Below are 69,515 nucleotides of genomic sequence, written 5' to 3' on the forward strand. Positions count from 1 at the left end.
TCATTCGCTCTAATATGTCTCCCTCTCTATCTCTCGCCTTCTCTCTCTTTCTCTCTCTCTCTCCTCTCGCTCTCTCTTTCTCTCTCTCTTTCCCTCCCTTTCTACTCTCTCTTTTTCCCCTCTGCCCTCCGCTCTCCTCCACTCTACCTCCCTCCCTTCCTCCCTCCTCTCTCGCCCTCCCTCCCTCTCCGAGGTTGCCTCCCTCGCTCCATGAGCAGCCCAGTAGACACACACTGTGCATTGCTTCTCCCTACCATCCAGCAGCACAGTCTCATTTCTCCACACACCAGCTCTGAGTGGAAGCTCAGCAGGGGTGTCTGGGATAACCGCACGGAGGCTCTGGCGACGACTCTCTACAATCCAAAGATAAAGGTAAGCAGTGATTCTCTTTGTCAGTGTGCATGTGTGTACATCTATAGGAAACCAACAATGTTGAATGATCAGCCAACTACAATTTGGTTGTTTGTATACCATTTCAAACACACACACACACACACACACACGCACACAGAATGATACGCACGCAAATTAAGTGGTGGATTGGATCACAGGTACCAGTTAAAATTGTAGTCCAAATGTGCATTTACGAAGCAGACACATTTTTGAAAAACAAAACTTTATGTAGTGAATCATTGGATAAGATAGGCTGAGCGTTGCAATGGCTTGTGCCTGGTGTCTTTGTTTTTCGGCTGTACATGTGCTTGACAATAGATGTCAATTATGAGAGTATGGACAGAACAGAGCAGGTCACATTGGTGACCTGTCACAGCCAGTGCAATAAGCCTTGTTTTTGTGTACGAGTTACTGAATCAAGAGTAGTGACGTGGAACTGACCAAAAACAATCACTTGTAATCCTACCCGGAAAATACAGTTAAAGCAGCTTAAAGTATTTCCATCGGTTCAAATGTCCGTTATTATGTATAAACGTTGACCCACAGAACTTTTAAACCACTGCACGATTTCAACACACATTGGCATCTGTATTTCTCTTCCTCCTTTTTGTAAATAAAGAATTAACTAATCAATACTTCATACATTATTCACTTGTTATATATTATTCACATGTCATGAACAGTAAAATAATTACGCAGTGTTTTCAGCACACCACCGTACGTAACAGAGAAACCACAAGACCCAATCTGGCATTGTTTGCTTTTCCGTCCTCTCCTTCCTCTCCTCCTTCCTCCTCTTCCTCTTCTTCTTCTATTCTTCTTTGGCTGTGGTTGCATCTCATATCGATCCCTGAATGTCTGTCAGCGACTCCTCCTCCTCCTGACCGGTGTCAGAGGGTGTCTAACCCCCCCCCCCCCCCTTTGCTCGAGTGCACATCCATCATGGTGGGTTGGCGACACACATGTGCCCATGTGTATTCATGGGTAGCAGCTGATGGCGGGGGCGGCGGTGGTAGTGGCGGTGGTGGATAGTGGGAGGGGCGGGGGGGCGGGCAAAGCAGCACGAAAGGCGTTGATTTAGCGCCGCGCCGGTCGGCAGGGCCCCATAATGACAGAGCGATAGGCTGCTTACGGAGGGAACAGGTGCTCAGGAGTGACGAGATGCCTTGCCAGGCCGCCCGAGATGCCGCAGGTGATTGTGGTTTTGTTACCTCCACAAACACTCATCAGCAATATTGTGCTTCACGTGTAAGTAATGATTAGGAGGAGGAAAAATGAAACCCTCTCGCTCTCTCTCTCTATCTCTCTCCTTCTCTCACGCTCTCGCTCTCTCTCTTTCTTTCATACTGGGGATTTATTGATTCTGGAGACAGGGAAGAAAAGACACACACACACACACAGACAGAAAGGAAGAATGAAAATAATCCAGTCACCACGCATAATATTTCAAACTGATTTTGGTTTTTGGAGGACAGTGTGCTGGTCTGTTTGCATGTGATCACTCATTCCCTAAAACAACGCAATACTATATATGAATCTGTCACACGCGTCATGATCAACAGATGCAGTCTGCTGATACAGCCGGACCCAATCTCCTAAGTGACATATGCCTTCCTTTCCCCATGCATGATCACACACAGCTCCTAAACACAACCTTTTAGAGTTTCTATGGATCTGAACAACCATGTCCAAAGGCTCTGGTGCTGTAGGACCTCAAAACAAAACATTTGATTCATCAGTGTCGTGCATTTGTAGGTGTGCAGCATTTCGCATCGCAGTGAGCAGCCCACACACACATGGATTCCTAGCGTCCCTTCTCACTCCATGCCATTCCATGCCATTCCAGAACACCGGTGGAGGGGAGAATGGGCAAATCAGAAAGTCAAATGGACATCATGGAGAAATCAAGCAAACCAGGGAAGCGCCGTTGGACCATCGCAGAGATCAGCCTGTCTGTTCTGCTGCTGCTGCTCAGCTGTGCCTTGGCAGGGCTAATAGTGCTCTATACGTCGGCTGTGAAGGGTAGGCTACCGGAACACATTCACAAAAATACCCAAACACCTCTCACCCACCCAGGGTCAGTGGGCGATAATGTTTTATGAGCGCGTAATAAGATGAGGTGAAGAAGCCATGCCAATTTCTTTAACATGTTGCACATCTTGCCGCGGCTTCTATTGCTGTTTGTGAGTGGAAAGTGTTGCAACTGCTGTAATAAAGCCTCATTGTTTTCAGTACCGTTGTGTTCATCGCTCACTGGGGACCATCTTGAACTGTTGTTTCCATTCACAGAACAATCCAACAGGACTGGTGTCTGGACTAGCTCCACGGACAAGGGTGAGCGCTGGTTCAGGAGGATTGGAAAGCCGCAACTCTGATGATAATAGCTGCACAATGGTCCCCATCATGAATGAATTTCCTCTGCCATCTAAGCCAGACCTCCTTCTTAATTCCCCCGCACTGCCTGATAAGCAGTGTCGGACAAAAGTAACAAACAAGCATCGCTCAGTTCTGACATAACCGCCTCAGACCAGACACATTGACCTCCATCTGGTCGAAGCCTGTTCTTTCCCGCCGCCACGTTTTCAAAATACAAAATATGACCCCCCTCAATACGACCGCTAGCCTACATCTCGTGGTTGGGGGGTGTTGGGGGTTGGGATGCTAATCAGGCTAATTTCCTGTCTTGTCCTTACTCTAACTCTCAGCCCGTATTATATTTGCAGGGCAGCAGCACGGCTCCAACATCAACAACGTGTGCACGACCGCAGAGTGTGTTGTTGCAGGTGAAAGCTCGGCACTGTTCCATTCCATTTCTCTTTTGATTTTCCATATAACTTCCAACTCCAGTACAACAATCTGAACATCCCAATACGAATGAATGATGAACTCCCTGCTTGATTTCATCCAAAAAAACCTTCATGCCTTTCCCCTTCAAGAGAAATATCCCTGAACTAAACATCATCATCTGTCTTTATTTATTTTCATAGATTCTTTCTTGATTTGTTCTTCTGATGTCTCCCTGAAGCCGCGAGACTCCTGCAGAACATGGATGCCTCGGTGAAGCCGTGTGAGAACTTCTACCAGTACGCCTGCGGGGGTTGGCTGGAGCGCCATGTCATCCCAGAGACCAGCTCCCGTCACAGTGTGTTTGACATTCTGGGGGACAAGCTGGAGATTGTCCTCAAAGGTCAGCTCAAACAGACACACGTGCACAGAAACACACAAGCACAAACATATAAATATATATATACAGTATGTATATTCACACACAAAAACACACACACACACACACACACACATACACGCACACACACACACACACACACACACACACACACACACACACACACACACACACACACACACACACACACACACACACACACACACACACACACACCTGGAGAGTGTACACGGAACAGCTTGGCATCATTACCGCTGTGATTGGGACTGCTTTTGGTGTCCTCAGAGAGTGTCCGTTACAGCGAAGACTTTGAACTTTGTTCGTCATCCGTTTTGCAGGTGTTCTGGAGACTGAGAACGAGGAGGACAGGGTGGCTATACGCAAGGCCAAGACACTTTACAGCTCCTGCATGAACGAGAGTAAGGATCGCCACTCTCTGCAGCCCTCTTTTGCCATTAAACTTGACATAAGCCTCAAATATAAGACATAAAAACAAGTTGTCATCTAAAATAGATGGCCGGAAAAGTAATGTCAAACATAAAACGTGTATCCCCTGTGCTTCTTCTCTTTCGGACTGCCAGTAGAACTGACTGGAGGCCACTGGAGCCATCTGTCTTGTTACTATTATCTGGACAAAGCGAGTGTTGCCCTGCAGCTCCAGTTGGAGGGATGCTTTAACACTGTAAAACCGCTTCCCTCTGATGGCTTGTGGTGGGCTTTCTGTTGGCAGGTCTGATAGAACAGCGGGACTCCCAGCCTCTGTTGAGGCTCATTGAAAGTATCGGAGACTGGCCAATTGCCTCCGATGATTGGAACACGACCACAGGTAATATAAAGCTGACTATAGAGGGTAACCAAATACTGCGGATCAGCATCTTTTAGCATCGCATGTCATCGCAAATCATCACAATTGCCTGTGTTTCACCACAGATGGTGCTGTCGCTGTGATTTGATCTGCTGTTTGATTTGCTATTGAGTAACTATCCAGAGATTAGTCAAAGTATGTGCAAACATGTCCTAGATAGACAAGACACTTCTAAACTGATTTACACAGAAGTGTTCTTGTGTGAGCTGCAGCTCACTGGGCAGATTTACACTACACAATCTATCCTCTTTGGTTCAGACCCCCAAACTCTAGAAGTTTCTCTGTGTGCGTTCAGTAACATTTGGCTGAGCTCGGTTCTGGGATAAGCCAGTCATATAGATGGGGATGGCAGTGCTAGTGTTGGTGGTGGCGGTGGCTTCTCTATCAGGATTGCAACCCTGGGTTTAAATAGAGCTTCTTTGAGCTTGGTCTGTCCTGTAATTAAATGTAAGCACTGTGGCTCACACAGTATTAGCCATGCGTATCTGCAGGCACATTTATGAGTGGCCGGGTAATTCTGCTGGCAGGACAATGTTTTATTTCTTGTGAGAAGAGGCAGTCTGCTTTCATCAAAACCTGTCAGGCCTAATCTTGGGCAGGCATGGCTCTCGCTCGGTAACTGTCTCTCTTTCTCTCTCCGTCTCTCTCACTCTCTTTCTGTCTCTCTCTCTCTCTTTCTTTCTCTGTGAATGATGGAATGGTTTCCATGAGTTTGTTCTCATTACAGAGGAGGCGTGGAGTCTGGAGGACGAACTGGCAACACTCACATCTCGCTTTCATAAGAAGGTGCTGCTGGACATGTACGTGTGGACGGACGACCGAGACTCCTGTCGCCATATCATTTACGTAAGATCAGCTGGCAGGACAGCAATTATAAAGCACTGAAGCCCATAACCAATGGGCTGTATTCATTATTTAATGCGCACATTCTTATGACGATTGTGAATCGAGAATGCACAGATGTAAAGCGCTTACGCGTCTTTGGATGATAGGGAAGCAAAGGGTGGTCGTGGCCAAGGTGTTTGACTCCATAAATTTGGTTCCCCAATGTCTGCAATCTAGCAGTAGGCATCCTTCAGCAAGATGCCTCACCCTCTACCTTCTCCTGAATAACCTCTATCTGAATCCACTGTGGATCTCTCTGGGTCCAAAGTGTCTGCTGAAATGTAAACAGTTACACACAAATCATACATGTAATTTGCTTCGTTATTGACAGATTGACCAGCCTGGTCTTGGAATGCCATCCAGAGACTATTATTTCAACGATGGAAATTACCAAAAGGTCAACTCAACTTTGTCAAAACATTGATTGATTCAGTAGCGCTGAAAATGATTTGCACCGTTCATCGACTTTTCATCTCCACACCGCAGGTACGAGAGGCCTATCTGCATTTCATGGTTTCCATCGCCAAAATCGCCCGAGAGGACCGGAACCTGACCCAAGACGACGACCGCGTGTGGGAGGAGATGGGGCAGGTGCTGGATCTGGAGACAGATATTGCAAACGTGAGTGGATAGCATCGGAAATGAAATTACAATAACCGATAAGCCTCCTCTCAGATTGGATCCAATAAAACACATCAAACTTGTCCAGGGTTTAGCGCCAGAAGCTCATGGCTAGACGAGATGAGAGTGGCTATTTTTGCACCGGCCGTAATGAGTATAATGGGACAGGCTTTAGTGGATGGAGGAAATGTGTGGTCAACTGATAATGTCACAGACGGCTTGTCATTGTCATTGTTGTTATTGTTGTTGTTGTTGTCACTGAGCAGGCCACGTCCCCGGTGGAGGAGCGGCAAGATGTCACGGTTCTTTACAACCGGATGACCCTGGCAGAGCTCCAGGACTCCTTCAAGTTCAACGTGAGTGGGCCCATCAGTCAGTAAGCGAGACGGCTTGACTAGCACAGTTACAGCATGATTACAGCCTGCACTGCCAAACACCAGGCAGGAAGGGGAAAACATGTTGGAATGCCCCCTTAAAGGTTGTATCAGCGATTCTAGGCCGAAACATAAATGATCACATTCAACTAATCTTTCCTCACGATCTGCTAGCTATGCGCCACATAAACAGGCCGTCAAAAAAAACGGGTATCTGTAAGCAGCCTATGCTCCGAGATCTTACACAAAAACAAATGGTACTGCCAACCACTCAAAACCATAATAAATAGTATTCCAACCAATTACCGACAGGGGTGGGTGTTGTGGTTTTTTTGCGCTGCGATCATGATAGTTTTAACTGGATACACGAAACACGGAAGGGAGGGGCGAGCTGGCTCTGTTTGTTTGGGATCTCGCTTCTAATACCAACAGAAGTGACGTCAGCCAACATCGCTGATACAACCTTTAAGATCATTCTCAGCTTGAGGATATGTTGACAATATTTAGTAAAAAAAAAAGGACTTGAAAGGTATATTATATTGATACAATTATTTTATGAAGGGGTAGGTGAAAACAATTTCACTAGCGTTGAACATGGGTTTTAAATGGTGTGTTCCTTTGTCCCAGGGTTTTAACTGGACTAGATTCATCCAAGGTGTACTGTCCAGTGTGTCCATCAAAATACAGCCTGAAGAGGACGTGGTGGTCTACAGCTCTCCATACCTGGAGAAAATGAATGAGGTTTTAGCCAAACATAGTGTCAGGTCAGTCCATCCCCCCACCCTCCCTTTACATTGACCCATCCTCCTATCTTCCCACCAACCCACCCGTCCATCCATCCTTAGTCATCACAGCATGCAGGTGCTGAGATTGACTCGTGTTGATTCCTCCAGAACTATGCAGAACTACCTCACCTGGCAGCTCATCCTTGATCGAATCAACAGCCTGAGTCGCCGCTTCAAGGAAGCCAGAGCACACTACAGAAAGGTGAGGCTGAAGGCACTGCAGACAGACATTACAGCTGCCCACTGTGATACTATTGCTATATCACCATATCAGGCCTTTCAGTATGCTTGTGTGTGCGCCCAATTTGTGCAAGGCCCTTATGTAGTAATCCCTGATGCAAAGTGTGTGTGTGTGTGTATGTGTGCGTATGCGTCACGCGTGTGTATTTGTGTGTGTGTGTCTGTGTGTGTTTGTGCATTTGTGTGTACGTGTGTATGTGTGTATGTACATGTGTGTGTGTTTTGTGTTTGTGTTTGTGCGTGTGCGTGCATGTGCATATGTATATGTGCGTGTTTGCATATGTGTGTGTGTGTGTGTGTGTGTGTGTGCGCGCGTGTGCGTGTGTGTGCGTGTGTGCGCGTGTGCGCGTGTGTGTGTGTCGGGGCTAGGCTCTGTTCGGCACCACGGTAGAGGAGGTGCGTTGGCGTGACTGTGTGCGCTACGTCCAAAGCAGCATGGAGAACGCGGTGGGGGCGCTGTACGTGCGCGAGACCTTCGCTGGAGAGAGCAAACGCATGGTGGGTTCAGCCGTCTGGTCGGAGGTTTCGATCACTCAACAGAAGAGGTGCTGCTGGGGCTGTTGAATTTAGAAGGCATTCGGACACGTGAACCTTCACTATGTACCACTGGGAGTCATGCTGGCTACTAAGTGGAAATAACCCTCTGGGAACTATTCAAACCACATTCTGTCTTTACAAATCCACGTTCTAGATAAAGTTTGACATGTCTGTATCCAGGTCAGTGACCTCATCAGTAAGATCCAAGAAGCCTACGTGGAAACCTTGGAGGAACTGAGCTGGATGGACGCGCCCTCCAAGGAGAAGGCCAGAGAGAAGGTGACCACGCCCTCACACACACACACACACACACACCCTGCTGTCAGAGAGGAGGGGCCGATGGAATCTGCTGTTGGTTGACTCCACTTGTTCATCTACTGCAGGCCATGGCCATAAAGGAACACATTGGGTATCCAGACCACATTCTGGAAAAGAACAATCAGAAGCTGGATGAGGAGTATGCCCATGTAAGTAGGAATTGTTTGTCAGATCCGTCCGTCTGTCTGTTCGACCACTGGAATATGTTTCTGAACGTACAGTATTTGCAATTACCTTCCACATTTTTTCTCCTCTGTAGCTTAATTTTACAGAAGATAACTACTTTGAGAACATCCTTGAAAACCTCCAGTGTGAGGCACATAAAAGCCTGAAGAAACTCAGAGAACCAGTTGACTCAGACCTGTGAGTTATATCACACAACAACACCTACTATCACTACTACTACTACTACTACTACTACTACTACTACTACTACTACTACTACTACTACTACCACCACCACTGGGTCACTAATGTAGTAGTATAATAATATCATGATTATACACATCAACATTGACTCAAATGGCCCAACCATCATCACCATAATAGAAAGCGTATGTTCAGCCAGCTTAGTCACCCCCCTCTGTGTTTATTTAGATGGATCATTGGTGCTGCTGTAGTGAATGCGTTTTACTCACCAAACAGAAACCAGATCGGTAAGACAACCCCCCTTTCCCCTTTTCACAAAGCCTCAATCCCATTCTGACGAAAGATAAGATAATAAATAAATGAGATAGATGAGGTTCAAGAACCAGGACCCCTCATATTGGGAAACATTTGTAATGGTCCTATGCCAAATGCAATGCTATTGAGAATCGGATGATGGAGAACAGAAAGGAGTGTTTCGCCAGAACACAAGAATAAGCAGGAAATATGTGAATGGATGCTTACTCAGCTGATGCTAAAGCACTAACTGAATAATACTATTAAATAATCCTATATCTTCAGACTCCTTCATATCCTTGCTCCTGCTGAATCTGCTCTTTTTTCTTTTCTTGTTTCAGTATTTCCTGCAGGTATTCTGCAGCCACCTTTTTTCAGTAAGCATCAGCCGCAGGCCCTCAACTTTGGCGGGATTGGCATGGTGATTGGACACGAGATCACACATGGGTTTGATGACAATGGTGGGCAGGATGGATAACTCATCGTTTTCCTCTTCATAATGATCATTCCTTTAAACTTCAAATTGCACCATTCTTTCGTGTTTTGACGGTTGCTGACAACATCATCACATCATTGCATTGGGATTCTTTCTCCGGGGGGGTTTGTGAGATGTTTCTCGACTATGTCACTGTTTTTGGGTAAACAGTGTTTGACTGATTTTCTTTTTGGTTGCAGGGCGCAATTTTGACAAGGACGGTAACATGCTCAACTGGTGGAGTAATTACTCTGCCGAGCACTTTAAAGAGCAGTCCCAGTGCATGGTGCAACAGTATGGGAACTTCCACTGGAAGCTTGCAGGTGGACAGAATGTAAGTCGAGTATTAATATTATTATGTGTGATATCCGGACTAGCGATAAATAGCATGCATGTTAGGATATAGTGACTAACTTGTGTTTTTAATGACTAACTAATGTGTGTGATATCAGGTCAGCGGTATCAGTACACTGGGGGAAAACATTGCCGACAATGGAGGAGTGAGGCAAGCTTTTAAGGTAGGATGTTTGCCATCAGCCACCATTCGACTTGAAAAGGCCATAATTAAAATTGTTTCCTGTGTGTGTGTGTGTGTGTGTGTGTGTGTGTGTGTGTTTGTGTGTGTGTGTGTGTGTGTGTGTGTGTGTGTGTGTGTGTGTGTGTGTATGTGTGTGTGTGTGTGTGTGTTTGTTTGTCTAGGCTTATCTGAAGTGGGTGGCTACAGAAGGTGAAGAGCCTCATTTACCCGGACTAGACCTGAATCACAAACAGCTTTTCTTTCTTAACTTTGCCCAGGTAACAAAAAAAAAACACTCTCCAAAGCACATTCCAGGTGTCAAATATAATTTTCGTATAACCTTATGTATTTACTTTCTTCTTTCAACGTTCCGGAGAACAAAAACTCCCTTAAGTATATTTTTTTATAATATACTGTCTGTTCTTCACAAATAAACAATAAGGAATGTGGGGGTGGTCGTTGAGGGACCGAGTGCTACAAGATTTCTCCATTGAACTTGATAGGACTTGCCAAAGAAAAGATTTCTGTTGGGCCAGAGAAAATACAGCACAACCAGAAACAGGTCACTAGTCAGTTAGTCAGAATACAGGCCCTAAATAAACAGGTTTTATCGACACACTATATAAGCGTTACACACTCCACTGAGAGTTAAGTCGGAGGGAGGGTCAATGAATAAATCATGTTAGCTAGCTCAATGAAAGAAAACAAATGTCCTGTTCCTGTTCATTATCATAACATGCAGCAGTGAATCGTTTTTCAAAGATCTCACTGCATTTACATTGATTATAAAACATAAAGAAGGGCCAAATTTGGAAAGCCAAATATGTTTCTTAGAGTCTATTGTTACCGCTGATTTTCAACAACATTCATGGTCACCAGAAGATCTTTCAGTCCAAACTACCACAATTGTTTTCCCAGGTTTGGTGCGGTGCCTATCGCCCTGAGTATGCTAGCCAGTCCATCAAAACCGACTCCCACAGTCCCCTAGAATACAGGTCAGTCCACACATTGTTATCATGACATATCATCATTTAGATTCAAGATTGATTCAGCATGCTTTACACCTGATATGTCTCCTTTGTTCAGAGTTCTTGGATCCCTGCAGAACTTTGAAGCCTTCTCCGAGGCGTTCCAGTGTGAAAAAGGCAGCCTTATGAATCCTGAGATGAAATGCCGGGTCTGGTAGACCATTCTGGTACTTTTGCTATTTATTGCTATGGATAACTCATAAAAGCTTGTGAAAATCTTGAAACCAACAGAGATATCCTGCGTGAACTCCATCTGCAATAACTCTCTCTCTCTATATATATATGTATTTACATGGCGAAAGATCACACATTTACATATTAACATTCTCTTGAGAAAACTCGAGCTGTTGTTTCGAGACTGGACGCGTATACACGTATGTCAGTGAACACACAGAAAGGAATAGAGTATTGCTGCTCATATTTGAAGTCTTGCTTGTGGTCACTGGTCTCTGCTTACAAACGGTCACACTGTGTCCTTCTGGGGGCGTAAGTGAAAACAGCTACGTAAAACAAACAAACCATGAGCGTGATGAACGCTGAGGCTGACAGCTGGGCTTAACGGGCTTTACCAACACTTCTTGAATTAGTCCTTTCGAAATATGGGGAAGGATCTTTGTGATTATTCCCGAACTGTGGGCACATAGTTGCCTTGTTGTGTTTGCTTTTATTCTCTTTGAGTCAAAACGTTGAACAAGAAGAACAAGCACCAGTGTCGTTCGGCCGAAAGCTTGAAAAAGAGATAAATGTGTGATGGGAGTTTTGCTGAAGCAGAGCTAAATATAATTAGTCACACTATGAGGCTTTAGTCATTCACTGTAAAATTAAAGAAATTACATGAAGACTTTAAGACTGTTAAATCTTTCCAGCTTTAAAAAAAAAAAAAGAGACATTTATTAAAATACTGACAGATTAACATATCTTTTTACAGTGAACTTGTACAGCGTGACTACATTTAAAATGTAAAAGCTATTAAGAATTTGTATTCATACCGCATATCATCCAAACTCCATTCTCTCACAGTCGAATTGCAAGTTTATGCCATCGGGCATGGTGTTACAGTCATGGGAGGTAGAGGCACAAGTGGGGTTTCTGTATGCCTGAACACTATTCCTCAAAGGTTATACAAGTGTCGGCAATACCTTGGAGAGTAAAAGTTCGCCCAAATGCAGATTGGACTAAAATGTATGGCTTATTTTACTATAATAATAAAATCTTGTATCCTATCTGTTAGTTAAGGAAAGCCTTAACATTTGGGACTGAATATGGTCTAACTGATACTCCAACCCATACCCCAGACGTCCCCTGGACTCCCTCGGCCCATTCTACCTTGTGTTGTCAAATAGGACATGACCTTTGACCTGTGTGCCGTTTATGTTACGTACATGTTCTTATCAAGTCTCTAATAACCAAGTGTGTTTGTGGTTCAAGTGATAGATACACATTTCTGGACAACAATAGATATATCCTTTTTGATAAAAATCTGTGAGTTTACGTTTTGATATACAAAGTGACACAAATACTCTTTGGTCAAGGAAAAAAATGAACAGCCGTTGTTTTACTGGAAGCTTTGTGACCCCAGCCGTGAGGCGACGAGTTCGGTGACGGTCGCGTACTGTTGAACTCTCTTGGAAACCTTTTATCCAAGAGGCTCGTCGTTAGTGGCCACAGACGAATTAGTGAGAAAGCAGAGTGCCGGAGAGGGATTATCTGGACATGTATCAAAGGAAGTGGGCTACCTTGAACCATATTGATCAGCGGTGTGCACATGAAAGAAAAAGAGGCAGAGAAATAGAGAGACAGAGCGAGAGAGGGAGAGGGAGAGCGAGAGAGAGAGAGACGAGAGAGAGAGCGAGAGTGGGAGAGCGGTCGCTTTGTGCCGGAGCGTGTTGCCCACAGAGATGAAGCTGGCCACTCTGGGTCCTAGGGTTTAGCGTGGCCATTACGGAGTCGCGCGGGGCAGGGGGGGTGTCTGGTCTGTTATTTTCTACCTTGATTAACGGGTAATGACAGTGGAACACGGGAGCAGTACATAGAGAAGACAGAGAGAGGGTTGACTTGACTATATGACCAATCAGGTTAGCCCGTGGAGTTGTTGTTGTTGTTGTTGCGGCAGCAGCGACAAAGGAACATCTGGCTCCAATTGTTCTTCATCATAGGGTTGTAGGCATTGGGACTGCTCAACAATACAGCACGGGAATAACAGTGTGACGCAGATTTTGCTGATCCGAACCTGTTTTTATAACTTATGCAATATCAATATCATATTCAAGTGTAGCCATGTTGATGTAGCCTATAGGGAAGAATATTGTATTAAGGTCGTAGTTAGTCACTTCTTCAAAACAATTATTTAAATACCAGTTTATATACATTCACCCTCATCTCGAATATAATGTAACTTGTATGTTATGTCTTGTTGCAACCCATTCCCTACTATACAGACTAAGTCTCTCTATCGCTCAGAATAGTGTGTTATGTGGAATCAGTATATTTGAGGAGGAACATCCCCAAGCTCACAATGTATCCTCTCACACTATTGTAAGAGGCTTGGGATAATAGTGGGTCCAAAATGACTTTCATTTACACAAAGTTCCCTGAAACTGAAGTTTCGGAGAGCGCAGGCAATATGCAGTTGGGAAGGGTGATTGACAATCACTATTTAGGTCCAACAAGGGTTCAGATTTGGCAGCTGTATTGCAACTATTTCCTTTAGTGAGCTGTTAAAGTGCAACAACATGAAGTTAGCAAACTCCCCTCTGAAACAAGGTCTCTGGAAAGTGGATCACGTAGTAATTAGGGAGAGCTGAGGTCTGCAGCCGGGGGAGAACCAGGAAACGTAGCATTACTCCAGGTAACCCGACATAACTTTCATGTGGAGGTTAAGCATTGCTGGTGGGCTGGTGGACGTGTGTCACTGAGTACGGACCGAATTAATGCAGCATTTCCAGCTGTTACTCTGTTCTTACACATTGAGAAAAGATTGAATATAATCAACGACACCACTTAGATATAGTACTTATATATTGTTATATATTATGTAACTGAATATATAACTCAAAGATATATTCGTTGTCTATTATATTATCCAGTAATATGGTAGATATTTCGCTGTGACGATGTGAAATAATATGGAGGCCTAATTATAATGTGATATTCATAACATTGAGGTAGATGCAGTGAAGGTCATCGTGTTATTTCCGTGCTGTAACGTTGCTACCGGTCGAAGGTCCCATTGGGGATGCCTTCCTAAGTTCAACATGACTGTTAGTTTGTGGCCATATAGACTGCTACAATGAATGTGCCAATGGAAGCTTTATACGCTCAGCCTGTTTACTCTACATATTGGCCAACACTGTTTCCGACCGGGGGAAATTCAAAACCTCTGTGGCTAGGGACTGTTCAACTTGGAGTACTAATACTGAGAGTCTGTTGCCGTCTACAGCAGCTATTCACTTTTCACTTCAAAAAACATATAAGCTAACCAACAATATAGTTTGGCTTTGATATTTTAGAAGCAACTGCTTGGCCTTTTGTAGATTTTTCTCACTTTCTCTTTACATGTAAGGAAACAGATGAAGAGTCCTTATTGTATAGAGTAAAATAGCTAGGTTATATACAGTGTGATGTTAGACAAAATGTTCGGTATGCCCTGTACAGTCGTGATAACAAATCAACAGAATGCAGAGGTGGGAAAATATATGGCTTGCAAATTCTTAACTGTTCTTTTAGCTTTATATTCCTGTAAAATCATTTTAAGAGTAATCATCAAATGCTAATCCTAATGGTACATATACATTGCTTTATATGTCGGCTATAGAAGCCATAAACCAACCAAACCAGAGAAAGTTTATTTATCTATGTATTTATAATATACCCTTGTTGCTCTGCATAAGTATTAAAGGATGTTATATGAATGTTTCTGCTGCTATGTAATTTTTGAGACTGCTATTTTTGTGCCTCAAATATGTTATAAATTCCATTAAAGTATCTTTACTTGTATGGTCTCAATCTGTACCTTGAATGTATCATTGTATTCACAGACTATGCAAAACATTTGTCTGAATACAGCAATTTAGAAGACGTTTAGCTTTCATTAAATTCACAGTAATCTTGAATGAATAATAATAATAATAAATTAAGTTATGGTTGAAATTATAGAAAATACATCTTCCGATTCATATTTCATGAAGAATAGGATAAAGGTTCTGAGCAGGATACAGAGATATAGTCAATGGCTAAAATTCCTAGTTTTAAAGTAATAATTTCTTGGTATCAAGCATACAAAAGCCTTTTTTAATTTAGTTCTATAGACGTTTATTCCATCATGGACATTCAAAATTATACAGAGAATTCAAATCTATTTAGATATGTAAGACACTTCATAGAATAAGGAAATATCCATACTATATATGTAAATCACAATATTTACAACTATTTCAATCTCACAATTTCACCAAAGACTTAAAAAATGATTGGTGGTGATATAATGATTCACACATGATTTAAAAAACACCCATTTCTTCTCAACAAAGGGACAAAAAGTTCCTCCTGGTGGGATCACAGTCCTTGAGGCCATCATCGCGTACAAACTTCGTCATTGCACTGCAGGGAGTTCAAAATAAATAAAGAAGAGATCAAATTCAGACCAAACCAGTAGAAAAAATCTATTAAATATACAGATATAAGTATAGATTGATAGATCAGCAGTATCAATCACTGGACTGGAATGCCAATGACCTGAATGGTACATGTTGTCCAGGGATAATAGTTCAGACTGGAAGCAAAAACAAATACGAAAGCGGCAAATCAAGTGGCCTACACAGATGTTTCCATACATTAAGGGTTTATGAGCCACATGATAAAGATCTTTCTCCTAGCGTGGTGAATAGCGAGTTAATTCGAGACACTGTGCAGACACTGTAAGTAATCTCACTTTCTGATTCCCCTGGGGCCGAATTCAGTGAGTTGAGGCAGTTTGGGGAAAGAGGAACAAGGAACATTGACTGCTATATATGTACAGTTTTAAAGAGCCACATTAGGTTCTAAATTTGAACCTCCATAATGTTTGTTAAAAAAACAACAGTTAAGTCCACACAGACTTAACTGTCTGTCTGGAACATATGTATATACCATCCCTTATTTTTTCTTTCTAAAATATAGCAGGGAAAACATGCACACACCCACACATTATATTTTTACATAAATTATGTCAGCTCAAAAAAATTTTTTTGAAAGGCCCATACAGCCATACCCATAGGACATAGGAGATTCAGATTCTGCTAATGGGAACCAGACTATGTATTTTGCCATGAAGCTCCAACTGCGTCCCTCAGTCCACCTCAAAGGTGCTCGTATTGCACTTCCCAAATCAACTCGGATTTTAAGCCAGACCTGTGATTCAAAAAGCCAATATTAAATATTGTATCAATAAAAGGATATATGCCCCTGTTGCTCTGCTTCCAGCCTTTGCTATTTTGCTATAAGCACAACAAAATGATAAGTGGGGAACATATGTCTCGGTATGCTGTTTGACAAATGGAATTAGAAGTTCCTGTAAAGTCCTTTACGGGTGAATGGTTAAAGTACCGTCCATGAACTTCGGTGAAATACACAATGCAGTGATAATTCACATTTGGGAAAGACCTGGGCAAACATACGTTAGTCTATGAAGAACCACCTTCCCTTGATGATGGCTAAATTCAAGGAATTGACCATGGGTCTGCCTGTGTGTGTGTATGGGGGCTGATTTGGAGGGACACAGCTTTCTTCCAGAGAAATATCAACACCATCGTCCTACGATGGTTAAATTATAATCGTCACTACATCATGCGTTCATGTGTTTTGATTACATGTCTAAGCCATGAGGATGCTTGGGATCAAGCTGTATTCCTTAGGCTTGAGGCCTCGCCTTGATGACGATCAAATACGATTGAAGCACGTTGGGGAAAGTTTCAAGCCGGTAACGCATCTTGTCATGCTTGCCGTCAAGCCTTGTGACAGCAACACCGGGGTGAGACAATGTTGTTCTTGTTTCCTGAATACTTGAATGACAACCGTCTGTCGTCAGACGCGTCACAGGGATTTCTGAAAGGGACACAACCTTGTGCCATGGCCGCAAGCCTACTCTCGTACGCAGGCCTTTTTAAGAGACCCTGACTGGTCACAAGATCTCCCCAGTATCCACAGGCGACGTGCGTTGGGTCATAGGACCTAGGATGCTATTCCTCTCAACATTGAGCATGAACTGTTTTCTCTTAAATTCTTTGTTTTATAATTTTCCTTAAGCCCCAAGTCGAATGGTCGGAATTGCCATGCATTAAACAGACCTTTGTGTCACATTAGACCCTTTTGACGTGGTTAGGAGATGGTAAAGCCCGTCAAATTAGGTATAAGTGGCAGCTTCTGCGGTCATACCCATGGTCAAGGCATGACAGCAGATAAACCCTCAACAGTTGAACCAGGGGACTTACCCCTGATCACTGGTTATGCCAACTGATCAGAACTGGAAACCTTCAAGTAAGGATTGCAACCACTGAGGTTCAATCCTAGCCAAGATATGTTTTTTACATATCTTATTGTTCTTGGGTCTCACCGACGGCATCTGTCCCTCCTGTGCGTTGGTGGACACACCCAGTGCCTTGGAGATGTCTTCTAAAGGCACAAAGTCTCCTGGGTTGTCCTGGACAAAGTGGAGCAGCACCTTCTCTCCACCTTTTCAATGTGAAAGAAAATAATGCAGCAATGGAAATGTCAACAGATACAGATCATGTATGTATGTGTACTTTACATATTTTGATGGTCAACTTCTGGTCATCGTTATTTTTCTAGCCCCCATTCCCATTTTGTTATACTACACTGCCCTCTAGTGGGAGAGGAGTAACTACCAAGACAAGTGTTAATGAATAACCCTCAAAATGCCAAAAGGTGGGCACGTGGAGGAAAGCACTAGTCTCGAGGTGCTCCCCCCTGCAAAATGTTTTGTATTATTATTTTTTTTATAAAAACCAAAGCCCTATTGGCAAGATGGTAAATCTCATTAGTTTATGAGCTTATCATTTCATTATATTTCAAACCAAACTCAGATTATACCCAATCATTTTCGAATTGCAGGCTTTATTGAATTAATTGAAAATTATTAGTTTTCCTTTATCACCACCCTCTTGATTTTATTGGTTGAATGGCCTTTTTTTCTCAGATGCCGATTTCCAATTAAAACAACCTGTCCCCGTAAGTGAGAGTGGTCTGTCTTTTATTGCGCCGAATTGACGGTGCTTGTGGACGCGCCACTGAGCTGCAGGGGCAAGGGTCGCCAGTGGTTCTTGTGCTGCCTGCTTAATGGGGATTGTTACTAGGTGCTTTGATAAGGATAAATTCATTATCTTAGAGGATGACGGAGTGAGAAAGACAGACAGACAGACAGACAGACAGACAGACAGACAGACAGACAGACAGACAGACAGACAGACAGACAGACAGACAGACAGACAGACAGACAGACAGGTAATTAGTAAGTTACCATGAACTCTATCTCTTACACAGCTAAAACAACTGTTTAGAATTAAGGAAGACAATTTATTTTGTTGTGCCATTTAACGCTTTTTGATTGGCTGAATGAATGAAAACTTTACGTTTATAAGTATTTTATAGTTTGGGGACAAGAGAAAGGGCTTTTTGCACGAGGCTAGGATATGACGGCTTTAAATCCGGCATGCAAGCTATTCACTGTGTCTTTGCTCCATTTTATTGTCCTTAGGATCTGTTAAGGCCGTTTGAAATTTGCCCCTGCCAGTGCCGTCGTTTGGCCCGCTCAAAATATAAAATGAACAACCTAAATTCACACTTGCAGAATCCAATTATTATTATTATAAACTATTCATTTCAGCAGTTTTCTTCTAATTATACCTGTGAAGAAAAGAGAGGCGAACGACACATCTCTTGTTTCGCGCTGGTCCTTATCTCAGTATGTAAGTTGAGCTTTGTTATCTCCTCAATGTCACAGCCTACCTTTTGCAACAATCAGCATTCCTCCACTCTGTAATAAATCCCCTGAGAAGTTCCCCTGGATGCCTTGAGCACTGGCCTGGAAAACAACAGACATGGCAGCTGGTCAGAAGGCCGTACATTCTGTTACATGTTCAGGTTTTAGACAAAACAGGGCACCGGTCTGATGGTAGAAGATCACAAGTAGAGGTTTTGAAGAACAGGTGTCTACACAGCTAGATTTTTTGCTCTCAATTCACTTGGGTTTACTTTGGGTTTAACTTAGTATATGTTCTTTCTTAACTAAAAAGCTTTTAAATGTAGGTAATAAAACCCCTTCCTCTGTGCATATTAGCTGACGCACAGATGTTAGGGATAGAAAGTCATTAATGTGCTCTTGCTAAATCTACTATTCTACTAATTTGTTCTGGTTTCACCCATTTAATATTTCCAGTCAAACAATTGTTTAAGGCTTACAAACAGTACTGCCCAACACAAACTGTGCAAACAAAGGATGAATCAAATTGACCCCATAGTATCCATAGGAACAACAAGTCCAAAGATTGAAGAACCATATTATATTTGGGGGTGTGGCCTAGACAGGTGACGAACAACGTATGGCTGGTTAGAGGAGCAGAGATAACACAGAGACTGTTTGATATTGTGTGTGTTCTCCCTTGCAGCGAGGCTGTGAGCTGGACTAAAGTGAGTCACTGCCTGAATAACTCAAGAAACATGGTGCATAAGCAGCTTCTACGAGCCTGTTGTGTCATTAGCTACAATTAACTTTTTTTTTTTTTTTTTTTAAGACCTCATCAATCTTATACTTAAATACACTACGCAGCGATGTCATCAAGGCAATACACCTTACCTAGCCTCACAAAAATCCACATTGGTCAGATATAAGCACCTTTCTGTCTAGAAGTCTGAAGAGTTCAATCACTTCGGAACCCTGGCTGAACGCTTCGCTGACTGCTTGACAGAAAGTTGCTCATACCTGACAAACCAGATTTATGTGAAAATGGATGTCAAAGAGGATGACCTAAGCTGTCCCTAGATGTCCGATATTGGTGACCTTACCACTATACAAGCAGATAGGACTTACGTTTTAATTAATAGGGCTCTCCATGGAGTGAATTGCAACTAAGAGGCTGCAGTAATGTCAACATCCTCTAGCTTGCTACATCTTACCTTTGCAGCCACAGCTCTCACTTTTTTCCCTAAGCCGGCAGGAACGACACTCAAGGCTGTGTACCTGTGCAGGAAAACAATCAATGAATCCTTGGCATTTTGAAACAGTTTGCAGAATGAGTCTTGAACATACATTTAAGCTACGCTCACCTTTTGAAGCCTAAATCCTTGTAGGTCTTCTTCTTTTCATCAAGATAAAGGGCTTCAGGAGAAATAATTGATAGACAGGCATTAGCTTTGACACTTGTCCTTGGGCCATGCCCACTCTCATGTAAGTTATGTAAAGTTGAATTGTGCAATTCTCATAGAGACCACAGGGGGGAGACAGTGTTGGGACACGTCTTATATTCATCGCATAATAATATGCTGAATGAAAATATCCCACCTCCTTTAAAGAACCCTAGTTCCCTGAAGTCGTGCAGGCCCGTCTCCTCTGGACCGATGCCCACCAGGGCGATGTTGTTAGCTCTCAGGTCGGGCTCCAGTTTGCTTATTTCAGCCGCTGTCCACCGACACACCTGACATCCAAACCGGCGTAGGAAGAACAAGACCACCGTCTGTCCCTTCCATAGAGACTGGATCTCTATATCCTTAAAACAGATATAAACCTTGTAAATTCCACAACAATGAAGATAAATTGGTACTTTATTAATCCCAGAGATTAAATATGGTTTTCACAGCAGAAAGTATACAGGAAAGTAGTTGATACACACTATTTATAACCCACGTTAATTACCAAATAGGCCTGCAAAATATAATTACAGAAGATATATTCATATAAACACAATGAGAGTATTAGCAATGTAAATATAAAAAGTGTATGTCAACAGTTGGAGGTGGATGGTATAAGTGCCCAGTATATGATACATTGAATCCATCGATTAATAACAAAATAGACTTGTCAGGTAACATACCTTGTTAAACAGATCTTATTTGAAGTCATACATCAACACTGTTCTGTAACAGGGTCACATTAGTGTCACTTTATGCATCTGCCTATATGCATTCATAAGCCATTATGGCACCATGGGGGGGGGGGGGGGGGGGGGGGGGCATTCACGACCAATTAAGCTTACAGTAATGCCTTTATTATGCAATTATGTCATTATGGGTGCCCCACATTAGGACAGCCAACAGCTTGAGCTAACTTGTTATGTAGTCATTACGATTAGGCGGATAGGATAGATACCAATGATATAGCTAATGAGACAATAACACAACGTACCTCGCCAGAGTCTGTCTTTTTCAACAGGTTTTTTCCAATTTGAGTTAGATCAATCTTTGCCATTGTTAATGTTGCACTTGTCCAGGAAAAGCGATTTAAACAGCCACCTGAGTAAGCAATTATCTTTCTGTAAACGCAACTGTTACAAAACATTATTTTTTAATATATCCTGATACGCCCAGTAGAGACTATCGGCCAATCATATTTCTATAGTCCGCCCATCGCGGCAAAGTTGACAAAGAGGCGTTGCTTGGCTTGCACAACTCAATGGTATGTATGCAAGTTTATATTCATGGTATTCTACCATTGGCTAAAATTGAGGGCCACCTCCCCCTTGTTACGCCCACATTAAAGTTCAATTCAAGTTCACTAAAGGTATTTCCCCCCACAAGAATAATGCCAGAATTGTAATTCATGTTTAGGCATAAGCCTAAAATATAGCTAGATGATCCAATGGGCCTACAATTAAAATACAGATATTATCCTACAAGCCAAAACACATATTTAGGCCTATTATATGCCTACTATCTATGTGCTCAAATATTATATTTACAGAAAGAAATTTCACATTTAAGTATAATAAACATAAATAAATAACGATATAGGCCTAAGCGCTTAGCTTTACGCGTCTGCTAAATGTCCTTAATGTAAATTTCAATGTAAATGCCGATGGTGGCCAAAATGAGCTTGGTAGAAACGACAGACTATTGACTTCAGTTTTCCTGAAACCTGTATGATTGCCTAGAATGCCTACCACTTTTCTAGTATAAATTACATTCATATTTTTTACTTATATAAACCAAATTATTATTTATATAAATGTCTTTGGCGGAAGGGTACGACACCAGGTGTACTTTCAGTAGGCATGTGCTTGACGGGAAGAGAGAGTATCCTAAAGTGAAGCGTTATGCTGGTCTAACGCATCGCTGTTTCCGGTCCTATGCTTCCTGTGAGCTGTGTACGCCAGGTAACAGCCTCTGGGACGAGAATAATAAGTACATGACACAAATAGCATCAACAACAACGAGAGGAGACTAAATATGGAGCTTTGATGAAAAGCCGGACTAAGCAATATCGAAAACTGGTAACGGAAACGGAAAATCCCGTATCGGACGGCCCTCCACCGATGCAAGTGAAAGTCCCGCCCTCCCTATCTCTCGCCAGAACGGTAATTTCAGGCATCCTGTTCCAGGCGTTCCGTCGCGCGGTGGGATGCCTGGGAATGAGGTAGGCTACAAGTTAGCAAGGGATAAACCACGTGTCATACAGTCTGGATATGAGGTTTATCAAGACGCCCCACCTTCCATTGTCATATGGATGCGGCAAGTGTTGATATTAGCCCGATAATGATGGACAGAACAACCTCCATCGTTCTGGAGACATTGACATGGTCGGCAGACGGGACGTCGGCGTGGTGCTGATGCTGCAAGTCTCCCCTGCTTGGGAGGGGCATGACGTCACGGGAAAGACCGGGAGGAAGAAGCAATTGGGGAGTAAAGAATAGGGGGGAGAAGAAGGGACGGAGGATATAGCGGGGGTCATAAGAAGAAATAACATGAATCCCGCACTTCACCGTACATTATTATACATCATTACTAATGCTATGGTTTGTCTGTACAATGTATTGCGACCATAAATGACGAGCAAATCGATAAGGTAATTATTTTCCCGTTCATTCTGCACGCCTACCTAATAGCCTACTAACACGATTTGGTTGTGTATTCCCCCGAATTGAAAAATAATTTTCAAATTGAATACACTATTCAGACGATGATTGGAATAGGCAAACCCCACCACCGAACACCAATTTAGCTAGTATATCTTCTTCACATAAAATGTAAGCGGAAAACGATCTCTGAGATAATAATAGCCCAACATTTGGTTCATTGGGTGGACAGGGCTAACTGATGCTTCAGTTCTCCTTTGTGTGCTATATGATCGTTAACCATAATTTTCTTTAATGGAAACGGACCATGAGAACCATGCCGCATATTCCGTATTCAACAACCATGCACAAGCACGTGGGCTTTTGCGCACATCAAACATGCGCAGTGGTCACAGTTCAACCTGCCCACGAGGAGCGTCGTCGCTGCTCTCTTCTGTTTACTGCAGTGTCCTAAACCGGTGTTCATGGGATCCGTGATAATTATACATAAAACAATGTTTACATACATCCACGGAACTCATATTATAACAACATCATGGGGTGATATTGGATGCCCTCTGACACGTGACACATCCTGAGGAGATGCCCTTGAGTCACAATACATTCGTTTGTTTTATGTTGTCATCAACTTTTTTTCAACAGCCAACGTTTTGAGTGCTGCGGACAGCTGGGTTGAGAATGATGTCATCACCAGGCATGGGTACCCCCAGTGACCCCCTCTTGTCTAGCCCTTTGGGGAGGTCAAGTGCGGCTCATGAATGTAGCATATGGAAGAGCACACTCCCCAAAACGGCTAGCTTCCCCACGTCCACCACGCGCCACCTCAGTCACCGTGCCAACAACTTCCAAAGACACCCGAAGCATCGCAAACTGATCCGACCGTCGCCCCCCCCGCCGCCCAACACGCCCTGTCCTCTGGGCCAGCTGGACCTCAGTGAGATCCCGCCGAGACGCACGTTCCCAGAGTTGGTCTTCAACGGCTGCGTACTGTTTGGCATCGAGTTCAGCTACGCCATGGAAACGGCATACGTCACCCCGGTGCTTCTTCAGATGGGTCTGCCCGACCAGTTCTACAGCCTGGTGTGGTTCATAAGTCCCATACTTGGTGAGTAAACACAGGCCAGGTCAATGATCCACGTTTAGCGTAAAAAAACAATGGCATTTTTAATAAGCCACATTTTGTAGCTGCTCATTCACTGGCATTATAACTTTGTCCCATCTTTCTCTCTCTCTCTCTCTCTCTCTCTCTCTCTCTCTCTCTCTCTCTCTCTCTCTCTCTCTCTCTCTCTCTCTCTCTTTCTCTCTCTCTCTCTCTCTCTCTCTCTCTCTCTCTCTCTCCTCTCTGTCTCTCCTCTCTCTCTCTCTCTCTCTCTCTCTCTCTCTCTCTCTCTCTCTCTCTCTCTCTCTCTCTCTCTCTCTCTCTCTCTCTCTCTCTCTCTCTCTCTCCCTCTATCCCTGCTTGAAGGCTTCCTGGTTCAGCCTTTCTTAGGAGCCTGGAGTGATCGCTGTACATCCCGGTTTGGTCGGAGGAGGCCATTCATTTTTGCGTTGGCGATAGGTACGCCGTCCCGTGTATTAGTTATCTGCTCCACTTTCAATAATCATACATTCTACTCTACTACACTTTACCCCACTCTCAACTCATCTTCCTTTCTACACTTAGGTGCTCTGCTGGGTTTAACTCTGGTTCTTAATGGGCGAGACATTGGCAGTGCATTGGCCGACACAGCAACCAATCACAAGTGGGGTATCATCCTGACAATCTGCGGTGTTGTGCTGATGGACTTCAGTGCAGACTCTGCAGACAACCCCAGTCATGCCTACATGATGGACGTGTGCAGCCCGGAAGACCAGGATCGGGGTCTGAACATCCATGCATTGCTGGCAGGTTAGAAAACCCTATACCATGCTTCTGTAAGGTTTAAAGATCGCATGGCATGAACATTTGGGCGTGCCTAGATCTGTGCTAGACAGATGAGCAACGTTTACTTCAGTCCATTGGGTGGGTAGGCTGGTAGACTGATCTATCCAGCACAGATATAGGTGGACATGCCCACTAGTGATGTCATATGGGGCAGATTTTCAAAACGGCTTGTAAGGCTAATCACACTCATACCAGGTGGTATAATATGTCTCCTTTAATATAAGTTTCAGGGTTAGGGTTAGGTTCAGTCTACTTCAGGCAGCGCGCGTTTCAGTCTACATTATTTAGATATAGAGCTCCAAGACTGTAACGTTCTGCTTTTGGTGTTATGGCGCATAACACGTCGGACTCTCGTCTCTGGTATTTCCACAACGAGACTCGTAGTGGGGGTTACCTCAGCCATGGTGGAGAAGGAATTGGGGGAAAGGAACTTTGGCTTTGGCTCACAGAAGTACATGAACCACGACATGGAGGAGAAACGGATTGTTGCCCGCGAATGTCTCCCGCTTGAGCCCTGCTTCCCACTGCCCGCTTCCGAGGGACCACCGCCTCGGCGCAGCACGCTGCAGGAGGGGGTGGTGCCTAAGCGCTGCCCACTGCCCGCTGCCCGCTGCCGAGGCGGTGGTCCCTCAGCAACGAGGCTCCGGTGGGAGACAATCGCGGCAACAATCCTTTCTCCTCCATGTCGTGGTTCAGTCTACTTCAGATTGATCTGGATGTGGAAGAACTAGAGACGTCGGAGAACCAGACGTATTTGCTTGAGATTCATGATATCGTCTTGAGGCGCACACAGCTTTTGGCCGCCAAAATATAAATTATATGATATAGATATTTATGTGTAATATGATATTATTTAGATATAGAGCTCCAGGACTCCCGCCGGAGCACCCGGAGTGTTCTAGAATGTTTACAGATACATGCTGTGATACATCCGCTGTAAACACAGCGCATGGTACTGTGGCCGAAAGCTGCTCAGGGCCACACCCCCACCCACAGGTGTCGGTGTGTGCCATGGGACCTTTAAGACCTTTAAGGACCAGTTCTCAAAATGTATTTAGACTTGGATATTAGATCAGATGTGTTTTCTCTGAGGCATGTTCTGGTGGAATACGGAGAATATACCATTTGTTCATCCTCCCCTCTTTTGTAACCTGTTTTGGCAAGTTATATCATTATATTGATAACACTTTAAACCTTGCAGTTCAATTCATTAGTTGTTTATGTTTTGGCATATTAGTTACCTCCAAATCAAATCACTGTATCTAACCTCCTCTTAAGCTGAAACATTTTTGTATATCGATACTTACGTGAACTTAACCTGCTGATGGCCTGAACATTTCAACAATGAACCATCACATGGATCCCTTAAGCATCTCACAAAGCCTGCAACAGGCTTACAGACAGACAGCCTTAATTTGTAAATACGTCATGATTCGAGATTTGTTCTAATTGCATTTTAACGCTGTCCTTAATGCTGCTCTACAGGACTGGGAGGCGGGTTTGGATACATCGTGGGGGGGATCAACTGGGACAACACAGAGTTCGGAAGATCAATGGGAGGGCAGCTTCGGGTCGTGTACCTTTTTACCAGTGTTACCCTAGTCGTCGCCACTGTGATGACCCTGAACAGTATTCCAGAACGGCCGCTGCCAAAGAACCAGGGCTCCTCCGGTAAAAGCCATCTGAAGAGCCCCAGCCTCGCTCTCCCCCCCTCTCCCCCTGTCGCCCCTGGGGCAATGCCTGGGCTGGAGGAGGAGGACGATGAGGGGGGACTTTACGGCTACCAGTACACAGAGCATTTTACCCGCCACCGCGAACCCTTGGGTCAGTCTAGCAGTGCCAGCGCGCGCCTCTGCGAAGGCCTCGCCAGCCCCATTTCCCCCATGAGCCCCCTCACGCCCAAATACGGCAGCTTCATAAGCAGGGACGGCTCCCTCACAGGCATCAACGAGTTTGCCTCCTCCCTGGGAACCTCCTATATCGACAGTGTGCTCATAGACTGCTACGTAGGCCAGCAGAGCCCACAGCCCGTGGACAGTGACGCAACAGCCCGGCCTTTGGCTCCGGGGGACTCACCCCATCCTCAGGTGACTGCGGGCCAGCTCGAGTCAAATGCTGGAGGGGGGACTAAACCCCCCATCGAGGCCAACCCAGCCGCCCTTCTTACCCAGCATGCAGTGGGACCTCCGACAGGAGAGGAAGCTGCAGGCGCCCCTCAGGGTGCGGCTGGATCGCATCGAGGCTCAAGTGCTGGCATCCTGAAGCGTCCCCAGAGCCTTGCACTAATGAGTGATCTCATGGAAACGGAAGTTGTCGGTGTGGAGAACGGTCGCAGGAGGACAGTGACATTCAGCCAGCAGGTTTGCTTGTTATTGTTTTTCTTTATTTTGTTGAAATGGCCTATTTAAATACACATAGAAACAGCTGCAATCGTTGATACATCGTCATAGATTCATACTTGTAGACATACTTGTTTTTTATGGGTGCAAAACATTGACTTTTGTTCTTTCTCTGGCGATTGAAGGTAGCAAATATATTGCTAAATGGGGTGCGCTATGAAAGTGACCTGGGTGAGAATGCGCAAGCCCAATCCCAGATGTCAATTAAGCTGTTGTGTGTGGCCATCTACAGGATGCCCCCCTCTCTGCGGAGCTTATGCACCAATCACTTTTTGGGTAAGAAGGACCCTTTCAGTTCAAATTTCAAATGGTTCCTCCTTATTTAAAATCCCCCTTTTGAAAGACGTTCAAAGCTTCCATTATTGTTTGTACATGGATGGTATCTGTGTCTGTTTTAGGCTGGCTGTCTTTCGAAGGCATGCTGCTGTTCTACACTGACTTCATGGGGGAGGTGGTGTTTGAGGGTGACCCCAAAGCCCCCCATGACTCTGAGGCCTACCAGCGTTACAACGCCGGTGTCAGCATGGGCTGCTGGGGAATGTGCATCTATGCTTTTAGTGCAGCCTTTTACTCAGGTAAGCCTTTTGCACAATACACTTACTAGATCAGACTATTTATGGGAGGGTTGGTTGATATAAACTAAAGCAAAAGAACTAGATAAAGACAATACGTTAATTAACAGAGATTTATCACGTTGTTTATATTGGCTTTTTACTGCTTCATGTTGTTAAGCTGCTAATCATTTTGCCCCTCGACTTGTTTTCCAGCCATACTGGAGAAGCTGGAGGAGCGCTTCTCCCTCCGATCTCTGTATTTCTTTGCCTACCTGGCATTTGGTCTGGGCACGGGCCTGGCCACGCTGTCCACCAACCTCTATGTGATCCTCTCTTTGTGTGTCACATACGGGGTGCTGTTCTCCTCTCTATGCACGCTGCCTTACTCTCTGCTGTGTGAATACTACCAGAGTCCCCAGGTGGGTTAATAGACACACCCACCATAATAGACACACTTCCCCTGTCGATTTCTGTCAATGATATCGAACTTTGCATTGTATATGCACTGTATTACACATATGCATGTGTAAATACACATCCAAGCACAGGGTTTGACAATAAGCACGATTAAAAGTATGATTGTTTTACATTAAATAATAGGGGTGTGCATCTCTCCTTTATAGGATAATCCGATACGTATCTAGATACATGCGCTACGATGTGATTCAGGGACGATACATTATTTAGACCACAAGAGCGCTCAAAATAAATATTTATTTTCGAAATATGAGGTTGCTCGAAATATAGTTTTTTCCGCCAATGCGATCGCTCGAAATATAATTTTTTTAAACCAATCAGATACATCGAAAAAAAAAAAGTGACAAATCAGGTAGCTACAAAAGAAAATCAGACCAATCCATATTTAATGTATCATCCCTGAATCGTATCGTAGCGCATGTATCAAGATAACGTATTAGATTGTCCTATAATGGAGAGACGCACACCCTTAATATGCACCTACCTGCTTCTTAGTTTGTCAAGGTCACATGGTGGATGTATGCAACCTTGTTACTGCACTGGGGATCTCGTTTGTTAGCATATCTCAGTATACCTACTCAACTGGTGCAGTGTCTACCTCCGTGGTCTAACTTCTACCTAACTATGTTGTTATGTCCGTAGTTTTGTGGCTCGTCTGAGGATGGGACCAGACGAGGAAAGGGGGTGGACATCTCTCTGCTCAGCTGCCAGTATTTCCTGGCTCAGATCCTGGTCTCGGTGGCGATGGGACCGCTGACCACGCTGGTGGGCGGGGCCCAGGGGGTGATGTACTTTTCAAGCCTGATGTCATTCGTGGGGTGTCTCTATTCCTCACTCTTCGTGGTGTATCATCTGCCCCCACCTGAGGGTGAGCCCCCCGAAAGCGAGACCCAGCCTCTCCTGGTGCACATTTAGAAATTAGTGCAAGCTACACAAATTATTTTTCACACTTTTGATGCTTAATGTATCTTTTGACACAGCACTTATAGTCTTCACACGCTGCCACACACTGTACAGCACCATTACTTCATGTTGATTTTTTCACTTCACAGGGCTGCTCAACTCAGAGACAGACAGACAGACAGACAGACAGACAGACAGACAGACAGACAGACAGACATACATTGGCCAATTCAGTATTTCTATACATGAATGATGTCCTTCCTATAGTGTGTGCCCTTGCATTTCTTTATCCTAAAGTCTCACTGACTGCAGAATGTACGAATAGGATAGTATTTTGTGTGTGCGTGCATGTGTGCGTTTATGTGTGCGCGTTTGTGTGTTCTGCCTGTATAATTCTTGTGTGATTGTTGTCTGATTTCAAACTGCTAAACCTTTCATCTTACCTTACTTGTTTCTGTTTAAGATAGAAATGATAGTCGCACTTAACAAAAGCATTTCCCTCTTTCCTTCTATTATTATTTGCCAAATGTCTGCATGAGCTAAATTATGCTTTCTCTAGGCCAATTTAATTGGTCACATGGCCAAGAGAATGTCTAACTGCCTGTTTCTCTGAGCATATATTAGCATATAGCATTCACATTATTTAGTGACAGAATGTGCTACCAAATTCAAACCAATATTTGAAGCCCAGAGTATGACATGGAAAATGACAAGTTGTGTTTAAGAAATTTGGCATTATGTTGCAAACACATGTGATATTTTGACACAGGCTCATAGAACACAAGACTTTAGTATTTTTTTTTTTTACATTCTTATGGATATACATTTTTGCTGGTGTACTCTTATTCGAGTCCTCAGCAGGGCTCTGATGTCATTTACGTAATTAACGGACTAAAGCCATGATGATAGTATTAAAACACACAAAACAATGAAAAACACTCAGACTTGTGCAGTGCTGGTTACAAGTCTCTGGGGCCCTCACAATAGCCACGGGAAGCACTGTGAGCTGCCCCTCTGCGGCGGGCCGTAGCGTTGTAATGACAGAGTGATTCTTGTCATTATCAGGTAGTGAAGTTGAAACTGGGGTGTGAATCAGCATACAGTTGGAACCAAACAGAGGAACCACAAAACTGATTTGTTGCACTGAAGTTCACAGAAGATTCACGTGAACAATCGTTAACCCGGACGTTGGACGACGAAGAAAAGGGACTTTGGGGGGGTGGGGTCACGTTCTCAGCTGCAAGTGCTTAATCTGGCCATAAGTGCATGCTGTAGGTTATAGGATTGTTACTTCACAACACCAAATGAGGCTTCTTCACAAAAAGTATCAGAGATTAATACTATCTGATAGTCCCATCTTTCTCTGGGTGCTGATTACAACATCGGAGGGAAATAGCTCATCAAATGAAATAAGTTTCCACCTCATTGCTTCAACACTGTAATTACATATTTGCACAGTGGCTTAATGTAACTGAAACATCAGTTTCTTGTTTTCACGTTAGTCCTTCACGTTGAGCACCTACCTTTCCCATGCCAGTCACCCCAGACTGAGGAAGCCTTTGCAGACCACGACCTGAAGAACTGTTTGGGCACATGGCCCACATACCCCGTTTCTATGGAAACTAATAAAGTGTTTTTGCTTGCTTATTTAAGCATATGAAGTATTTTACATGTGTATTTTGATGCCAATTGATGCCAACTGGTTATAAGTGAGTTAATGAAATAGCTTTCAGGGGCGAGATCAAACCAAAGATAATTCGTTTTGCTATCGAGAGCTTGTTATTCAACATTTCACCCTTCACGTCTGAAAGTCAATGACAAACCCTGTCTTAACCAAATTCATCCAGGAGAGGGAGCTAGGAGACCGAGTTGCTGCCTTTTCCGTCAGCCATTTAAGACCAAAAATATTATCAAATATTTTTTTTGATTTAATTAAAATAAATCACATTGCAATCCAAAAAACGAAAAATGTTGCAGCACATAAGTAAAAAGACAATTTATTTTTTTGTAATCAGAATATACAAAGCAGTGGCTGAAGTAAACAAATGTCATTCTGATAAAGGCAGTATTTGACACAGTTACTCAGCTAAACATAAACCAATAGAAAACCAGAAACGGTAATTGTAGATGATATGGTATAAACTTGGCGTGGAATGCGTACAGAACAAACGACCAAAGTGTTAAGATTTAAGAGGGGTTAATTAACATTGCAAAAGCCTGCCTCTACAAAATAGGGTCAAGTAATCTTATGAGGCATAACAGAAAGATCCCTTAATTTATTTGTGCCATCTGTTATGTTAACAGGGCAGCCAGGCAAAGGATTAACTACTAGCAGCTCAACACAAAAAAAGCCTTAACGCCAACTGTCTATTAGCCCCTGCTTAAAACTTATCTTTGGTCTTATAGTGAATCTGAGTCAACATGAGCCATGACGAGGAAAGCAACTGCCCAGTAATGAATGAGCTGGTCTGCACTAGGAGTAGAGGATGTGCTTCAAAACATACTGATTTATAAAACTAAACTTATCATAGGGCATGGCCCAATTTTTACAAGTTAAAAAAAGAAAACATTCAATTTTTTTAGACCAATAAATAACATCTCATAAAAAAAAAAAAATGAGTAGGGGCCACCAAGCTGAAAAACTCCAGTGCAAACATGGATACCGTGGGAACAAACAATACATCTTGCAGAAACAGAAAGCACATCACTCTACAAAATGATGCCGACCAGGGCCCTGTAGGCAGCGCTGTAAACAAACATGGCAGAGGTTTAGGCCTCTACTTTTGATTCTGCTTTTGAATCTCCATTTTCCTCAGTCTTCTGCTTTTTGGTCTCCACCTTTTCCTAAAATGAAGATGAGGATTATTAAAACAAAAGTCCCATCATAGCCACAAGATCGAGTTGAAACACTATTGTTTTCCTAAAGATACTGGGGAATTTAAAAGCTTGCACAAGCATGTCTGAACGAACCTCCTCCTCCTCCTCCTCCTTCTCTTCAGCGGCACGCTTCACAGGCTGTGCCTCGGCCTTCTCAGCAGGGGGAGCCTCCTCTGCCTTCCCTGTTCAAACAGACCCATCGCTCTGTGAATTACAGCACTACACAGAGAGGTCGCCCTACCAGCCTATTCAGGGAAACATTGAGGCCACCCATGCCAACGGAAATAATACTAAGTGGAAGAACTAACAAAAAAAACAACAAGTGTAGGATCCCGAGTCAATTTCTCAGTTTGTTTTTTTATAACATACCGTTGCCATTTTCATGCTTTTCCTCAGCTACCTCCTTCACAGCCTTTTCACTGTCATCAGCACCATTCTGAACGAAAGGAGGAATATGCATCAGCATTGTGGATAACAAAAAAACATCCCCTCCAACAATTGTATCCACACTGAAAAACGTAACTTAAAATCTTTTTAGAAAATTACTTAACGGAAGATAAGCAGGTCTAGGTTGTGAATGTGCCGAAAGCAGCAGTTCCTTGCAAACCACTGCTAAACATTCCCTTACTAGTATACAATTAATCGAAAACGCATCATCCTGATTGGTTTATGTCTTTGTGATCGTTTGTCAAAAAATGTACCATGCAAAAATGCAAGTCCTTTGTTTTGGTCTTAAGGCCACGGGAATGCTTTTTGGATCTTTGAAAGGATAAAAGTCCTAGACCAAAGTCGACGTCCAAAGCTTAGTAAAGAGCATCTGTGCCGCTTCACGACCCAAACAAAGCGCCTTGGGATAGCAAAGGCTGAAGAGCAGCTGAATGGAGGCGGGACTAGCGACACCTGCACGATGGTGGTGCTAAGACAAAAGGCCATGAGGCTTGTTAACGAGTCTGTGCCTCAACTCACTGTGCCATTGGCAGGTGCGTCCCCACTGCCGTTTTCTTTCTTTTCTTTCTTATCTTCTTTCACTTCCACCTCCACTTCTTTCTTCTCTTTCAGCTCCTGAAAACAATGTCATCGTTATCACTTTGTACATTTGTCCCCGACGTCTGCGATTTGGGCCGACTATCTATAACCTCACCTAAAAATAAAAGTCTTTACAAAATGTTGGACCATAAAATATTAAAACCCCTAATTTTTGGCCGTGTGGAGCTCGTGCGGTGGCCGCTGGTGGCAGAGCGGCTTCCCGCCCACAGCGGCACCGCTCCACCAGCTGTGTCGTCGCTTTGTGTACCCATCAAACAACGTTTGGAGCCAACAATGCTCAGATATCCATTTCATCAACTCCCACGTGTACCACGTCGATTTATTAACAAGGTTGATTACGACGATTTAAAAAATGACGTTAAATCGGTACTTAAATTAACGTTAAGTGACGAGTTCCGGATTCAGGCTGCACGCAAACGCCGACTGCCAAACTCGTTTAAGGGCTACCGTTATCAATTAAGCTATCAATGTAAAAAAGTACTTTTCAAAAGCTAACCCTAGTTAGTTCGACTAGTTAATGTAGAATATTAACCCTACCTTTGCAGTAACCTCTGTGGTTGGTGCTTTCTTCTCTACTGCTGTATCAGCCATTGTTGAGTTTGGAATTATATTAACGTTGAATACGTTATTTCTTCGGTCGGATTAATTTGGCGTTTTGACCCCGTATGAGTTTCTCTTACGAGGCTGAGAGAGAAATGGTGATGACCAACCTCTTCTTTTCTGTTGAATTCGCTTCAAATCGACTTGGAGGATACCGCAGGTCCTTGTTGAGTACGATTGGACGTTGCCTTGAATTCGCTCTCTCCATTGGACAAATTCATTGTCAATCTATTTGAAACATCCCGCCCCGTAAGCGCCGCCCAGCTCTCTTTTTTTTGATTGGTCCTCGCGCTTCACCACTATCCATAACGTTTATTTATATATTTATTGCGACCGAACAGTTAGTTCTTGATCTGTTATACACATTTACGATTCTGGAATTTTCAATCGATATTTTAAAATGTGCTTAAAACGAAATTAATAAATGTGCATTATATACGTCTCTGCAACTAGTTGGAGCACACGACGGCATCCTTTGTCTTGAGTAGCCTCCTTCCTTTTTCTTAGGAGATGCAGAAAATTGCAAGTAGAACTGAATGATGTGATTAAAGGAAACCACGATCATACATTCATACACATTCATAAAGCATTGCAATTTCAAACGAGGAAAATAAAAATGCTATTAAAACGGAAAGATCGATTAAAGAGCTTTCACTTTCAAAAAGCGAAAGTTAATTTACCAATGCAATGTGTATGCAAAATATACAAACTGAACTGTAAGTCTCACAAGCAACTCCAATATTGAGTTGATTAGGATGTAGTTGACGTAGCCTAAAATAATAACCTTTTATTTATTTTTCAGATAATTATTTTTCTAACATATTGCTTTACAGGAATATTGAAATAATCAATGGTATGCCATATACATAAGATATCCACATGCACAGGCACTGTGTCAGCACTATGCCGTTTTGAACATTAAAGTTAGTATTTTGAGAATATGTTTAGGTATCTGTAATTTGGATGATAATGAAACAATAGACTGCTATCTTTTGTTTGTTTAAAGATGTTTCGCAAAAATGATTAAACTAACGATAGTCTACAAACAAAAGACTACAAATAGTAGCTTGCGCATGCACTTTGGCCTTAAACATGAAATCGCTGAATTACATGCTTGTGCTAGGAACTATGAAACACAATACCTTATTCTTTCTAATAGGGGGAAAGCCCTCTTGCCCCCCTGTCTCCAGGGAGGCCAGAGCAAAAACCCAGTGGTGCCATGGAGCTGCTAGGGATAGCATTTATGAACTCAGTCAGACATCCACAGTTACATCGCAAGGCACCTCTTCCCACCCATGACATGTATTATTGATCATGTATGGTCCACTTTCCTGAATTAAATCATACTAACTATTAAAACGCAATGTATCTGTGGATTTTATACTAAATCAATCCTGTACAATAATGGTTATATAATAACGTGTTCCATGATCATCCACAAAAACATCTGCCCATTGTAATTTCGTTATCTTTAAAGTCATAACCAAAGTCTGTTAGGTTTACACAATAGCAGGGGAGGTAAAGTAAGGTTGCACCACCTACTTACTCATCCAAGTGTCAAGGGAGTGGCTACACATAACTGTGGGAATTGTTCAGGTGCTGTTTTCTAGACTGACCTGAAGGGAATCATGTTACATTCAGGGTAAGATTTGACAAATGATTGTTCTCAATGTGACACATTAAGTCTTAAGGGTTTTCGCCTCTCGGACACCGTTTTATCTACAGCTAATGCATCATTGCATGCAGCACATTGAAGTAACACAAATAGATATTATTCCATATAGTTAAAGCAAGCATGTAGCTGCTCAATCCACACTAAAAAAAAAGGACTCTAGCCTAAGCAATGATCTTCTCCGTGCCACCCAAGAAAACCAATGGATGTTGAAGGCACTCAAACTTCATTCTATTGTTCATCCAAGTTCACCTAAATTATAATTGCTGAGTGTAATTGCATGCAGAGATTTAAAAAAAAGAGTGTCTGCCAGTGTGGGCTTTGAATGGATGTTTCTTCAGTTCCCTTAGTAAGAGATAACAACAAATTATTCAACATAATATATGGTTGTATTTCGAACATGAGACGTGATAATAAGCAGCACATCTTCAGAAAATGTATTTTTGGATCCTTGCCTTGATGATGAAAGATCAAAACGGCGGATAAACCTTTTCAACCAATTCATCAATGTAAATTGTGATGATATAGGCCTACATGAAGAAGCCAATGAAAGGCAGGAGTTTTGTTGCTGGGTCTTGTTTTAGCATTGCTCAGAGTCACAGTAGCAGCCTTTTATTTGGGAAATGAAGACCATGTGGGCACCGCAAAGCTGAGAGGCAGACGTCTGCACTGTAAAGGCCACAGTGTGCACACAACCAAAATCCATGGGAGAAAAAAACATGAGCCTAAAAAACAGCAGACAACATTACTCATTGCCTTTCTGTAACTGGAAAATGGGAGCAATCAGAGAGGGGGAGTGTTCGTGAGATCATTTCCTGTCCCCTCCCCTCTTTGTTTGACTACAAACTGACCATGTTTCCATTTGCCTAAAAACTATTTTAGAGGACGAAAATCGTTTTGTGAAGTGCATGTGAAATAAATGATCAATCACATAATAATAAAACAGAATCCAATAAATACAGCTTCATGCTAAAAAGTCTCTCATTGCTCATCTCTATGAATTTTATCTTCAAATGTACCCTCTCTGGGAGTTATGGAGCTATTTTTAGCCTTGTTATGGTTCTTCAGAGACCAACATGGCAGAGAACATAAACTCTTTGTGCTTGAAGGAGAAAAAAATTCAATAACTGGCAACATTTCGCCACAATTTCCATAGTCTTAAGCAAACCTTAAGACGGAGTTAAAGGAACGGTTTAGTTTTCTGTGCTAACCACTCTAATGCTAAAAGGCAGTACAAGTAAATTCTCACAGGACAAAGAACTGGTCCTTACTTGTGGAATGTATCGGGGGAGTTGAGCAGAGAGGGCAATCAAAGAGCAGAGGTTGAGATTAGGCTGGGGGAAGGGACCCCATAATTGGAGGAATCAGTGGGGGCCAACTAAGTTCCTTTGTTTTGAACAGCGGTGTTCTGCATGCTCTGTCTGCCTTTCTCGCGGTTCAAGAACATAGGGCCAACATAAGTTGACTTCTCTCAGCGACTTGACACAAGTCACAGTGAAGGGGCCCGCATGCTAACATGTTGACATTAATAAAGCAATAGCATTTTGTGAAGTGGACCGATGCATTGGGATATGATAGCTATTCCTGCAATAACTAGCCAATATAATCATATCAACCACCCCCCATGTTCCTTATTGTTCCCCATTTGTGTTTATAGTGGTTATAATGGTAAATGAAACTATGAATTTAGAAAAAAAATTAAAAAGCAAAATATTCAAACTGCGCTATGCATGGAAGAAGATCTTCTGTGTGATTCGGAATGCTTAAATTAAACCACAATTTGTGATAAAAGGAATGATCTACTTGAGCGTTGTGTAATAATCTTTGTAGTGCTACCTTGGCTAGCATTAGTTGTAGCCACTGCTTTTATTTATATCAAATCTAATTTTCCGTAAGTAATGAGTCTTAAATCTTTTGACATATAAAAGGTATTTTATGGCCTTGTCTCAGCGCTACTATTTTGAAGTTAGTGCATTTCAAGTCATTATTCTTTGCCCAAATATTTTTTTCTTTGACTATCACCGTTGTAGGGCTGACTGCGCAAAAGCACTGAGAATAACCTTTTTGTTCATCTCTGATGTGATTGATTTATAACTGAATACAAACAATATGAATTCCATCCATCTGAAATTTGTATTGTGAGCGTAACATGTAATCAATTAAGTCAAACTGACTTAATTATTATGTCAGTTAGCGTGTTATTTTAAAAACACTAATCAAAGCTTGTGTTATTTGAAAAATAATCGAATTTTACATGTAAAACATTGTCTTTTTATTTACTGAACTTAATTGACCATGTAGATATAATTAAGAGGGTTGCAGTGGAATGCAACTTGAATGCTCCACCATGTTATTTATTTCACCTCTTAACTCCACCTCCACCAATGTCTTGCCAGAAGAAAGTGGAAATTTCCAGTAATACGTGGGGCTTCTTTGGAGCTCCACCCCCTCTTATGTTTCCCGCCTTTTACTCTACCTGTCTTTTCCTGCTGCTCACTCATGTTGAAAGTTCCACCAAGACAAAGAAGCATAGTCCAGCACCTACTTCTTTAACCAATCAATTTACCTTTTGAAAAAGGATTGTTGTTGCATGGTTTTGATTGTCACATTACTTTTATTCATCCGTTAGAAATCACATTTGGTTTACAAGACCTGACAGCAATGAACTTTGATTTGAAAATATTTAATTAGGTTGAGAGCAGTTGATCACTTTCGGCTGAAGGTAATAGTCGGAGAGGAACTGAGAAACTCTATATTATAGCATACATATCGTTGTGACTGCTCATAGTTGTCATTTAAGCTGTGGTTTAGATCCTTCTGAATTAGTTTAAATAAACCATTTGTGTACTCTCCTGGTTACAGAGCATCCCGATAATCCGATGAGTGCAGAGCAAACATGACATTAGCTCTTATGACTAATTATGGACAAGGGTTGATATGGGATCACACGGCAGATGGTGGATTTGCATTTCCCCAGCTGGTCTGAGGTTCTGGCTTGTGCGTTGGATTAGAGATATCACCACAAAATGTGTTGAACAATGACATACGTCAAATTAATATATACAAATGCTCTCGAAGCCTTGAAGAAGAAGACGTCCGTGTCCCTATGAGAGATGCAAAACGGTCCGACCAATCGCGTCGTCAGTAAGCGTGTGGCCTATTCTGTGTTTTAAAGACCCTCTCCTCATCTGCTCCGCACAAAGATGGAGTGGTGGCGGTGGGGCCGGTGTGGGGCAGGGAGAGGTTGTGGATGGGGGTCCACGTCAAGCATCAGGACAGCTGGAGTGGAGAACCTGCAGTGTGCTGATGGTTGGAGGCGCACTGACCTTAGTCCCATTGTAAAGCACCAACAAAGCGCCATCTGCACAGCAACCACAGCTGAGATGAGGGACACACACACACACACACACACGCACGCACACACACACACACACACACACACACACACACACACACACACACACACACACACACACACACACACACACACACACACACACACACACACAGAGACACAGCCCACAAGGGAATAGGGTGGGGGAGGGAAAGAAACGTGGGGACCTGGAGAGTGTAAGAAAAGATAAACAACAAATTAGGGGAGGGGGGGCAGAGGGAGTTTAGAGAAAACCCAGTAAAATCATCAAATGTAACAATTATGGATTTAAAACATGTATTTTGGACTGTGGTCTCTTTCAGCAGTGAAGGGTTTACAGAAGTGCTTATCTTATTTTAAGCTCTTCAGAAAGGAAGTGAGTGAAAACACGGACAGGATCTCACTGCTAGTGGTTAATAGTAGCTCCCCTAATCGTTTGAAAGCACATTTCCTGTCTGCTACGAGGCGAGGTGAAGTTTACAGAGGGCTGGCCGTTACAAGGCTAATGTTTAACCCTGACTAGCATCTCAAACCAGCCTTGTATCGGAGGGATTCAGAACTGAGAATGCTTGGTTTCCGTCTTTGAAATCAGACGAGTGTAAGGCAGACCCTTACACTCTTATACCCTTAAACATTATCAGGTATCCCAGAGGTTTTGAAACCAACATTCACAGTTTGAAGGTCAGAGAATATAATAATATATGGACATAAAACACAAATGTGCCTTATCGTTTTTCTACACTGTGGTTTAGCTTTAAACACTATCGATATTAAAACTGACTTTGGGGAGGAAGGTAGGTCCATCTCTGATTTGTGTGAGGATCCATTTTAAGAGAGGGATATGAAGAGCAATAGTGAGGTTATGACCTGGGGGTCCTTAAGGCTCATAAAAGCTATGAAAGCATCTGTTTCAAAATGGTGTGAATGAGGACAAAATGGTGTCAGCAACATCTGTAAAAATCTGAAATGATCCACAGGTACAAGAGCTATGAAATGGCATTGCTTAGCAACAGCAGGGGAAAAAAAGCTAGTCTGTGTGGCAACAGAGAAACCACTCATGTTGCCACCCAGTGGTTGACTTATAGTACCTGCTGGTGTAGCTTTCAGAAATAAACATATAAAGATTTAAAAAAAAAACTGAAGCTTTAAATAAAGCTGAAGCTGTCATATAAAGCTAGACTTAATAAGCCAAAGGTAGATTTGTCATGGGGAAAGGAGATGTTGTATTCTCTCTCAAGGTTTGAAAATAAATACTACATCCTGATTGGTTGAAAAAATGTCCAGACCTCACAGACGGTTGGTTGCCTAGCAACTTGCCTTGGTAGGTGTGGGAGGGGTATGCAGAGGGAGGTAGCATTCTGGATACTGGGTGCAGGCAGACTAGGGAATTACCTGGCAAGACTCCCAAATAAACAAGAGGGAGAGTGAGAGAGAGAGGGAGCGAGAGAGGGAGAGGGAAAGAGAGAAGGAGGGAGAGAGAGAGAGAGAGAGAGAGAGAGAGAGAGAGAGAGAGAGAGAGAGAGAGAGAGAGAGAGAGAGAGAGAGAGAGAGAGAGAGAGAGAGATATGGTGACAACTAGGGAGGGAGAAAGAAGGAGTAAGCGTGTGAAAGAGATAGGGACTTGCTCCAAAGTAAAGATAACAATCTCGCCTGAGATTTGTCAAAGTGCATGCTAGAGCTGAGAGCCGTCTGGGACAACATAGGCTTTGGACACACACATAGGTAATCAGGGTAGCAGGGAATGCATTTATGGAACAGCTAATGGAGGGGGTGCAGCCTCTCAAAGAGGAGAGAGAGCAGGATGGAGCCACGGTAGTCTAGCGCAGAGGAGGATTTATGCATACATACCGGCGGCACATACGTGCTTCACTTTGTGCATTTTGTTAGAAGTTGAAAGATGCCAGTGTTTCTTTTTTTATCTCAATACGAATGTGTTTTAATTCCCTTTTGTGTGAATATAAACATCCTCCTCCCCGGTAACATTGAAACCAAATGTGCAGGGGCACAAAACAAAGAGAGAAATGGTAAGCGTTGGAAAATGCTCTTATATGGAGAGGAGTGGTGGAGAGCAGGCGGAAGAGCCTGCCACTGATAGGTAGGCTGGGGTAAGGAGGTGGGCCTTAGGAGACTGGCTGGATGCAGACGGTCTCTGCTGGCAATGAGGAGCCTTTGTCAGTAGCAGGAAATGAGGTTCTGTTGTGATTAAAGGGAATGTTTCTATGGCAATGCAGAGGGCCGTGTGCACAGAGAATGTGTGGGGAGTGGAGTGGAGCTTAGTGAGAGTAGAATTTCAAAGACGACAGCCTCATCCATATCCTACCCCCCACCCACTTTTCATAGAGGCCTTTTATCTTTGATCGTCTGTTTTCATAGCCACGCCGTTGAGACGTTGGGGGGATTATTTAGAGAAACTCCAAGTCATTGGTCTATACCAAATATACTTACTATTCTTATAAAGGCAAACCAGAGGAGCAGTAAGAATTTAATTCTGCCAATATAATGCATCATTAAGGCGACCTCAACAAATGTAGATATGTGCTTTATCGAATGCTGAATAACCTGATGCATATTTTCCTGGTTTGAACAGACCCATTTTGATTGTTTGGCGTATCTGTTCCCATGCATGAGCCATTCTTTAAGATCTTAAAGGGAATGACCTTTTCCAATCGAACCACATACTCTTTGTTTATTGTTTTAGGAGGCTGAATGGGTTGGTTACATGCTCGTCCTAAAATAACAGATTTGCCATCTTCATTGTTTTCTCTAGTAAAGAGGAAGTGGTAGTTGCGTTGGGGAAGGTCAACGATGCAAAACGGTTACACTAGCAGTTCAAATGTTTAGATGAAATGATAAGAGACATTTAAATCGAATGATCAAAGGTTGTTTAAGTGCACACTTGTTTTTAGATATGCTATGGATATCATCCTTACAGAGGTGTACAATACGGTTAAAGGGAACCTATTTTTCGCGCTCCATTTGCCATTACTTAGTCATTCATTTACCTAAAATAAACATTGAATGGGGCTTTCCCATCAAGATATATTTTTCGATTTCCCACGTATCCATAAAATATGTATGATTCACATTGAGCGATCATGTTCAAATTAAATAACAAATATTACAATGCATGATTACTCATTCATTTTAAGAATTAGGATAAATAAGCCACATTACGTTCATCAATAACCATATCTAAAGAACTGGATACAAGAATCACGACGAGTTAATATGCAACCGGCTATGCTCCTATAAATAATTGGGCGCTGTAAAGAGATTACGGTCCGTAACCTTCATTTTGTGTAGCAGCAGCCACGGTCAAGGCATGCTGATTAGTATTACAACAGGATCTGCTGCCCCCATTCTTTCCTCTTGAGCATCGCAGCAAGTGTCATGTTACGAAACATGAAAACGACTCACAGGCTCCACAAATTGGTAAGTTGAAGGCAGATGGCAAATCACACATAAAAAAAAAAGGGGGTTGCTGTAGGACTGCTTTGGAAAGCGTCCTTTGTAGCTACTAATACAATTAGCTTTGAACCTTCCTACATTTGATGACAAATCAAAAAAAAAGTAATGAGGTTGAAGCAGAGGGTAAGGGTTCAACACGAATAGAGCTTTAACAAACACAGCTTTCACAAATATCATGACCTCGTTATTCAGGTTCCTTATTAAGATATATTTTTTAATTTAGGATTCTATGTAAACCTGATGGATGTCAGATTGTCAGCCATGTCTCATTCACCAGCAGACCTGGCTGCTGCCTGAGGAGAACTCCCGGGTTCCAGGTTTTACAAGGTGAGGGCCTCCAGGGAGAGGGGTCCACTATCGGGTTTGGCTCCGCTCCTCTGGCCTCTCTGTGCTCCCTGCTGAGGCGAGCCTTCCTTCCTCATCACCTACAAATCATCACACAGCACACTTAGCACTGGCGCAGCACAAAGGCTGAACATTGTTGCCCGGCGTGGTGAATAGACTGCTTTGTTTGTTCCGTTTACCCCTTTCATTATTCTCTGGCGAAGCTCTCCCTGAGAAAGAGGCCTTTCTTCCTCATCCGTGAGGTGGGACTCCTCTGCCTCGTGGTCATCTCTTTGGAGCAATAATCAGAAACATCCAAGCGCCAAACACACACACATACACATACAAATAAATGAAAATGCAGGGACAAACAGAATATGGAACTACGTTGGTTTTAGTTATAGGCTCTCAAGGTGCTGAGTGAACGAGTGCAGATCAGTAGATTATATAGATTATACAGAGCAACCCACCCAGTAATTGCCGTTTGGATGGCGTTACTCTGCCTGAGCATGTCTGGATTCTGACCCAATATGAAGGTGGCCAGGTCCTTAGGGTTGTAGTCCTTATCGGTATCCTATACGAGGCACAACATGGAGACACTGGGTTATGGTCACACCAAAACCTAGAGAGCAAGTTATGATTGATGGAGTATGAACCGGCTGAAGTCAAGTCAATTTAATTGCATCTGTAAAACCCTTTATCAGTTACAGTCTGAAAGGGCTTCACAGGCCACAACAACACCTTACCCTCAGCCCTATAAAGGCCAAGTGGAAACCTGGGAAAGGAACGCAGAAAGAGGGATCCCTCCTTCCCTGCTTAGGAGTTGAGGCCAACCTTGGAGCGGAGGAAGGCCTGCATGGCCACCAGCTCATTGGTCTTCTGCTCGACAAGACCCAGGTAGGTCATGATGTTGTTTTCATTGATGCCCGCTGTGGAGCCCAGCAAGTCGTCTATGGCTGAACGGTCGCTGTCCATTTTGGAGAAGATGCGGTTCACTCCTACAAAAAAAAGGTGTTTTAAAAGATGGTCCTGGAAGGTCACCTTTGGAGCAGGGTTTCCCATTGTTTTTTTGTGTTGTGTCCCCCCCCCCTCTCCACAGCCTCATCAGCATAGGTGCCCCTTCATAGAAACATCATACATGTTTTCCTCCTTATAATCTGCTAAACTCATTTTGGATTAGTGTTAATATTAAGAAGCTGGGATGAACTATTTCAAGAAGTACCCCCTCAAACCTACTCAATTAGGGTACCCCCAGTTGGGAATCCCTGTAATACATGACCTTTCTAATTATGTATGGAACAGAAGGTTGCAAATGCAAATGCTCATGTGTACAATAGGTCATCAGATAAGATGGTTAAGACAGTACTCCATTGATGGGAAAGTCAGATGGCAAATTGGGGATGGTATGGAAGTTCATTGGCTCCTTGAAGGGGGGGGGGTTACCTGTTTTGATCTGGTCCAGGATTTGGCTAACAGCGTTAGCTTGCTGTTCATACTCTCCAGCCTTGCCCTCTGTTTCTCTCTGCTGTTGATCCCCTTCTTTCAGCAAAGCGTGGCGCTCCTGCTCCTTTTGTACACCCTCCACTTGGAACTGCTCCATTTCACCCCGGATCTGATCATGCACACGTGACAAAAGACAAAGTAGCCATTGCTAGATTTCCTCCAATGTGGTACACTGAGATTATGGAACTGTTGAGCTGATGAATCTTTTGTTATCTGTCGAAAATTATATATCCAGTAATATTTATTGAGAATTTAAATATAGTGCAATTTATTCAAATGGTAAAATGTAAAACAAAAATGTATGTATTGATATCTACATAATATGTTTCCTTGAGTAATAGTTCAACTCTTTCTTTTTAACATAAAAAAATTCGGAAACAATGGTGACATTTTTCAAAACAAAACCCAAAACCCACTTCTCTGAAGTATAAAGAAATAACAGGTTCCTTTCTACTCACCTGGTGGATTTGTTCCCTGAGGGCCTCGGCTTCATTGTTTTGCTCATTCACAAAATTAAAGAGCGCAAAGTTGCGGTCTTCAACTATAAAGAGAAAATAACAGTCATTCAATGTCTCACCACGAGCCTGAGCATGAACATGGTTGTTATTGTTAAGGGGTTGGCGTGTGCTCGCTAGCACCAGCATGACTCACCCTGGACAAACCTGGTCACCAGCATGTCCAGGTTATCTTCCCCGGTTACGGCCTGAATCCTCTCAAACACTTTCTGCAGCATGTCCACCGACTGCTCCCCTGAGTCCGTCCTGCGCTGATCCCTCAGCTCTGAGACTGGGAGAACAGAGATATCAGACACCATCCCCACCACAATCAGTGAAGGTACTGTACTATGGTCCTTAATGCTACCACCGACATGGCCTGCTTGTTCATTAAGTCAGCATCTTCTTCTGTTTGGAACGAGTCATGATATTTACAACCTTTCTTCTGGTCCATGTAATTGTTTCAATTACCCCTGATGAATTTTTTTAAATAATAAAATGTTGTGCCATCATAATTTTGCCTCAGATCTTAAAATTAGCAAGTTCAATTTAATAAAAGTCACTACTGACTTTCTATTAGCCATTTTAATTGGCAGTGAATTGCAGTTATTATTGTTATTTTCTATATGGGTTGCATGATCTCCAATATTTGCCAACGTCCTACATTGCCTGCGGCCCATCTCCTGGCCCTCGTCCTGGGTACTCCTCTCGCTGCACTTGGCCGTCATGAACTCCTTGAGGCGCTGCTCGTGGGCGATCACTCTCTCCAGTTCCTTCATCTCAGTGTTGTACTGGGCCAGGTCCTTCACCGCCTTCTCTCTCATCATGCTCATCTTGGTTTGGGCCTCAAGTCTGGAAACACAGAGACCAGTGGAGCCCTCTTATGTAACGAAAGGTCATGGAGGAAAAACTAAAACAGAAGGATATCTTAAAAGCATGCTATCCCACCTGACGTCGTATGCACTAGTAGACAGGTGGATCATTTCCCCGATCTCCTTGCGAATACCCTGCCGCTCCTGTAACGGCGGATTAAAAAGTAAATCTTGAACTTTCAATGCAGCCATTTGTTTTTAGCTTGCATTTGAAAGACAAACACAGAATGTGAGACATTGCCAACAGCATGAACCATTTATTTTTCTGAACACCAATTGTCAAGTAGGACCATCTAGTTCCTCACAGCAGGTTCTTCATTGGTTCAGAGTTAGACTGCTGACCTGGGTTAGCCTATGGTGGATTTGATGGTAGCGAGCGCGCTCAACACGTAGAGTCTCCAGGTCCTCTCTCAGATGGCTGTTTTTGGTCAGCTGCTCATTAAAGTGAACTAGGGCCTGAATAGGAGGAATACCAATAGAACAGAAATTATGGCAATTATTTGTTACTTTTAAGATGTGTAGTAGTTACACAATGGACACACTGTATGGATGAGTACAGGCTTTTGCTTTTAACCATGAGCAGACATACCGTCGGATATTTGAGTCGGATATTTGATAAAAGTTATTAATGCTCTGTATCAATCATTATGGTTCAAAGGACAGCAGAACAATTGGTTACTGGAACAGATACTGTTACTATACTGCTCTGGTAAGGCAGCAGCAACAACAACAACAAGAACAACAACAATAAAAACAACAACAAAAGCAACAACGACAACAACGATGGCAAGTACTTGTGCATCCCACCATTCAATTAAATATCTATCCATCTGAGTCAGTAAATGAAAGAGGACCACATGTGGCCCATATGCTCCCCAGGGTTTTAACTCACTCTGTCCAATTTGTTCTCCAGAGTGCGTATGGCTTTCTGGGCCTGCCGCAACTGGGATCTCTGTGCGTCACCAGCGGTGAGCACGCCTGACTGAACCTCCGAAAGCTTCTTCTCATAGCCGGAAATCTGTGGATATCCAGGAGAAACAGTTCCTGATGGGGAATTGTGTCTGAATAGTGGTTTATGATTGTTGAATTTTTTAATAAATATACATGTGTGTGAATGTGTGTTCTATCTATCTCATGAATTTGTTCTTCCTATATTATAACATGGGTATCCAACAGGCCTAGCACCTCTCTCTGTAGCTCTCTCTGAATCTCATTCTCCTGCTCCAGCTCCTCCTTCAGCAGGTCCCTGTGCTCCAGCAGGGAGCGGAGCTTCCCACTGTCTTGCTGTCTGCGCGACACGTTCTCAGACACCCCGAGGCTACGCTGGAGCTCCTCCTGCTCCTTCTTCAGCTTCTCCAACTCCTGCCTGTGCACACCCACACACATGCATATGCGCACACACACACACACACACACACACACACACACACACACACACACACACACACACACACACACACACACACACACACGCACACACACAGTGCAAAAAGTGCAAACAGCCAACATGAAAACACTCGTACAAACATGCAGGCACACACAGACACATGTGAGAGGCATATGCACATACATGCACATGCATGCATCAGATGATGGTAAAGTATGAACACACACACACACACACACACACACACACATACACACACACACACACACACACACACACACACACACACACACACACACACACACACACACACACAGACACACACACACACACACACACACACACAAAGACACACACACACACACACACACACACACACACACACACACACACACACACACACACACACACACACACACACACACACACACACACACACACACACACACAAATAAATATAAACAAGGACAATATGACAGGGGCCTGTTTACCGTTGTTTTCGTATGAGCTCCTGAGATTGAATAGTGTAGGCCTGCCGGTCTCCATCCATGATCCTGAACTGTCTCTGCAGTTTACCCATCTCTGTTTCCGCTATAACAAGTACAACATATACCAAAACATCAGGTAGAATAAATCGTAAAGGGACAATCATAGTTATGCTTCTGCACATTAATAATGACACTTACCAATGCCATCGATATCCATATCGCTGTTATCTGAGTGGGAGCTCCTGGCTGATCGTCCTCGCCGCATAGTTGCATAAGGACGGACGTGCTGGAACTTAATTAACGTTATAGTGTTCAGGTAACGTCAAAACTTCGTCACACTACAGAGCACCTGGTAGGAGCACATCCTGGGAGCAGCGCCCTATAGCTTAAAGTAAGTGCGTTGAACTTCAAAGTTATGTGCAATTACTTCCCAGTTACATAAACACTTCGCTGTCATAAGCATAATGTTTTATATTTACATTGCTATGTTTGCTAACGTCGATGCTAACAGAGATCAGTTACACTTTTGCCTGGCAATCAAACTGCTTTCTGGATTATTTAATGAACGAACGATAATAATAATTGTTAATACATAGGTAAGATTGCAGTCTGATATTGAAACTGTTGGTTTTATTCCTAAAAGGTACCTCCAGTGTGTCGCTCACTGTGTCGTTACCTCTCTGTTTGACTCGCTGCTGGTCCGTTGTTAGCAACCGTTGCCATGTGCAGAGGTCTCTGGATTTAAGCAATATCACACGAGAGGGAGTGCTGTTGTACTGAATATCAGCACTGCCGCCATTCGGCCGTAGGCCGATTGATGAACCTAATCACAGCCGTGACATGTGTAGTTAAAAGTCCCAGTGCTGTTATACTCTGAATCAGCACTCATGGAATGCCTCTTGTCCAATCACATTACTTAGTCGGAACTAACTGTTGTATAACGGTTTTTAAATGCATTGGTGCCATTCAAGAACAACATTCACAAACAAATCAAATAGATACATGTTCTCAAACGGTTTTAATCAGTCATTTCCTATACAGCAGTCTAAATGTGGTTTAGGAAAAATAAATATATTTTTCATGATAATGTAGCGCTCAAATCTAGCGCCTTAATGGGCGATGTTTCTAGCCTTTGTGGGGATCATCTGGTTTAAGTTCAGATTCCTGGCTGGTTTCAGGCGCTTGGTTTGGCTGCTCCTCCTCCAGTGGCCTTGGTGGAGCGCCCTCCAGGTAGCTACGAAAGTACTCGTCAGTGTTGAGTTCTGGTTTCTTCAACAACATGTAGCATTTTGGAAAGTAGTAAGCAGCTACTAGTCCTATATTGCTTCCCAAACTGAAAATCATGTAGATGATGGACTTGAACTTATCGTTCAAGCCGGTATAGATCGGGATAAAGACCACCCAAATCACGCAGTAGAGCAGAGTGGAGAAGGTTATGTCCCTGGCTAGGTTATACTGATGGATGGGCTTCACCGCCATGAAGGTGCACATGAACGATATCAGGGCCATGCCTGTGTTAAAGCCTTGCAATAGGCCCAAACCTAGTAGCTCCACGGGACACACCAGGAATTCACTGACAAAGTGAATGTCCATATCGGCCAGATATTGAGACAGAAGAGGCACTGTTTGGGTAAACCAGCCACAGATCCCAGCCTCCACGCAGCAGCAAGCCAAGACAAGCCAGCCTTCCACGCGCTTTATTACATCCAGATGAGAGACAGCCTTCTCAGGGAACTCGGTCATATAAAACATCTGTGTGAAAAGGGGCAGAGGGAGTCATGCATTGTTTTTATTTTTTTGTTTTTTTTAAATGTGTTCATTGATTGATTGATTTAATTGGTTAACCAGTAGTAACCCCCTCACCCTTAGGGAAATGATGGTGATGGTTGCCAGGGCCACGGTTGGGAGGATGGAGTTTAGGGGCATCTGAAGACGACACACCATGTTCCCCGGCTGACCCAGGAAGAGCAACAGACTGAGGCAGCTGGCGCCAAGGCAGAGGAGAGCGAGACCACTCAGGAACCCCCCAGAGGCCTTTACCAGTGGGGTCCCTCTGTGCTTCAGGAACAGCGCCCCGACGCAGCTGTGGCACACTATGAGCATCAGCGCGGCAAACATCAGCCCCAGGGACTCGGGCTGGCTCCATGTCAAGTACTCAAAGGTAGGATCGGTGCAGTTTGTGCTGCGAACAAGTGACCACTGGCCTCTGGGGCACCTTCTGCACTGGATGTCATCTTAGAATATAGAAAGAGCACAATCAAAAGTAGCACTAATTGGTAGCCAAAAGCTAGCTCTATTGCCATCATGGGACCTCTAGCGACAACAAGAACCGATTACTGCTGTCATTAGAGTACAATTCATATCCATAAGCCTGTAACTTACCATTTATTGCCTGAAATGTGCCTGCCATGCAGTCAATGCAGTCAAAGCAGCAGGAATGAAAGCCTTTGACTCTGCGTACTTGGCCTGCCCCACAATTTGACGAACATGTCGACTGGGGGACCTGCAGCAGGGAGTAAGAAGTGTCGATTTCGTACATCATCAAAGTTCTATATACTATTTAAAACATTTAAAACATGACATTACCTGATTATCGTCTGTATGCCATTCCAGGAGGGATTTGTTCAGGGACAGACTGTTGTGATATTGTCCAACCGTTTTAGATTTAAAAATGCCATTTTCCCAAAACCATTCCACCAGAATGTATCCTAGGTCTGGGTTGCCACTGCTGTCAAAAGACATTTGTATACCATTCAATTCGAAGGTAGTTTTCCTCAGTTCTTTCATAAGCTGCAAAAGAAGATGGTAATGGGTTTTTATAAAACTATTTGGATTTTTCCATTTATTTTGGTTCCCTTAGTGTATTCGGGCATCAAATTATGTTTACCATCCAAGGATAGACTTTACTGTCCTCTGTCCAAGTACAGCTTGAAACATCACAATTCAGCAGTGTGTGCAACGCATGTGCCGCAGTGTAGACGGCAGCATACACACTAAAACCGGAATGCTGTATGTAAGTATTAGTTGCCAGGCTCAAATTTGCCGGGGACAAGTTTGCACATTGTGGGCATGGATCTTTGGAATGGGTGGCTCCTTGTGTCGGCTCAGGGTCATCAGTGGTTTGGCTTATTTTGGTAAACAGCTCTTCTGCATAGCTGGCAAACAAGGGGAGCGCCCCGGTGTTATCTGCAAGCCCGATAATCGTGCCGATGGTGTGCATGTTGTCCATGTTGGTCAGTGTAGAGTCAAGCGCCCAGGCAGTGCTGGCGATCCACACGGCAGTCATGTTTCTCTTCATCACCTGATCAGTATTCATACAAATGAAAAGGAAAAGATGAGACAAACCGAGAAACAGTCACATAACAGAAAAAAACAATTTTTACAATTAAACTCGCTCTGCTACAGGCATGACTAACCTCTTTAAAAAAGATTTCCGCAGAGATCACGCCCGAAAACACCACGACCACGCCCGCTTCAGTGATTTCAATGTTGTCCAAGATGATTTTGATCTCTGCGTACGGGTCTGTGTACACAGGGATCCGGCCCTTGTATGCGATGCAAAGGCTGGTGTTTTCTGACAAGGTGGAGATCTCCTGCAGGCCCTGCCGCCCATACTCATCGTCGCTGCCAACTATGACCAACCATTTCCAATCAAACTCTATAAGCAGCTGCACTATGGCCATCGCCTGCAGCCTGTCGTCAGGCACGGTGCGCATGAATGATGGGAACAGCAGATTGTCGCTGAACATGGTGCTGGTGGCGCCATAGCTGATCTGACGTTGCACAAAATACACATGTTTTTTTTATTGAACCTTTGTTTGACCAGTTGAAGTCTCTTTGGTATTTAAAACCTTGTTCGACATAGACCGGGCCAAGAAGCAGCATAAAACAACATACACTTGAATACAAAAGGTTACAAAACTAAAAGGGACAGGAAATGCACAGGCATAACCTCTTACAGTCTGCAGAATTCATACAAAGTCAGGTACAGGGCATTGTCCAATACCCTTAATAAATATTTATATTGGAGACAGCAGGGGTTAGGGTGTGTTACTCCAGGCCACCCTGTCTGCTCTTTGAAGGCCGTCCCTCACGGTCACTGTTTCTGTAGTCACTCACAAGGGGATTTACATAGAGGGTCTTCCTTAAATCATATCTAGCCATAGTAATTGTATTATAAGAAAAATTGAATCTGGCTCTATTGCATCTCAAGATGGGGATAGCAATGTTAATTGAGGAACATATAAATATTAGAGCTGTCAGTTAAACGCGTTATTAACGGCGTTAACGCAAACCAATTTTAACGGCGTTAAAAAAATTATCGCGCGATTAACGCAATTCTTTTTTTTTTTTTCTTTGGCTCAAAACAAAGAAGCAGTAGCCTGACTGCTATGTTCAAATGACATTTGTTCAAAGCAGTCGTTTAATTGCACTATAGGCTCTTTTTTTGTATCGTCCTGTTTTGATTAGTATATGCCAATGTTGTTATCAATAAAAAATCATTTGCACAAGGCAAGCCGATGCACTTCACCATGTTGATAAGAGAATTAAAATGAGAAGAATTATGGGACAAAGAAATCAAGGGATATTTAGCATAGAAAAATAATTTGCGATTAAACGCGATTAATCGTGAGTTAACTATGACATTAATGCGATTAATCACGATTAAATATTTTAATCGCTTGACAGCTCTAATAAATATATAATATAATCAATAAAAAAACTTCCATTCTATATTAAGATGACGACCATGGTGATTATACCACTTTGTAAACAGTGCTATCAAAGGGCAAACAACTGTTGAGATATCATTGTAATTAATTGTGTTCATACAAACAGGTACTGATATATATATATGTATACAACGGGGGACCTAAATCCAGCGATCTGATTGGTTCCCAACTGTTGTATAATGAGCGTATACATAACTGCTATGACGCCCGATCATTTTGTGAAAGTTTGCATATCACTCCGCGCCTGGAAGTAGAAACAGTTACAAAGTAAAACATGTGTTGGATGATGGAGAGCGTGTAAATGTTGTTACTCCGGGAGTGAGCAAGGCGATGGAGAGACTAACGAAAGCTTAGGCACACGGCGAGTGAACTGCTCCATAGGATAAATTGCCGGCGAACCGCTCTATCGGAGCCTTCTCTCGGAGGGACGCTAAAGTGTGTTGCATAGCGACCGTCGATGCATAGCGGCAGCCAGGAGGGACTACTTTTTTGTATTCTTTAATTAAACGGCTATTTTGACTTTCTTGGTTTCTTTTTAAATGTAGTTTGTCTATGACTTTCGTTTTGCCATAACAGTAACCGTTGTATAAAAGCAATAGATCACTTCAGTCAGTGGCATGTGCTCATTATACCACTGTGAAGGGGGTCGCCGGCCCTCCGCTGCGCGTCGGGGCCGGACAACGCCCCTTAACAGTGGTATAATGAGCACATACCACAGCCTGGCGTGATCTATTGCTTAATTATACAACGGGGGACCTAAATCCAGCGATCTGATTGGTTCCTAACTGTTGTATAATTATGGAGGTAGATTTGTGTCTTTATTATGCAATCAAAAATAATAGGTTTGAGAGCAAAACTTTCCACACTGCAATCAAAAAATAGATTTGAGAGCAAAACTATCGACACTGCAATCAAAAAATGTTTTATTGCAAGATAAATTAATGTGATAAAAAAAATATTAATGGGAATCCAAAAGTTTTGTTTGCAAACCCAAAAGTTTTGTTTGCAAATCCAAAAGTTTTGTTTGCGAATCCAAAAGTTTTGTTTGCGAATCAAAAAGCTTTGTTTGCGAATCCTAAAGTTTAGCTTGCGAATCCAAAAGCTTTGCTTGCTGTTGAGCTGAATCTCATGGGCGGGACCTACACCGAAAGATGTAAGACACGTCTCTATTGGCCAGTCTCGATCGGAGTGACAGCTTGGCAACATCCGAAAAGCCGCTGCCCCCCGACCGCCTCCAGAAGCAGATTGTCGGCCTGACGGACAGGGTGTTCGTTTGTGCCTCTCAATCCGCGGCGGCGGTCAACAACATCGCCCTGCTCTCCTCTGCCATGGTCTCCTTGTCGTCTCGTTACTAACTGTGGATGTTGCCAAGCTGTCACTCCGATCGAGACTGGCCAATAGAGACGTGTCTTACATCTTTCGGCGTAGGTCCCGCCCCCCCAGATTCAGCTCAACAGCAAGCAAAGCTTTTGGATTCGCAAGCAAAACTTTAGGATTCGCAAGCAAAGCTTTTTGATTCGCAAACAAAACTTTTGGATTCGCAAACAAAACTTTTGGATTTGCAAACAAAACTTTTTGGTTTGCAAACAAAACTTTTGGATTCCCATTAATATTTTTTTTATCACATTAATTTATCTTGCAATAAAACATTTTTTGATTGCAGTGTCGATAGTTTTGCTCTCAAATCTATTTTTTGATTGCAGTGTGGAAAGTTTTGCTCTCAAACCTATTTTTTGATTGCATAATAAAGACACAAATCTACCTCCATATATAATGAGCATATACATAACTGCTATGACGCCCGATCATTTTGTGAAAGTAACACTCCGCGCCTTGAAGTGGAAACCGTTACAACCGTTCTCTCGGAGGGACGCTAAAGTGTGTTGCATAGCGACCGTCGTGCATTTTGAAGGCAGCCAGGAGGGACTACTTTTTGGTAGTCTTTAATAAAACGGCTACTTTGACTTTCTTGGTTTCTTTTTAAATGTAGTGTGTCTATGACTTTCGTTTCGCCATAACAGTAACTGTCCGGCCCCGACGCGCAGCGGAGGGCCGGCGACCCCCTTCACAGTGGTATAATGAGCACAAGCCACTGACTGAAGTGATCTATTGCTTTTATACAACGGTTACTGTTATGGCGAAACGAAAGTCATAGACATGATCTATTGCTTTTATACAACGGTTACTGTTATGGCGAAACGAAAGTCATAGACAAACTACATTTAAAAAGAAACCAAGAAAGTCAAAGTAGCCGTTTTATTAAAGACTACCAAAAAGTAGTCCCTCCTGGCTGCCTTCAAAATGCACTACGGTCGCTATGCAAAATACTTAATTATATATATATATATATATATATATATATATATATATATATATATATATAAAAATATATATGTATATATATATAAAAATATATATGTTTATTATAATATATATATATATAATAAAAATCTACAAATACCATATCTAGAAAAACTATAATAATACTATGATAAACATATATTTTTTAATGGACCACATGGAGAGTCCTAGATCTCCGTACCTGGGGCATGAGAAAGAATCCCAGGAGGTTCCCGACGACAGTGACCATCTCTGAGGTGTACGGCCCGATAATGGCTGCCACCCTGGGCTCGTAGTCGGTGTAGTTACACTCCACTGCCAACTCCCCGGTGTCTTTGTCAGAGAGAAGATAAATGGTAGACTTGACAAGTGTGGCAGATTGAGAGCATGTGTCGAAGATTTCATAGCCGAGCTTGATCCCCGGCAGCAGAGCCTGGTTGGCGTTGATCTCATCCACAGTGTATTTCATGACGAGAGAGGCACCCAGGCCTGATGGTCTTAACCTGTTGGATCATAGACGCATGAAAGCATATAACTTTTTTCCCTTAAAACAACTTTGATTTATTTTTTACAAAGTTAACCTTAATTTCAGCGTCAGCCATATATTTTCAAATTATATTGGCAAAATAATGTACACGATTTTTCTTAAAAAAGCAAAACATTAATGCTTACTATACCGTTCACATGCAATGTCGTTTGGAGTCAACCTGTCACTCAGGTTGCTGGTTATACTGTTGATGGGGAAGAGCCCACCAAGCACAATGTCTCCTTGTAAATAGAAAAGGTTGGTAGAGACGTTCCCGAACCATGCATTTGAATTGTTACCAGAAGCCAGTCCAAATACCCAGCAAAGAGCAAGCAGGATGAACGCCCCAGCCATTCTCTAAGTCTTCTGGAGAGGGAGAGGAGAACAGCAGGGTTAGAGATGAACGAGGATAGTGCTCACATTCGGTGTGATCCGTGTGATCGTGTGATACAGGGAGGCTGTTGCATGACTGTGGGTTCATTATTGGTGTCCTCAGTGGTTATGTAGATGTCACCCAACGGCTAGACATATTTACATACAAGGATTCCTAAGAATTTACCGGATTAGTGGAAATGCATTAGTGAATACAGTTGATCTCAGAATGACATGCATTTATAACCCTTGTCGTGGAACACATCATAATAATAATAATAATAATAATAATAATAATAATAATAATAATATAATCGATAATATTAGGGTAATTTGACCACTTGGGTGTGTCAGCAGTGTCAATACACATGTGTCATATTGGGTCCATTTCATTTATTTCTACCAGAACACCAGCATCCGAGTCGCTCCGTCACTCCTGGTGCACTGGCCTTATTAAATGGAATAGACCCATAATTGGTGTTTTCAGCTACACCTGTGTTTACCCCGCCACGGCACCAATCCAATCTCAAGGTATTGCCGTTGCTTCCTTGTGCTTGATTCCAGATAAAAGTAGTGATAAAATAGTTTTGTATGTGATTTGATATCGGGTTACAAAACATATAACATTCGGGGGGTTGTGGACCTTGAACAACCACATACACCAATCACCACGTTTAATAGGCCACAACTACAACATTGTACCATCGTCACTCCCAAAATGAGTGACATTAGGCTTGGATGGGCTTCTGGGACCTGCACATTCTACTAAGATAAAAGATGAATGAGCTCATATGAGTCCTCGTTCTGCAGCTTATTGTGTGTCTCACCTGAGTGTATTTCGTGGTATTGTTCTTTCCGGAATATTTTCCTGACATTTGCTTGTGGGTTAGTCTAGAGATTACCTTGGGGGACATATTTGTCATAAATTGAGCCTGCTTCTCACCCTTTGCTACTGATCCTTATCCATTGCTTCTTATTTCCTTCATGAAATATTATTTTCTATTTCATATTTTCATTATTTGCTTCTTTTGTTAACCAGGTTTTACAGATACAATTGTCGTCTCCTATCCATCAACAAGACATTCGGTAAATAGTATTCATTGTCACAATCTACTCTGTATTGTTTATTATTAAATAAGCTCAGATACTATGACAGCATGTGGCCAGAAGGCGGCAGTGTGGCACTGTTGTTGCACGACGTGTTAATTTGCCTATTTGACAGGTAGATGACTGTAGCTGATTATATATGATCTGGAATCGATTAATGTTAGAATGGGCTTTTATAATATACTTTGGCTGCATTGCATTCGACTCAGTGTTGTTCTATGTTTTGCATGCCTCTTTGCATGTCATTTTGCTCTTTCAAGCAAATTGTATATTTCCTCCCACACATTTTGCATGGACTCACCTTTATGTATTTTGCCGACTCTTTCAATAACTTGTATCTACGACAAGCATAAATATTTAGTTTCACTCAAACAACATTTATAAAGCTTTGATTGACCGAAGTCTTCCATAAACCGATGATAAAGGGTTGTTTTGGTAGTCTGCCTGTGTTGTGTTTCTTCATATCAGACAAAGGTCAATTTATCTCAGAAAACCTTGCATTACATGGTCAGACACTTAGATTAGACACTCTATTTAGAATACAATTATATACAATACAATACAATTATACAATGTGTCATCAATACCCCTACTTTTTCTGACAATAAGAAAAAGTAGGGGTATTGATGACACATTGTATAATTGTATGTGAATGATAGAATGTTAAAATAAACCACTTGTGGAAAAAGCTATATAATATAACAGTGTAGAACAACACACATTTTATTCTAATTCATAGCATTCTACGGTATTGCAAAGAGCAATAATACAGTGGTGAAATGCTAGATGCAAAGTTTCTTGGTGTGTTTGCTTCATACTCAGTCAATTGTTACTTTATGCTACGTTATGCTCTTCATGGTTACACTTTGGATACAATTTGCATCCCGACAGTGGTTTTGCATTCAACAACACACCCGTGAGTGGTTGTTCAACACTATTTTCTTGCTTTGTTATTTTGATTTATAGACATTTCTTTCTCTGTTACAGCTGAATGGTTCAAAGGTCTTCTTATGTTACGTTGGCATGGAGCGTACACAGGAAGCATCAATATCGTCACTCTGTTGCCCTGTCTTGTCAAGGATCTTGGCAACAGTGTGACTGTGCTTGTTTGTGTTGGTGTGTGCATGTGTGTTTGTGTGTGTTTGTGTGCGTGCGTGTGTGTTTGTGTGTGTGTGTGTGTGTGTGTGTGTGTGTGTGTGTGTATGTGTGTGTGTGTGTGTGTGTGTGTGTGTGTGTGTGTGTGTGTGTGTGTGTGTGTGTGTGTGTGTGTGTGTGTGTGTGTGCACAACTAGATTACATTGTAGTTGTGCAGCCTGTTCAAAATTATGTCTTTTTTCAAAAGCTTTACAAAACATTTAATAAAACAATTTGACAGCTTTTCTTCAATCACATTGTGAATAAATCGGACTGTTTTTACACGGCGTGGCCACTAGATGGCAGGTGTGTGTATTATAATTTCATCAAGTAGCAATGTATTAAAATTACAAATGTACTGTGGTATAATGTAATGACCGCAGGGTTATGACGTGATGCATATGATGACTTTGTGCATTCAGGACCATGCTGCAGGTTTATTTCAGTAACTACAAACAGACAAATGGGAGCAAATCATTACATGAAATCAGTTTCTTTACTCGTAGATTATGATCTTCTAAATCTAAATTTGAAGGAGGAAAATGATGGCTGAACATGCGAAACAATGGCGTACTTGTTCACGTGAAGTTGTGCTACCTTTATAAGCGGCACAGAGCAGGGAGCCTTATTGCGAAATCCCATTCAGATTGGGAGAAAAGATATGGCTTTCTCTGCATCACTCTGCATCAGAGAGGCACCAGATATCAAAACATCTTGTTCCCTGTTGCATGCATAAAGCCTGTTTCTGAACAATTATTGACATGTTTTCATGACGCTGGTAAACGACTGCACGGCCACGGTCGCGGCTGCAGTAAAGAACACACCCACTGCCATGGGAACATCATCCATTGCTGTTGACCCCCCCCACCCCCCAGAGCGGGGGCCGGGTCAGCGTTGGCTGGCGGAACACTGGGGCCGTTGTTGACACGGTGGCCTCATACCCCACAGGGTCTGACAAATTATTAGCCAGCGCTCTCTCTATATGCACTGAGGAGTCAACCAGTCAGCCAAGCAGTCATTCAGCCAGCCAGCTAGTTTGTCAGTCACACAGCCAGCAAGCCAGCCAGCTATTCAGTCAGTCGGTGTCAGCCAGCTAGCCAGCCCAGTTGGTTAGTCTGCCAGCAAGCCAGCCAGCCAGCCGGCCAGTGAGTGTGCAGGGGAGGTAGAAGGTTAAACGGAGCTGCCAGCACGGGTCCGTCGGTGTGGTTTGGCAGTGTTGAGAGGGAGAGGGAGAGTGGGAGCATGAAGTTCCTGTTGGGTCAGAGCAGAGGAGGAGCGGCGTTGAACACCCAGCTGTGGTCCTTGTGATACATGCCACAGAGGTCCACCGTCGGACAATATACTATACTGTACTGTACAGACTTAGTGTATCTAGTCAGCCTTGTTTTGCACGTTGTGTAAAGCGCTTTTTTCTCTTTCCTCTAAAGGGTTAAATAAAGGATGCACCCTCCACCTCTTCCAGCAGTAAAACTTGTTCTTCGTCTTGCGTGTGTGTGTGTGTGTGTGTGTGTGTGTGTGTGTGTGTGTGTGTGTGTGTGTGTGTGTGTGTGTGTGTGTGTGTGTGTGTGTGTGTGTGTGTGTGTGTGTGTGTGTGTGTGTGTGAGAGAGTCTGACTCTGTGTCCCTCTTGTTTATATATGTGGTGCAATCTGTATTTCATCACATGCACATTCATACATTGTGTCCATTCAAAAGTTTTTTTATTATCTTTATCATGTTGACTTTGATCTAGACCTTGGTCTCCTAACCGCCCAGGCCCCGGACACTACCTTTATTTAATGTGCTGCCGTGTGATTTTTCCTCATGCATGGGCAAATACTAAAAGTGGATGAGAGAAAAAAGGAAAAGTGATAGGCCTGATTCCCAGAACTGTGTGCAAGGACTGGAACGCACAGTGTTCACGCAGCACATTCACTAACCTACAGGTCAGGGGAAATAAAGCTTTTGGAAAAAAAACATTATTAGTTCAAATCATTTACAACGTATTAGTCCGCTAATCTGTTATGCAGTGCGTACAAATAAGGTAAAAACTAGTTAAAAACTATTCTGGGGAGATTTCCATTGTTTGAAACTATGCAAGCATTCTAGATCAAATAAAAATAAAGAGCACTAGATCAGCTGTGAAGCCGTGAAATACAGTTTACATAAATGTTCTCTCATCTTGATCGTTTCAAACCAAGCTTCAATTCAATTTGAAATGCTACATTTATCCTTGCAGGGACAATTGAAAGCAGATTATAATGCAAACATTTAGACAAAAGAAAAAATCAATCATACGAATTTGGCACAATCAATATTTGTGCACAGTTAATCTATTGGTTTAAACTTGACTATTTAATAGATAGATTATAGATTCTGTAGCAACACATTATACTGTGTGTGTGCGTGTGTGTCTGCCAAGGTTGTATTTAAATGGGGGGTGTGACAGAGTTTGGATGAGTGTGTTGCAGATGTGTGTGGGTGTGTATTATGGGGGTGTGTTGGTGTGTGTCATTGTTATAGTTTGGTGTTTGTGTGTGTGTCATTATGTTGGACTGTGTGTGTGTGTGTGTGTGTGTGTGTGTGTGTGTGTGTGTGCGTGTGTGTGTGTGTGTGTGTGTGTGTGTGTGTGTGTGTGTGTGTGTGTGTGTGTGTGTGTGTGTGTGTGTGGGGGGGGGGGGGGTTGTTAGTGTGTGGGGGCGTGCAGTTGTGTGTGCGTATGTGGATGTGAGTGCGGTTATGTGTGGTTCTGCGGTTGCGTGTGTGTGTGTGTGTGTGCGTGCACTACCTGATAGCGCTCATCTGTCATCCAGGGCTTTATGACTCATCAGAGGAGTTATCTGTGATCCCTTCGTGCTGTCAGTATTACCTGTTGTAACCAGTGGTGTGTGACACTTCCTATTTACTCACATCACTTTTAATGAGCGCAGGTGAATACCGTATTGTTGATGGCATATCATTTACACAGACCAGTTGCATAAATGACGTATATAGATAGAATCCGGAAAGAGCTGTCAACACCAGGACATTAATTAGGCCTGACAATACAAAAACATAGCATTTTTATTTATGATAAATAATACACATCCGTAATGGGAGAATAAAGGACACATTGTTTCTGGTAACTCAGTTGTCTGAAGACATACTCAACATGACATGTTTGGGCTGTTTCTTTGGCATAGGTTCAACCTGAGATTATATCATGTCCTCTGTGGGGCGGATACATATCTCAGCCCCTCTGAGGGGATCTTTACTGCACCCAATGGGGCAACAAGTTAGTTTTGTATTCACCATTTGGGCGTAATGCACACAAAAAGCTTTGTACAGCGTCAGCGCTTAGCCTATCCTTCCCATATGCTCACGATAGAGGCAAAGAGGGTCAACTACAGCCACAATCACAAAGATGGATCGATTGATTGATAGAGATAGATGGATAGATAGATACGTAGATAGATACGTAAATAGAGAGAGAGAGAGAGAGAGAGAGAGAGAGAGAGAGAGAGAGAGAGAGAGAGAGAGAGAGAGAGAGAGAGAGAGAGAGAGAGAGAGAGAGAGAGAGAGAGAGATAGCAATTCATGAATCCCTTGGTGTTGCAGAACAGTGCAGATAAAGACAAGTAGATGTCTAAAGATAAGGGCAACCCAGAAGGCTGTATAACAAAGTAGAAAGGCTAAAATGAAGGAGCTGAGGTGGAAAAGAAGAGGTAGAGGAGCAAACTGAGGTAGAGGAGATGAGGTGGAGGAGCTGGGCACAGGAGCTGAGGTGGAGGAGCTGAGGTGGTCTGTCTGTTGAGCAGCTGTGGAAACAGCCTACCCCCAGTGGGCGTAGGGAAAGGGAACAATGTGAGATTGTTGTCGCCACCGGCAACGACCGGGGTAAGACACACTGGAAGAGGGGGAGCAGGAGAGAGAACACAGTGGAATGTTACCAGGTCACGCTGATGTAAGAGAGCCCGCCACCCGCCGCCGCAACAAACATGGGATGTATGAGTGAGGGGGAGCGGGAGAGAGGCGGGGTGGAGGGGGGGGGGCGGAGAGAGATGGTGAACAGGACTGGAAGAGAAATAGAGGAAGGCAGGAAGACACAAAGAGAGAGAGGGGGAGGAAGAGAGAGCGGGCCAGATAAGGAGGGAGGCAGCCTCGCAGAAGGAAGAGAGTAACAACGAGTACGTGAAAGACCTTCAATATAGTACCTAGAAAAAGGATCACATGCAAATTAGTAGGTAGAGAACATACATTTTTTTATATATATATATTTATATATTTATATGTAAAACTGAAGATCTTTGCGGAATTGTTTGTGTGACACTTTGCCCTTTAATCATCCCTTATTTAATTGATCCATCGACCTCCTCTTCTTGACTCCTGGGGTCTGTGGGCCCTGGCTGTGAGTCATGGTGGAGCCGCTGCCTTACTGGGTGAGTGACTGAGGGGATGTTGGCTTATCAAATAAGGTGCGTCTTCCACCACACACTGACTCAAATAATTGCCTTGCCCTGAAGACAGACAGGACGCAGCATCTGCTGTGAAGAATAAAAGAGAAATAGGGGGTGGAAGGGAAATGGGTAGTGTGTGTGTGTGCGTGTGTGTGTGTGTGTGTGTATGTGCGTGTATGTGTGGTGGAGGGGGGGGGGGGGGGGGGGGGAGAGATGGAGGGGTCTGTTTTTAGAAGCATGCCAGCTGCCTCAGACAAGTCTGACCCCCGGGGTGTCTGCCTCTCTAAGCACAGGTTAGGAACGGGCCCCCCATTCCCGCCTACACACTTCAGTTATTTCAGGAAACCTGTCTCTGTCAACAGTCATTTCCCCTTATCATGTCTTAACACCACACGCTTATTTATGTAGGGGGATTCAGTGATGTTTTTGGATGAATTTCTGCAAAGGCTTGAGGTTCCGGCTTAAAAAATGAATGATTTAGTGAGTCAGTCATTCCAGCTTCAGGATGATCCCAGGTATGAGACTAAATAACCTGAGATAACTGAGATTTTAAATGATTTCAAATCATTGACTGTGATTTTGTTTTGTTTTTAAACAATTGCCTTCTGTGTAAATATTTAGTAAGCTTAAAGGGATTCAGATTTAGATGAGCTCTTTAATTCCAAATTACTCACGTGCATCAAGAAGGGGAATTCACTGGGTTAGCATTTGCTTTCCATTGACCACATCCATTGTCTTCCAGAGTTAAGTCGCCTAACTCTTTTGGTTATTTTCCATGACATCCATCATTGTTCCGAATTGTTGCTTATTCAAAACGATTGGCAGTAACAAGCCAACAAGATTGATAAGATGTTTTGGCAATATATTCAGTGTTGTGATTATAAGGCTACCTGGGTTGTGCTTATGATGCTATTATATTATCTGGCTAGGTCACAGAGGGTAACCTGTCAGAATTTTGAATAAAAACAATTTGTCTGACTCTGGCAAAAGCCCCGGAAAACCCCAATTTACAGATATCAGTATCCCTTTAAAGTGGATGGGCTAACCATCGTGGCCTTGCCAATCTGTGTGTTCTGCCAGCAGAAGAGAGAGCAGCTCTATTATTAAGCCCATCCTTCTATTACTGGAGCCTGCATGTTTCCAGTGGCCACCGGTGTGCCCTGGGATGTAGGTCAGGCCTTGTGCGAGTTGCAGCTTCTAATTATGACTGCTTGAAAGTATATCACAATTTCAATTATTTTGAGTTTGAGTTTGTATAGAGTCCCAGAGGTGACATAGAGGATGTCATTGGTTTTCCATGGGCAAGAAATATACATTTGTGGCCTTAAATTAGTTTTACATAATTTTTGTTGGACTTTTGAGGGTCTCGGAATGATGATGTCACTTCAAAGCCCACGACGGGATTGCATACCAGTTTTGGCGGCAAGTCAGAGAGCGTTGTTAATTCTCCACCTCCGCACTCTTTCGAAGAAATCGTTTTTTTCTGACGTAATCATACAATATTGTGTTGTAACTTATTAGCTTCTACAAAACAAACAGCAGCTGACTTTTATCTTAGGCAGCTAACGACTTACATCATTCCCAGCCCTCTAAATTAAAAGAAACCTTTTAAACTTATTGTGATTAAGAAGAATAAATACAATTCTAAAAGAAAATCACACACCAAAAATAAATAAATTAAAACACCCTGTCTGTCAACTCCGGGCCTCCGTACGTTGGGGCATTAGCAAGAGAAGAGAAAGGAACCATAGAGAGAGAGAAAAGGAAATGGAGATGAGACTAAGATAACGTCAAATAAATCACACATTGTTGTCTTGTAGTCATCATTATGACTTCTTGAGTACTTTTATTTAGCAGACTCACATTGTTGCGCAATTGTACAAAATGCTAAATCAATCTAAATCAAAGTTGAAGTGTTTCGGGAAGTTATTTTCAAATGTTCATTAGTACTGTGTGAAGGATTATGTTAAACACTCTGCAAACGTTTTTTCTGCAGAATTTGACCAGGTTATTCAATTTGCAAGTTCCTTGTTAAGATGTTTACATGTTCTATATATACACCTGTATTTTATACCAAATAAATGCATACGAAGAGCCTTTGTCAACATCTGCTTTATGCGGTTCTATTGCGTTGCAGCTCACTGATGACTCAGTTTGCACTCTTGAGACACAGGGGTTTTGCGTCACTCTGGTGACCCTACAGGAAAATCCACATTGCAGGACTCCTCCAGGCGGGTGACAATAGCACTCATCACCATTATCACTCGTTGGAAATAGCCCTCATTGTGCCAAACGTAGCACTGCAGGATAATGCTGGCTTATCCAGGTAGTATGAAAGACCCCGCTGCCTTCTGATCTAACACCCCCCACACCTGGGAGTGGAATGTGGGATAAGTATGACTAAAATGTGCATTTACCGAAGGACAACCTCTGGTTGAAGTATGACCTGCTGTATTTGATCTAATGGTACCGTCTAGTCGCTGACTTTGCATGTTCCGTCCACGTTCTGTCCTGTCCTGTCCTGTCCTGTCCTCTTCCGTCTGTCTGGCAGTCTGTCTGGCAGTCTGTCTGCGGTCTCTAGCTACGTAAAGTGTCTCGCTGGCTCTAAATTGATTGGAGTGCAGGAGTGGAGCGTTAACAAAGACTGTACACAATTCTGCAGCTCCAGACCAGCCAGCTGTCCCCCGCCCCCACGTGATGACTGACAACCTGTTAGTCCCTGGCGACTCCTCCTGTCTTTGAGGGGCAGGGTGGTGGGGGTAGGGGAGTGGGGGTGAGGTGAGGAGGAGGAGGGAGGTTTGCGTGTGAGAAGGCTTGGCGCCTTCTCGACTGTAAACCTCTCACGAGGAGCGAGTCGTTCACCAGGCCTCCCTTCAATTGCAAAACACCTGTATCTGACTGATCACACACCTCCTCACACACACACACACACACACACACACACACACACACACACACACACACATACACACACACACACACACACACACACACACACACACACACACACACACACACACATAGGGTTCTCTAAGTGGTTGCTAGGTTGTGCTGGATTGTTGCTAGGGTGTTCCAGATGGTTGCTATGGTATTCTGGCTGATGCCAGGGTGTCCTAGGAGACTGCTAGGGTGTTCTGGTTGGTTGCTAGGGTGTACTGGATGGTTGCTAGGGTGTTAAAGGTGGCTGCTAGGCTATTCTGGTTGATTGCTAGGGTGTCCTAGGGGAATGCTAGGTTCTTCTAGCTGGTTACTATGGTTATCTAGGTGGTTTCTATGTTGTTCTAGGTGGTTGCCGGGGTTTTCTTGGTTTGAAAAGTGTAATCATTTTGAAAGTATATATTTTGAATCATTGTTTAGAAGTTTGGATAGTAAGGTTGTAAGTAAAGTTGCATTGCATTATTGTTGTAATATAAACTATGAAGGAGGAGTTGAGTTGGAAGTTTGTGAAGAATATTGAGAAAATTCACTGCCTTATTTATAGATTTTAATGTGTGCGCATGCAGAAAACATCAGAAGTTATCTCTTGTAAAAATATAAACACCATCGCTTGGAGGGGAAATTCACATCAACATTTTGATACATAATATGTCTCTGGGGTCTAAATATTGTTGGAGAAGTGACAGTTTATCCATGTTGATCTTGATTCTAGATGTGTGTGTTTATGGGAGTTTAAGAGTTTAAAAGTTTAAATAATATGTGTATAAATAAGATACACATTTTGATGCTTTCCATAAAAGCTTGGAAAGAAAGGTAGTATACAAAGTGTGAATTATTAAGCTGCACATCTGATGTAAGATTATGTATTAGGAGTTGTGCAGCACCTAATAATGTACTCTTCTCTGCGATGATGAAAACATTAACACTTAAAAATGTTTACGTATACAAGCAACATTCAGTGTCTGAACTTGGCAGTGTGTGTATGTGTGTGTGTGTGTGTGTGTGTGTGTGTGTGTGTGTGTGTGTGTGTGTGTGTGTGTGTGTGTGTGTGTGTGTGTGTTTGTGTGTATGTGAGAGATAGAGAGAGATAGGATATGTCTCGTGCAAATGTGTGTGAGCACACGGGCGTGTGTGGGTGCACGTGTGTGTGTGTGTGTGTGTGTGTGTGTGCATGTGTGTGTGTTGCAGGGGCCGTGTGCTGAGTGTAAAGTGGATGGTTGACTCCGGTGGAATGCAGCGCTGACTCAGTCCGTCTGTCAGCCGCGACTATGTCCCCTCAGTGGACTCATTCACACTGTGGAACCTTCCACAGGCGGCCGGGTTGCCTCATGTTGGAGTTCCGGCGACTGTCCTAGAATTTCAGGGAAACCAAATCCAGGAAGTCCGGAAATGCTGTCTTGTTTGGATTGAGTCTTCAGAAACAGTGTCTGTACTCTGAGTTCAAAATAGCACAACAAAAACAAACCATGGAAATCGTACTTATTATAAATAATGCAGTGTAGTTGTTTTGTTTTGGTCCAACCAACCTTCAAGCCCACGGTTTAACTTGTGCATATATTTTATATATAAACACATTCACCAGAGTTAATCATTTCTTCAATGGAAACTTTCCAGTGTGGCCAACAGTGCTCTTACCCAGTGCTTTCAAGTACCTTTTTCTCTGCAGTTTTGGGTGTTTACATAACAGATGGGTTGGATGGGTTTCCGTGACAGACTGACTGGTGCTGACTCCCACACACACACTCTCTCTCTCTCTCTCTCTCTCTCTCTCTCTCTCTCTCTCTGTGTGCATCTCTCTCTCTCTCTCTCTCTCTCTCTCTCTCTCTCTCTCTCTCTCTCTCTCTCTCTCTCTCTCTCTCTCTCTCTCTCTCTCGCTCTGTGTGCATCTCTCTCTCTCTCTCTCTCTCTCTCTCTCTCTCTCTCTCTCCCTCTCCTTCTCCCTCTCCCTCTCTCTCCGGCACCGCAGACAGAGCCCTGCAGTTTGTGTTCTGTCTTCTACCAACCTGCTCTTCTTTACTCTATCGTGTTTTTCTGGTCACTTCCTTCCTGTTTTACCTCTAAATGTTCTGCCAATAGAATAACCGATGCCTATGTAGGGATAGATAGATAGAAGTTGGGGAATTCAATTTGATGATATACTTCCTTGCATGTGAGTGTTGTGACAGAGTGTTGTGACATCTACAGGGACATAGATATTATGGATTTCATCAGACAATCTTCACCCGAATAAATACAGAACATGGTGACGATTATGGAATTAGATGATATTAAAAGCAAATAAAATGTTTCCCATAAAAGTGTAAATGTTTCCGTATGTATGTAAATTGTCTTCCGGCTGAGAGCTCACTGTTCATGGATCTCCACCTTCAGCAGTTTTTCTCATACTGCTCGTCTTTCACTCCGCAAAACTATTGAAACAATATCCACAATTGTCATTTAGTAACTGCCACCCTACGAACCCACGCCTCTTGTACCTAACCTTGTGTCATGTTTCTGTTCAGGAGCATTGTGAGTGCTTTGGGGAGATAATGTCATATGTATTGGTTTGGGTTTGAGTTTCTGGCTGGATTTGACAGCAGAGCCCACGCACACAAACACACACACACACACACACACACACACACACACACACACACACACACACACACACACACACACACACACACACACACACACACACACACACACACACACACACACAATAAGAGGAAATGCTGGTGTCTCCCCTCCAGGCCCAACCAACCGACACTAGATATACAAACATACACCTACTCTCCCAAGCACACACATGCTCAACCACACACAAACGCAAACATCCGTGTGCACACACAGAGACAAACATGCAAACAAACACACACACACACACACACACACACACACACACACACACTCACACACACATGCACATGCATGCAAACTTCGACACTACTTGAACCCTAGGGCAGAATGCCAGAGCGCTGGAGGAATGCGACCCCATGACCTCGGCTCACAGACTTCCACATGGAGACCGGACATTGGGAAGAGGGGAGGCCAGAATAGCGCCGGTGTCCGGTAACCAGAGACACAGTGTGTTTGTAAACCCTAGACATATGACATCCACAGATACATAACAGCAGGGGGGGCTGCTGGGGCTGCTTGCACATGAGGACCAACAACCTGCCCACGCACGCACCCACTCACACACACGCACGCATGCAAACAGGCACGCACACCCACACACGGCCACGCAGACCCTCGACCTGCCCATACACACGCACACACGTACACATGAAGAGACCCACAGCCTGCATACCAAACACACACCAACAAATGATGTAGAGACCCGCTACATGGGCACACACACACATACAAATGAAGAGACCGGATACCTGCGCAGACAAACACACACACACACACACACACACACACACACACACACACACACATACACACACACACACGTAGAGACCCACAGCCTGCGTAGTCACAAAACACACACACAAACACACAAACACACAAGCACACACACACACACACACACGTACACATGTGTGTACACACATACACACACATGCAGTGACCTGCAACTTGCGCACACATGTAGCCACATGGAGAGACCAGCAACCTGCGCTTACACACACACACACACACACACACACACACACACACACACACACACACACACACACACAACACACACACACACACACACACACACACACACACACACACACACACACGTGTAGACTAGTGTCCAAGGGGTTTAGGAGGAGGTGGTGGTGGTTGCTAGGAGAAGGGGGGGGGGGGGCTGCTGGTTGGGGGAGAAGGAGGAGGAGGGAGTAGAAGGGTGTATTTTAAGGGTGAGCTCGGGATGTCTTGTAAGGGATACGTAGGTAGGTTTTTATCTCGTACAGCACTGGGTTAACCTTGCAGCCACGCATTTTTCTGCTTGCATAAATCCGGACTTTCCAGTTAGACCTTAGAAGTCTTTTTCTTTTTTTTCACACAAGTACATGCTGAGTGCAGTCGAAAGACCTTGCTTAATTTATCCGGTGTGTGCATGGTTGTGTGTGTGTGTGGGTATGAGTTTACTTGCCAATGCGTGTGTGCGTGCAAGTGTGTTTGTCTGTGCTTGTGCATGTATCAATTAGTGCAGAATTGCATGCAAAATCCACATGCATCTGTCAACTCATGGCAATCCCATGATTTTGTTGGCATGCACTGGCACGTATGCCGTGGTCAGCGCCCATTGGTTGTTCAATAAACTGACCCATGTGACCTCTCTGTTCTCAACGCACAGAGCAGTGAATCAAGTTGCACGTTCCAAACCTGGAGATTCTTCTTACTGATAATAGTTTAGTACCTTTAAAAAAAACACACACACACAGACTTTTAACCATTTCTCCACTGGTCAAGGCATATCATTGTACTGGCGGAGGCGCGTGTGAACTTTAACTTTAACAAACGTATTTTGAACGAAAGAAGCAATCGATATATTCTGTCCCACATTTGTCTCAAATCTTCTTCCTAAGTGTTTTTTGTTTGGGTTTGGTTATCTTCATTCGTTCGCTGGTAAATGATATGAACAGAAGATTTTACATGCATGTCGATTTCTACTGTTCTGCAGAGACGGTCCGGGGAGCTTTACCCCACCCTGAAAGAAAGGAC

At 43.2% G+C, this 69,515-nt stretch overlaps 6 protein-coding genes across 11 annotated transcripts; 2 read left to right on the top strand and 4 right to left on the bottom strand.

Moving 5' to 3' along the window:
- The first annotated feature begins 203 nt into the window (after positions 1-203).
- mmel1 (membrane metallo-endopeptidase-like 1) lies at positions 204-14,886 on the top strand. The gene is made up of 24 exons (XM_030374942.1): positions 204-372; positions 2,240-2,415; positions 2,683-2,727; positions 3,117-3,176; positions 3,419-3,580; positions 3,916-3,996; positions 4,308-4,403; positions 5,170-5,288; positions 5,659-5,724; positions 5,814-5,948; positions 6,215-6,304; positions 6,950-7,086; positions 7,216-7,309; positions 7,717-7,845; positions 8,065-8,163; positions 8,268-8,351; positions 8,462-8,565; positions 8,800-8,858; positions 9,207-9,326; positions 9,541-9,674; positions 9,793-9,858; positions 10,040-10,135; positions 10,776-10,852; positions 10,944-14,886. The coding sequence occupies exons 2-24, from the start codon at positions 2,259-2,261 to the stop codon at positions 11,041-11,043; spliced, it is 2,310 nt and encodes a 769-aa protein (XP_030230802.1). The 5' UTR covers positions 204-372; positions 2,240-2,258; the 3' UTR covers positions 11,044-14,886.
- A 285-nt stretch (positions 14,887-15,171) lies between these two features.
- On the bottom strand, positions 15,172-21,524 carry prxl2b (peroxiredoxin like 2B). The gene is made up of 7 exons (XM_030375562.1): positions 21,279-21,524; positions 20,439-20,643; positions 20,204-20,255; positions 20,054-20,117; positions 18,887-18,962; positions 17,475-17,593; positions 15,172-15,484 (listed from the first exon to the last, which is right to left on the bottom strand). The coding sequence occupies exons 1-7, from the start codon at positions 21,429-21,431 to the stop codon at positions 15,458-15,460; spliced, it is 696 nt and encodes a 231-aa protein (XP_030231422.1). The 5' UTR covers positions 21,432-21,524; the 3' UTR covers positions 15,172-15,457.
- A 1,064-nt stretch (positions 21,525-22,588) lies between these two features.
- On the top strand, positions 22,589-30,862 carry slc45a1 (solute carrier family 45 member 1). 2 transcript variants are annotated; one of them, XM_030374969.1, is made up of 10 exons: positions 22,590-22,934; positions 23,587-24,049; positions 24,410-24,502; positions 24,608-24,832; positions 26,354-27,228; positions 27,393-27,543; positions 27,666-27,842; positions 28,035-28,240; positions 28,941-29,166; positions 30,267-30,862. In XM_030374969.1, the coding sequence occupies exons 2-10, from the start codon at positions 23,623-23,625 to the stop codon at positions 30,290-30,292; spliced, it is 2,406 nt and encodes an 801-aa protein (XP_030230829.1). In that variant the 5' UTR covers positions 22,590-22,934; positions 23,587-23,622; the 3' UTR covers positions 30,293-30,862. The 2 variants fall into 2 exon arrangements, with proteins under 2 accessions (XP_030230828.1, XP_030230829.1); XM_030374968.1 differs by having other exon boundaries at positions 22,589-22,934; positions 28,941-30,862.
- Positions 30,863-31,182: 320 nt separating this feature from the next.
- si:ch211-222l21.1 (prothymosin alpha-A) lies at positions 31,183-33,938 on the bottom strand. Of its 2 annotated transcripts, none has more exons than XM_030374971.1 (5): positions 33,663-33,938; positions 33,045-33,140; positions 32,448-32,514; positions 32,175-32,260; positions 31,183-32,045 (listed from the first exon to the last, which is right to left on the bottom strand). In XM_030374971.1, exons 1-5 carry the CDS (start codon positions 33,714-33,716, stop codon positions 31,971-31,973), a joined length of 378 nt encoding a protein of 125 aa, XP_030230831.1. In that variant the 5' UTR covers positions 33,717-33,938; the 3' UTR covers positions 31,183-31,970. The 2 variants fall into 2 exon arrangements, with proteins under 2 accessions (XP_030230831.1, XP_030230830.1); XM_030374970.1 differs by having other exon boundaries at positions 32,172-32,260.
- Positions 33,939-37,988: 4,050 nt separating this feature from the next.
- odad1 (outer dynein arm docking complex subunit 1) lies at positions 37,989-48,071 on the bottom strand. 4 transcript variants are annotated; one of them, XM_030375613.1, is made up of 16 exons: positions 47,983-48,070; positions 47,505-47,598; positions 47,310-47,409; positions 46,617-46,797; positions 46,324-46,449; positions 45,774-45,887; positions 45,508-45,575; positions 45,224-45,411; positions 44,717-44,851; positions 44,524-44,606; positions 44,006-44,174; positions 43,397-43,560; positions 43,033-43,136; positions 42,763-42,853; positions 42,521-42,663; positions 37,989-38,958 (listed from the first exon to the last, which is right to left on the bottom strand). In XM_030375613.1, exons 2-15 carry the CDS (start codon positions 47,569-47,571, stop codon positions 42,559-42,561), a joined length of 1,695 nt encoding a protein of 564 aa, XP_030231473.1. In that variant the 5' UTR covers positions 47,572-47,598; positions 47,983-48,070; the 3' UTR covers positions 37,989-38,958; positions 42,521-42,558. The 4 variants fall into 4 exon arrangements, with proteins under 4 accessions (XP_030231473.1, XP_030231475.1, XP_030231472.1 ...); XM_030375615.1 differs by lacking the exon at positions 37,989-38,958 and having other exon boundaries at positions 41,240-42,663; positions 47,310-47,406; positions 47,983-48,071; XM_030375612.1 differs by lacking the exon at positions 37,989-38,958 and having other exon boundaries at positions 41,240-42,663.
- A 285-nt stretch (positions 48,072-48,356) lies between these two features.
- tas1r3 (taste receptor, type 1, member 3) lies at positions 48,357-55,259 on the bottom strand. Its single transcript, XM_030375363.1, has 8 exons — positions 55,057-55,259; positions 54,582-54,882; positions 50,723-51,079; positions 50,194-50,607; positions 49,893-50,096; positions 49,689-49,809; positions 49,170-49,540; positions 48,357-49,058 (listed from the first exon to the last, which is right to left on the bottom strand). The coding sequence occupies exons 1-8, from the start codon at positions 55,257-55,259 to the stop codon at positions 48,432-48,434; spliced, it is 2,598 nt and encodes an 865-aa protein (XP_030231223.1). The 3' UTR covers positions 48,357-48,431.
- Positions 55,260-69,515: the final 14,256 nt, after the last annotated feature.

The sequence above is a fragment of the Gadus morhua genome, chromosome 13, assembly GCF_902167405.1.
Source record: "Gadus morhua chromosome 13, gadMor3.0, whole genome shotgun sequence".
Classification (NCBI taxonomy): domain Eukaryota; kingdom Metazoa; phylum Chordata; class Actinopteri; order Gadiformes; family Gadidae; genus Gadus; species Gadus morhua.

Excerpts from the sequence above, each read along its gene's own strand:
- si:ch211-222l21.1 (XM_030374970.1), bottom strand. The coding sequence starts at position 33,716 with ATGGCTGATACAGCAGTAGAGAAGAAAGCACCAACCACAGAGGTTACT. Across the intron at positions 33,141-33,662 it reads CCACAGAGGTTACTGCAAAG|GAGCTGAAAGAGAAGAAAGA; the intron begins GTAGGGTTAATA and ends CATTGTTTTCAG. Across the intron at positions 32,261-32,447 it reads AAAGCATGAAAATGGCAACG|GGAAGGCAGAGGAGGCTCCC; the intron begins GTATGTTATAAA and ends CTGTTTGAACAG.
- mmel1 (XM_030374942.1), top strand. The coding sequence starts at position 2,259 with ATGGGCAAATCAGAAAGTCAAATGGACATCATGGAGAAATCAAGCAAA. Across the intron at positions 2,728-3,116 it reads GACTAGCTCCACGGACAAGG|GGCAGCAGCACGGCTCCAAC; the intron begins GTGAGCGCTGGT and ends TTATATTTGCAG. Across the intron at positions 7,310-7,716 it reads CCAGAGCACACTACAGAAAG|GCTCTGTTCGGCACCACGGT; the intron begins GTGAGGCTGAAG and ends TGTCGGGGCTAG.
- tas1r3 (XM_030375363.1), bottom strand. The coding sequence starts at position 55,259 with ATGGCTGGGGCGTTCATCCTGCTTGCTCTTTGCTGGGTATTTGGACTG. Across the intron at positions 50,608-50,722 it reads CGGAAATCTTTTTTAAAGAG|GTGATGAAGAGAAACATGAC; the intron begins GTTAGTCATGCC and ends AATACTGATCAG. Across the intron at positions 50,097-50,193 it reads GTAAAGTCTATCCTTGGATG|CTTATGAAAGAACTGAGGAA; the intron begins GTAAACATAATT and ends CTTCTTTTGCAG.
- slc45a1 (XM_030374968.1), top strand. The coding sequence starts at position 23,623 with ATGATGTCATCACCAGGCATGGGTACCCCCAGTGACCCCCTCTTGTCT. Across the intron at positions 24,833-26,353 it reads CATCCATGCATTGCTGGCAG|GACTGGGAGGCGGGTTTGGA; the intron begins GTTAGAAAACCC and ends GCTGCTCTACAG. Across the intron at positions 28,241-28,940 it reads AATACTACCAGAGTCCCCAG|TTTTGTGGCTCGTCTGAGGA; the intron begins GTGGGTTAATAG and ends TTATGTCCGTAG.
- odad1 (XM_030375613.1), bottom strand. The coding sequence starts at position 47,571 with ATGCGGCGAGGACGATCAGCCAGGAGCTCCCACTCAGATAACAGCGAT. Across the intron at positions 47,410-47,504 it reads TATGGATATCGATGGCATTG|CGGAAACAGAGATGGGTAAA; the intron begins GTAAGTGTCATT and ends TACTTGTTATAG. Across the intron at positions 43,561-44,005 it reads CCTGGACCAGATCAAAACAG|GAGTGAACCGCATCTTCTCC; the intron begins GTAACCCCCCCC and ends TTTTTTTTGTAG.
- prxl2b (XM_030375562.1), bottom strand. The coding sequence starts at position 21,431 with ATGTTTTGTAACAGTTGCGTTTACAGAAAGATAATTGCTTACTCAGGT. Across the intron at positions 20,256-20,438 it reads ACTAGGGTTCTTTAAAGGAG|CCCTTTATCTTGATGAAAAG; the intron begins GTGGGATATTTT and ends TTTCTCCTGAAG. Across the intron at positions 18,963-20,053 it reads TGAGAGCTGTGGCTGCAAAG|GCCAGTGCTCAAGGCATCCA; the intron begins GTAAGATGTAGC and ends GTTGTTTTCCAG.